The sequence below is a fragment of the Giraffa tippelskirchi genome, chromosome Y (genome assembly GCF_054371585.1).
Source record: "Giraffa tippelskirchi isolate mGirTip1 chromosome Y, T2T-mGirTip1v1.2.pri, whole genome shotgun sequence".
In the NCBI taxonomy this organism is placed as follows: Eukaryota; Metazoa; Chordata; class Mammalia; order Artiodactyla; family Giraffidae; genus Giraffa; species Giraffa tippelskirchi.
In genome coordinates, this window is record NC_137290.1 from 26456274 (window position 1) to 26528362 (window position 72089).

At 39.0% G+C, this 72089-nt stretch overlaps 1 protein-coding gene, 1 long non-coding RNA gene and 1 pseudogene across 11 annotated transcripts; 1 reads left to right on the top strand and 2 right to left on the bottom strand.

The window, feature by feature from the left end:
* Window positions 1-13349: 13349 nt before the first annotated feature.
* On the bottom strand, window positions 13350-34044 carry LOC145537844 (uncharacterized). Its single transcript, XR_014076449.1, has 4 exons — window positions 33843-34044; window positions 33534-33638; window positions 32418-32555; window positions 13350-16202 (listed from the first exon to the last, which is right to left on the bottom strand). It is a non-coding gene; the product is annotated as an uncharacterized LOC145537844 (long non-coding RNA).
* LOC145537659 (etoposide-induced protein 2.4 homolog) lies at window positions 29470-31626 on the bottom strand (annotated as a pseudogene).
* Window positions 34045-34112: 68 nt separating the features above from the next.
* LOC145537843 (RNA-binding motif protein, X chromosome-like) lies at window positions 34113-51012 on the top strand. Of its 10 annotated transcripts, none has more exons than XM_081568782.1 (9): window positions 34113-34269; window positions 40772-40884; window positions 41414-41517; window positions 43516-43687; window positions 45107-45253; window positions 47000-47111; window positions 48452-48577; window positions 48655-48743; window positions 49219-51012. In XM_081568782.1, the coding sequence occupies exons 2-9, from the start codon at window positions 40776-40778 to the stop codon at window positions 49545-49547; spliced, it is 1188 nt and encodes a 395-aa protein (XP_081424908.1). In that variant the 5' UTR covers window positions 34113-34269; window positions 40772-40775; the 3' UTR covers window positions 49548-51012. The 10 variants fall into 10 exon arrangements, with proteins under 10 accessions (XP_081424908.1, XP_081424907.1, XP_081424910.1 ...); XM_081568781.1 differs by having other exon boundaries at window positions 34113-34168; XM_081568784.1 differs by having other exon boundaries at window positions 34113-34168; window positions 48464-48577.
* Window positions 51013-72089: the final 21077 nt, after the last annotated feature.

Below are 72089 nucleotides of genomic sequence, written 5' to 3' on the forward strand. Positions count from 1 at the left end.
AGGACAAATTTCTATTTAGTTTCTCCACCCAACATTTAACCAGGTAACTTAATTTTTTGGCATTGAGTTGTATGAGCTCTTCACATATCTTGTATGCTAACTCCTTTTAGACATATGACTTACAAATATCGGTATCTTCTCCCATTTCACAGATGGCCATTTCATTTGTTGCTTCTTTCTGTTTCTCTTATTTTAATTGCAGTATAGTTGATTTACAATGTTGTGTTCATTTCTACATGAATCAGCCATAAGCATACATTTTCTCCACCCTCTTAAGTCTCTCTCCCACCTCCTCATCTCACTCTCTAGGTCACCACGAGCACTGAGCTAAGTTCTCTGTGTTCTATAGCAGCTTCCAACTAGCTATCTATTTTACATGTGGTAGTGTATACATGTCAACCCAGCTCCCTCAATTCATCCCACCCTCTCCTTCCCCTGCTGGGTTCACAAGTCAGTTCTTTACATCTGCATCTGTATTCCTGCCCTGCAGGAACATACACAAATATGTTCATCCATATCATTTTTCTAGATTCCATATACATATATATGTATGTGTGTGTGTGTGTGTGTGTGTGTGGTATTTGTATGTGATGTGTGTGTTAATATATGATGTTTCTTTTCTCTTTCTGAGTTATGTCACTCTGAAAAACAGGCTCTAGATTCATCCACCTCAGTCCAGCTGACTCACATTAATTCCTTTCAATGGCTGAGTAATATTGCATTGTATATATTATTTATCCATCCTCCGTCTATTAACATCTAGGCTGCTTCCATGTTCTAGCTATTGTAAACAGTGCTGCAATGAACACTGGGGTACACGTGTCTTTTTGAGTTATTGTTTTCTTAGGGTATATGTCTATAAGCGGGATTGCTGGGTCATATGGTAGTTCTATCTTTAGATTTTTTAGGAATCCCCAAACTGTTTGCCATAGTGGCTGAATCAATTTTCATTCCCACCAACAGTGTAAAAGGGTTTACTTTTCTCCATACTTTCTCCATATTTATTGCTTACAGGCTTTCAAAAATTTTAAAAGTAGGATAATTGCTTTACAATGATTTGTTGGTTTCTTCCATACAACAACACGAGTCAACCATAAATATAAATATATCCCCACCATTTTGAACTTCCTCCTGCCTCATCCCACCCATCCAGGTCATCACAGACCACTAACAGACCACTATGTTATGCTCCCGGTGTTATGTAGGAACTCCCCACTAGCTATCTATTTTACACATGGTAGTGTATATATTTTAATAATACTCCTTCAATTTGTCCAACACTACCCTACCCTCGGAGAAGGCAATGGCACCCCACTCCAGTACTCTTGCCTAGAAAATCCCATGGATGGAGGAGCCTGGTAGGCTACAGTCCATGGGGTCGCTACGAGTCAGACATGACTAAGCAACTTCACTTTCACTTTTCCCTTTCATGCACTGGAGAAGGAAATGGCAACCCACTCCAGTATTCTTGCCTGGAGAATCCTAGGGATGGCGGAGCCTGGTGAGCTGCCATCCATGGGGTCGCACAGAGTCGGGCATGACTGAAGTGACTTAGCAGCATCACCCTATCCTCACTGTGTCCCAAGTCCATTCTCCACATTAGCATCTCGATTCATCTGCAAATAGCTTCATCATACCATTTTCCTAGATTTAATATATATATGTTAATATATATTTTTCTCTTTCTTAGATCAGTCCTGAGTGTTCACTGGAAGGACTGATGTTGAAGCTGAAACTCCAATACTTTGGCCACCTCATGAGAAGAGTGGACTCACTGGAAAAGACCGTGATGCTGGGAAGGATTGGGGGCAGGAGGAGAAGGGGACGACAGAGGATGAAATGGTTGGATGGCATCACCGACTCGATGGACATGAGTTTGGATAAACTCCGGGAGTTGGTGATGGACAGGGAGGCCTGGCATGCTGCAATTCATGGGGTCGCAAAGAGTTGGACATGACTGAGCGATTGAACTGAACTGAACTGGGGTTTATACCTAGGACTGGATTGCTGGGTCATATATTAGCTGTATTTCTAGTTTTTAGTTCAGTTCAGTTCAGTCGTTCAGTCGTGTCCGACTCTTTGAGTTTCTTCTAGTTTTTAATGAATCTCCATATTGTTTTCAATAGGGGCTGTATCAATTTACACTCCCATCATCAGGGCAAGAGGATTCTCTTTTCTCCACACCCTTCCCAAACATTTATTGCTTGTAGATTTTCTGCTGATGGTTTTTCTGGCTGGAGTAAGTTATACTTCATTGTAGTCTTGATTTCATTTCTCTAGTAATGAGCAATGTTGAGCATCTTTTCATGTGTTTATCAGCCTTCTGTATGTCTTCTTTGGAGAAACGTCTGTTTAAATCTCCTTCTCACTTTTTTAATTAGCTATTTTTCTGGTATTGAGTTGCTTGTAAAATTTGGAGATAAATCCTGTCTCAGTTGTTTCATTTACTATTATTTTCTCCCATTTTCATGTTGTCTTTTCATCTTGCTTACAATTTCCTTCATTGCTAAAACCTTTTGACTTAATTAGATCAGATTTGGTTATTTTTCTTTTTATTTCCATTAATTTAGGAAGTAGGTCATAGAGAATTTCATTGTGTTATATCAAAGAGTCTTCTGCCTATGTTTTCGTCTAATAATTTTATAGTTTCTGGTCTTATGTTAGGTCTACAATATAATTTGAGTTTATTTTTGTGGATGGAAGTGTTATAATTTATTTTACTGTCTCACATAGTTGTCCAGTTATCCCTGCAGTACTTATTGACAGGGCTGTCTTTTTTCAGTTGTGTGCTCTTGCACCTTTCATCCAAAATATGTTACCCATGCACTTATCTGTGAACTCTATGTTGTTCCATTGGTATATATTTCAGTTTTCATAAAAGTATCATACTTCCTTGATGTCTCTATCTTTGCCGTATAGTCTGAAGTCAGGAAGGTTGATTCCTCCGGTCTGAGTCTTCGTTCTCAAGATAGCTTTGAATATTCTGGTACTTTTGTGTTTGCACATTTTGTTGCTACTATTGTTCTAGTTCTGTGAAAAATATTTTTAATTTGATAGGGTTACATTGAATCTATTAATTGCTTTCAGTAGTATAGTCATTTTCAGAATATTGATTCTTTCACTCCAAGCAAGTGGTATCTCTCCATCTGTTGGTGTCATTTTTCATTTCTTTCATTAGCCTCTTAAAGTTCTCTGCATTTAGGTATTTTCTTTCTTTATGCAAATTTATTCCTAAGTATTTTATTATTTTTTGTTGCAATGATGAGTGGAATTTTTCCTTAGATTCTCTTTCATTGTCAGTGTATAGCAGTGCAAGGGATTTCTGTATATTACTTTTGTATTATGCTGCTTTATTATATTCATTGATTAGTGCTACTAATTTTATGGTGGCATCACTAAGGTTTGCTATGTAAAGAAAAAAATGTCATCTACAAACAGAGGGTTTTACTATCAGGATTCTGTTTCTTTCTCTTTTCTGATTGCGGTGGCTAGGACTTCCACAACTATGTTGAGTAACAGTGGTGAGAGCTGACTCCCTTGTCTTGTTCCTAATTTTGGACGAAGTGTTTTAATTTTTCACCATGGGGTATGTTAGCTGTAGGTTTGTTATATACAGCCTTTAAGTAGCCCTCAGAGTTAACAAAAGAGTCTGAAATGTAGTACTTGGCTGTGATCTCATAAGTGACAAAATGATCTGTTTAATTATAAGATAAAATATTCAATATCACAGTAATACAAGTAATCCTATCCCCCAACCACTTAAGCCAAAGATGCTGAAGCTGAATGTTTCTATAAAGACCTATGAGACATTCTAGGACTAATATCCCCCCCCCTCAAAGAAAAAAGATATCCTTTTCATCATAGGGGATTGGAATACAAAAGTAAACGTCAAGAAAAACCTGAAGTAAAAAAGGAAGTTTGGTCTTGGAGTACAAAATGAAGCAGGGCGAAGGTTAATAAAGATTTTTCAAGACAACAAACTTGTCATAGAACCACCATCTTCAAAAACAACACAAGATATGACTCTACACATGTATATCACCACATGGTCAAAACCAAAGTCAGATTGCCTACATTGTTTGCTGCCTAAGATGGAGAAGCTCTATACAGTTAGCAAAAACAAGACCTGGAACTGATTGTGGTTCAGGTCATGACCACCTTATTGGAAAATGAAGGCTAAAATTGAAGAAAGTAGAAAAAACCACTAGGCCATGCTGGTAAGATGCTCAAATCCCTTTTGACTACACAGTGGCAGTGATCACAGATTCAAGCAATTAGATGTGGTAAACAGAGTGCCAGAGGAACTATGTAAAGAAGTTCATGACATTGTACAGGAAGCAGTGACCCAAAATCATCGCTAAAAACAAGAAAAACAAGAAGGCAAAATGATTATCTCAGAATGCTTTACAAATAGCTGAGGGGAGAAGAGAAATAAATATCTAGGGAGAAAGAGAAATATATACCCAACTGAATGCAGAGTTCCAAAGAAAAGCAAGGAGAGATAAGAAAGCCTTCTTAAGTGAACAGTGCAAAGAAATTGAGGGAAACAATAGAATGGGAAAGACTACAGATCCGTTTAAGAAAGTTAGAGATATCAAGGGAATGTTCACCAAGAATGGGCATGATAAAGGGCAGAAATGATAGGGACCTAAAAGAAGCAGAAGAAATTAAAAAGAACTGGCAAGAATATAAGGAAGAACTATACAAAAGAGCTCTATCCTAATGATGGGGATAACCATGACGGTGTGGTTACTCATCTATAGCCAGACATCCTGGAGTGCTAATTTAAGTTGTACCTTAGGAAGCATTACAAAGAACAATAAATAGTGGAGGTGATGGAATTCCAACTGAGCTATTACAAATTCTAAAAGATGATGCTGTTAAAAGTGTTGCACTCAATATGCTATCAAATTTGGAAAATACAGAAGTAGCCACAGGACTGGAAAATATCAGTTTTCTGATTTCAAAGAAAAGCAATGCCAAATATATTCAAACTACAAATATATTCAAACTACAGTACACTTGTGCTCATTTCACATACTGGTAAGGTTATGCTCAGAATCCTTCAAGCTAGGCTTCAGCAGAACATGAACTGAGAATTGCCAGATATACAAACTGGGTTTAGATAAAGCAGAGGAATCAGAGATTAAATTGCCAACATTCACTGGATCATTTACAAAGCAAGGGAATTTCAAAAAAACATCTATTTCTTCTTCACTAACCAAGTCAAAGCCTTTGACTGTATCACAACAAAATATGGAAAATTCTGAAAGACATGGGAATACCAGACCACCTGACCTGCCTCTTGACAAATCTGTATGCAGGTCAGAAAGCAACAGTTAGAACTGGACATGGAAGAACAGACTGGTTCCAAATAGGAAAAGGAGTACATCAAGGCTGTATATTGTCACCCTGCTTATTTAACTTATACACAGAAAGCATCATGTGAAATATTGGGCAAGATGAAGCACAAGCTGGGATCAAGATTTCTGGGGAGAATATAAACAACCTAAGACACACAGATTATAGGTTTCTAATGCCAGAAAGTTGAGAGGAACTAAACCTCCTGATGAGAATGAAAGAAGAGACAGAAAAGGCTGGCTTAAATTCAACATTCAAAAAATAAGACCATGTTACTCAGTCCTAGCAGTTCATGACAAGTAGATGGAGAAAACTTGGCAACAATGACAGATGTTAATTTTTTGTGCTTACAGATCACTGTGTATGGTGACTGCAGCCATGAAATTAGAAAGATATTTTCCCCTTGGAGGAAAAGTTATGAGAAACCTAGACAGTGTATTAAAAAGTAGAGACATCACTTTAGGTTCGTATAGTCAGAGATACTGTTTTTTTCCAACAGTCATGCAGTGATGTAAAAGTTGGGCCATAAAGAAGGATGAGCACCAAAGAATTATACTTTTGCACTGTGAAGCTAAAGAAGCCTCTTGAGAGTCCTTTGGACATCAAAGATATCAAACCAGTCAATCCTAAAGGAAATAAACCCTAAATATTCATTGGAAGGACTGATGCTAAAACTGAAGCTCCAATACTTTGGCCACCTGATATGAAGAAATGATGCATTTGGAAAGACCCTGATGCTGGGAAAGATCAAGGGCAGGAACAGAAGTGGGTGACAGAGGATGAGATGGTTGGATGTTGTCTCTGATTCAATGGAGAGGAGTTTGTGCAAGTTCTGTAAGATAGTGAAGGACAGGGAATCCTGGTGTGCTGCACTCCCTGGAACTGCAAAAAATTGAACAAGACTTAGTAACTGAACAACAACAAATGTTGAAGTAGGTTCCCTCTTTGCTCATCTTCTGGAGAATTATTATCAAAAACAAATGTTGCATTTCACTGAAAGATTTCTCTGCATCTACTAAGTTGCTCATATGACTTTTACATTTCAATTTGTTAATATGGTGTATCACATTCTTTGATCTGCATATGTTGAAGAATCCTTGTATCCCTGGAATAAACCCCATGTGATCATAATGTGTGATCCTTTTAATGTATTGTTGGATTCCGTTTGCTAGATTTTGTTGAGAATTTTTACATCTATATTTATCAATGATATTGACATAATTTTCTATTTTGTGATCTTTGTTTTTGATATCAGGGCAATGGTGGCCTTGTAGAATAAATTTTAAAATGTCCTTCCCTCTATAACTGGAAAATTTTAGAAAAATAGGTGCTAGTTCTTCTCTGAAAATTTGATAGAATTTGCTTATGAACCCCTCTCAACATGAGCTTTTGTCCTTTGGAAGATTTTTACTTACAGCTTCAAATGATCACTTGTCATGAATCTGTTTTTCCTCTTTAAAATTGTTCTTCATCATGTACTTTTCTTTGAATCTATTTCTTATAAGTTGTGAACTGTATCGTTATATGATTACTTCTAATAGCTTTCTATGATTATTTGTATTTATACACTGCCAGTTGTGATTTCTACTTTTCTAATTTGAATTTTATTAATTTGAAATCTCTACCCCTTTTTCTTAAGGAGTCTGGCTAAAGGATCACCAACTTTGTTCATCTCAAAGATCCAAGTTTTATTTGTATTGATGTTTTCTATCACATTCTTCAATTCTTGCTCATTTATCTCTGATATCCTTTCTATGATTTCTTTCCTTCTACTGACTTTGGGTTTTCTTGTTCTTCAGGTGTAGTTTGGATTGTTCATTTGATATTTCATATGTTTCTTGTAGTAAGATTGAATTGCTATAAACTCTTAGCACTGTTTTTTTCTGTTTCCCATACATAGGTTTAGGTCATCTAGAAGAAGTAAAGTTAACCAGATATAACAATCATAAAAACTAAAATTAAAAATACTTTGGAAGGAATCAATAGCAGAAAAACTGAGGTGGAAGAATGGATAAATGAGTTGGAATACTGTGATGGAAATAACCAAAGCAAAGCAGAATAAACTTCCCACCCCTATAAAAACCTACAATCCCATATCCTGGTGCCTCTCTTGCCTTCTAAGATGGCCCACACTCTAAGGAGTGTGTTTCTTCCCTGAATAAACCTTATCTCTCTTTTAAAAAAAAGAGAAAGAATAAAAACAAATGAGGACAATCTCAAACTTGGGACAATATTAAGCATACCAACATTCAAATTGTAGGTATACCAGAAGGAGATGAGAAAAAGAAAACATATAAGAAATATTTGAGACAGTTATAGTCAAAATTTCCCTAACATGGGAAAGGAAATAGTCATCCAAGTCCAGGAAGCCCAGAGAGTCTCATACAGGATAAACCCAAGGAGAAACATTCCAAGACACATATTAATCAAAAAACAAATATAAAAGTAATACTAAAACAAAGAAATATTAAAACACATATTAAAAGCAGCAAGGGAAAAGTTAGAAATAACATAGATGTGGATCCCCATAGGATAACAGCTGATCTTTCAACATAAACTCTGCAGGCCAGAAGGGAATGACAGCACATACTTAAAGTGATGAAAAGGAAAAATCTATTATCAAGTTTACTCTACTCAGCACTTCTAATTCAGATTAGGAGGAGGAAGCAAAAGCTTTTCAGACAAGCAAGAGCTGAGAGAATTCACAAACAGCAAACAAGCTCTTCAACAAGTGCTAAAGGATTTTCTCTATCAGGAAACACAAGAGAAAGAAAACATTTACAAAAATAAACCCACAATCATAAAGAAAATGGCAATAGGTTCACATACACCTATAATTACCTTAAATGTAAATGGATTAAATTCCCCTACCAAAAGACATGACTGGCTGAATAGACAAAACAAAACAAACAAACTGTATATATATTCTCCAAGAGAGCCATTTCAGACCAAGGGATACATTCAGTCTGAAAGTGAGGGGTTTTTCTGTATGAAAAAGATATTTCATGCAAATGGAAATTCAAAGAAAGCATGAGTAGAAATATTCACTTAGACAAAATAGAATTGAAAATATAAACCATTAAAAGAGATATGGAAGGACACTACATAATGATCAAGGGAGAAGTTTAACAGATGATATAGCAATAATAAACATTTATGCATAGTGGATTCAGTTCAGTTCAGTCGCTCAGTCATGTCTGACTCTTTGCAATCCCAAGAACCACAGCATGCCAGGCCTCCCTGTCCATCACCAACTGCTGGAATCTACCCAAACCCATGTCCATTGAGTTGGTGATGCCATCCAACCATCTCATCCTTTGTCATCCCCTTCTCCTCCAGCCCTCAATCTTTCCCAGCATCAGAGTCTTTTCAAATGAGTCAGCTCTTTGCACCAGGTGGCCAAAGTATTGGAGTTTCAGCTTCAAGCATCAGTTCTTCAGTGCTCAGCTTCAACTCTCACATCCATACATGACTACTGGAAAAACCATAGCCGTGATTAGACCGACCTTTGTGGACAAAGTAAGGTCTCTGCTTTTTATTATGCAGAGGAGAACCTCAACTCATAAAGCAAATGCTAGCAAACATAAAAGGGGAAATCAACAGTAACACAATAATTGTGTAATTTCAATACTCCACTTATACCAACAGGCAGTTCTTCCACAGAGAAAATCAATAAGAAAATAAGCTTTAAATGAAACAATAAACCAAGCAGATTTAATTGCTATATTTAGGACATTTCTCCAACAGCAAGAGAACACATTTTCTTCTCAAGTGCACATGGAACATTCTCTGGGATAGCTCATACCTTGGGTCATAAATCAACCTCAAGAAATTTAAGAAAATTTAAATCATATCAAGTGTCACTTCTGAACACAATGCTATACAGGAAAAAAAACAACACATACACATGGAGACTAAATAGTGTGCTGATAAATAACCAAGTGATTACTACAGAAATTAGGAAATAATAAAAATTGTATAGAAACAAATGTTGACTGTTTCTTTTGTTAGGCACAAACTTTTTAGTTTAATGTGTTTTCATTTATTAAGTTTTGCTTCTGTTGATTGTGCTTTTGGTATCACATTTTTTAAAAACCAAGAGAGTGTTTTCCTTTGTTTCCATATAAAAGTTTTATTGTTCCAGTTTTATAGACTTACTTAAATCTATAATTAATTTCAAGTTAATTTTCTGAGTACTGTAATATAGGAGTCAAATTTCATTTTTCTATGTGGTTATCAGTTTTGCCAATGCCATTTACTGAAAAGACTATTCTTTATTAAATATTTTAGTTTCCTTGACAAATATTAGTTAGGAGTTTTATTTCAGAGCTCTTAATTCTGTTGCACTGATCTAGTGTATGTTTTCATGCCAGTATCACACTGTAAAGATTTCTCTATCTCTGTAATAGTTTGAAATTGGGAAGTATGATGCCTCTAGATTTGACTTTCTTTCTCAGTATTGCTATGGCTATTTAGTGTTTCTGTACTTTTATACAAGTTATATTTGCCTATTTACTTATGTTTAATAAATTTTAATACATCCTTATTTATTTATTTTTGATTCTGCCTGGTCTTCACTGCTGAGCAGACTTTCTTTAGTTGCAGGGAGCAAGGCCTAGTTTTTGATAAGGTGATTGGCTGCTCATTACAGTTGCTTCCCTTGTTGAGGCTCCTGGGTGTTAGTATGCAGGCTAGTATCTGTGGTACAAGTGTTGCTCTAGGGCATGTGGGATCATCACAGATCAGGGATAGAACCTGTGTCTCCTGCAACAGCAGGAAGATTTCTAAGTAATGAACAATCTGACAAGTCAAATTTTAGAAGTGCTTTTCCTATTTCTATTGTAAAAGTCACTGGAAATTTGACAAGGCTTGCAATCCATCTAAAAATGACTTTGAATAGTATGAAAAATTCAATTAATTGTTTTGATCTAAGAATATGGGATATCTTTTCTTACATTTCCCAATTTATTTTGCCAAAGCCTTACTGTTTAATGTAGTTAATTTACTTCCTGTATTAAAGTTATTTCTCAGCCTTTTTATTTTTGATGCTTTTGTAAGTGGAATGTTTTATTCTTTTTCAGATGTTTTGTTTTTAGTATACAGATATGGATATTTATGTTAATTCTGTATATTGCAACTTTACTGGGCTTATTGCTTAGTTAAAATTCTTTTTGATATCATTGTTCAGTTGCTAATTTGTGTCCAATTCTTTGTGGTCCATGCACACCAGGCTCTTTGTCATTCACTATCTTCCAGAGTTTGCTCAAACTCATGTCTATGGAGTTAGTGATCTCTATCCATCTCATCCTGTGTCATCAGCCGCCCCATTCTCCTTTTCAGTCATCAGGATCTTTTCCAATGAGTTGACTCTTTCTATCAGGTGGCCAAAGAGCTTCAGCATCAGTCCTTCCAATGAATATTCAGGGCTGATTTCCTTTAGGATTAACTGGTTTGATTTTCTCACTGTCAAAGGGACTCTCAAGAGTCATCTTCAACACCACAATTCAAAAACATCAACCGTTCAGCACTCAGGCTTCTTTCACATGGTTCAATTCTCACATCACTGCATGACTACTGGAAAAACCATAGCTTTGATTACATGGACGTTTGTCAATTAAATGATATCTTTGATTTTTAATATGCTGTCTAGGATTTGTCACAGCTTCCTTCCAAGGAACAAACAGCTTTTTTTTCATGGAGAAGTCACCATCCACAGTGACTTTCAGTTCAGTTCAGTCGCTCAGTCGTGTCCGACTCCTTGCATCCCCATGAATTGCAGCAGGCCAGGCCTCCCTGTCCATCACCAACTCCCTGTGTCCACCCAAACCCATGTCCATCGAGTCAGTGATGCCATCCAACCATCTCATCCTCTGTTGTCCCGTTCTCTTCCTGCCCCCAATCCCTCCCAGCATTAGGGTCTTTTCCAATGAGTCAACTCTTCGCATGAGGTGGCCAAAGTATTGGAGTTTCAGCTTCAACATCAGTCCTTCAAATGAACACCCAGGACTGATCTCCTTTGCGATGGATTAATTGGATCTCCTTGCAGTCCAAGTGACTCTCAAGAGTCTTCTCCAACACCACAGTTCAAAAGCATCAATTCTTCGGTGCTCAGCTTTCTTCACCATCCAACTCTCACATCCATACATGACCACTGGAAAAACCATAGCCTTGACTAGATGGACCTTTGTTGGCAAAGTAATGTCTCTGCTTTTAAATATTCCATCTAGGTTGGCCATAACCTTCCTTCCAAGGAGTAAGCATCTTTGAATTTCATGGCTGCAGTCACCATCAGCAGTGATTTTGGAGCCCCCAAAAATAAAGTCTGACACTGTTTCCACTGTTTCCCCATCTATTTCCCATGAAGTGATGGGACCAGATGCCATGATCTTAGTTTTCTGAATGTTGAGCTTTCAGCCAACTTTTTCACTCTCGTCTTTCACTTTCATCAAGAGGATCTTTAGTTCTTCTTCACTTTCTGCCATAAGGGTGGTGTCATCTGCATATCTGAGATTATTGATATTTCTCCCAGCAATCTTGATTCCAGCTTGTGTTTCTTCCAGCCCAGCGTTTTTCATGATGTACTCTGCATATAAGTTAAATAAGCAGGGTGACAATATATAGCCTTGAGTACTCCTTTTCCTATTTGGAGCCAATCTGTTGTTCCATGTCCAGTTCTAACTGTTGCTTCCTGACCTGCATACAGGTTTCTCAAGAGACAGGTCAGATGGTCTGGTATTCCATCAGTGATTTTGGAGCCCAAGAAAATAAATTCTGTCATCTTATCCACTTCTATTTGCCAGGAAATGGAGAAGGAAATGGCAACCCACTCCAGTACTCTTGCCTGGAAACTCCCATGGACAGAGAGGCCTAGTGGGCTGCACTCCATGGGGTTGCTAAGAGTTGGAGGCAACTGAGAGACTTCACTTTCACTTGTATGCATTGGAGAAGGAAATAGTAACCCACTTCGGTGTTCTTGCCTGGAGAATCCCAGGGATGGAGGAGCCTGGTGGGCTGCTGTCTATGGGGTTGCACAAAGTCAGACACAACTGATGCGACTTAGCAGCAGCAGCAGCTGCTGCAGCCAGATGCCATGATGTTACTTTTTTTTTTTAATGTTGAATTTAAGCCAGCTTGTTCACTTTCCTCTTTCACCTGCATTAAGAGGCTCTTTAGTTCCTCTTCTCTTTCTGCCATGAGAGTGCAACCATGTGCATATCTGAGATGGCTTATATTTTCCCAGAAATTTTGATTCCAGATTGAGTTCTACCCAGTTGAGCATTTCACATGAGTACTCTGCATATAAGGTAAATAAACAGGGTGACAGTAAACAACCTTACTGTACTATTTTCCCAATTTTGAACCAGCCCGTGGTTCCATCTTAGGTTCTAATTGTTGCTTTTGACCTCCATATAAGTTTCTCAGGGGGCAGGTAAGGTGGTCTGGAATTCCCATCTCTAAAAATTTTCCACAATTTGTTGTGATCCACACAGTCAAAGGTTTTAGTGTAGTTAATAAAGCACAAGTAGATTTTTTTTCCTGAAATTCCTTTGAAATTCCTCTATGAGGAAATGAATATTGGCTATTTGATCTCTGGTTCCTCTGCCTTTTCTAAGTACAGTTTGTACTTCTGGAAGTTCTTGATTCATGTGATTTTGGAGCATTACCTTGCTAGTATGTGAAATGAGTACAATTGAGCAGTAGTTTGAATAATCTTTGTCATTGCCCTTTTTTGGATTGGAGTGAAAACTGACCTTTTCCTGTTTTGGAGCCACTTCTTAGTTTTCCAAATCTGATTGCATGTTGAGCGCAACACTTTTAACAGCATTATTTTTTAGAATTTGTAATAGCTCAGCTGGAATTCCATCATCACCACTAGTTTTGTTCTTTTTAATGCCCCCTAAAGTCCACACTCCAGGATGTCTGGCTATAGATGAGTGATCACACCATCGTGTTTATCCCAGTTATTAAGACCTCTTTTTTCATAATTCTTCCTTGTATTCTTGTCATCTCTTCTTAAATTCTCCTTTTTCTGTGAGGTCCTTATTATTTCTGTTTATATCATGCACATCTTTGCATGGAATGTTCCCTTGAAATCTCTAATTTTATTAAATGGATCTCTAGTCTTTCCCATTCTATTGTTTTCCTCTATTTCTTTTCATTGTTCACTTAAGAAGACTTTCTTTTCCCCCCTTACTATTCTCTGGAACTCTGCATTCAGTTGGATATATCTTTCCTTTTCTCCTTTGCCTTTCATTTCTCTTCTCCCCTCAGCTATTTGTAAAGCATCCTGAGACAACCACTTTGCCTCCTTTCATTTCTTCTTCTTGGGGATGGTTTTGCTCACTGCCTCCTGTACAATGTTGTGAATTTCTTTCCATAGTTCCTCAGACACTCCGTTTACCACATCTAATCACTTGAGTCTATGGTCACCTCCACTGTATAATCATATGGAATTTGATTTATGTCTTAGCTGAACTGTCTAGTGGCTATCACTGTTTTCTTTAATTTAAGCCTGAGTTCAGTAATACAGAGCTCATGACCTTAGCCACAGTCTACTCCAGGTCTTGTTTTTGCTGACTGTATAATGCTTCTCCATTTTGGCTGCAAAGAATATAATCAATCTTACTTCCATATGGACCATTTGCTTATGTCCATGTGTTCAGTCATCTCTTGTGTTGTTTAAAGAGGTTGTTTGCTATGAGAATCATGTTCTTTAGGCAAAACTCTGTTAGCCTTTGCTTTGCATCTTTTCGTACTCCAAGGCCAAACTTTCCTGTTACTCTAGGTCTCTCTTGAATTCTACTTTGGCATTCCAATCCTCTATGATGAATGGACATCCTTTTTGTTGTTTGTTCTAGAAAGTGCTGTAGGTCCTCATAGAATAGGTCAACTTGATTCAACTCAATAATTTTGTAAAAAATACCCTGAGGGTTCCACACTCAACACAGAAATTCTCATACACAGCTATGGGGTCCTCATATATATTATAGGAAATACAATCCCATTCTGGAGTCCCAAATTTAGTTGAGGAGATCATATGCCAGTTAAGCATATCTCCAACTCAAAGCACAATGGTGCAGATTCAGCTGAAAGGAGCACAGCTCAATATCATTGAACACAGATCATTTTCAAAGACTCAGGCACACTTCAGGAAAATATAGGCCAATTTCAGGGTATGCAGAGTTGTGTTACCACAGAGTAGATTTTCCACTTCACAGTGTCTCACATACACCTTAGGATGGCACAGTTATTCATGGAAAATACTGCAGGGTTTCAGACACACAAAATCAATGGGATACATACTCAATTTCTCTATATGTGTGAGGTCATGTACACACCTCAGGGGAGTCCAGACAGCTTCAGATACCCCACCTGACTTCAAAAGTTGCCAAACCCCTATCAGAGAACCCAAATGCATTTCAGTTATTCCAGATGCATGTTAGTGACCCAGAATCATTTTTGGGATGGTGATCTATGTTAACAGATTTCACACAACCTAATGAAACCACTAGTCAGTCAAGTCATGCTAGTGCCACATAGGAAGACTAATTACACCCAGCAGATCCTTACCAATAGTAGGGAACCAAAATTTACTGGACCCATGAAAAGTCACAGGTAATCCAGACATTCTCAGGATACTCCCACATAGATTAGAGAACTTCAAACTTCACGCTAGATGGCTCCAAACTCAAATTATGCATCCTACCCATGTGGGGCTTCCCTGGTGGCTCAGAGGTTAAAGCATCTGCCTGCAATGTGGGAGACCCAGGTTCGATCCCTGGGTCGAGAAGATCCCCTGGAGAAGAAAATGGCAACCCACTCCAGTATTCTTGCCTGGAGAATCCCATGGAGGGAGGAGCCTGGTAAGCTACAGTCCATGGGGTCGCAAAGAGTCAGACACGACTGAGCTACTTCACTTTCGCTTTTCTTTTCACTCATATAAAGACGTGGGAATCTAATACATGGATCTCAAATCCATGCAAGAGGTCTAGAGAGCCCAGGGACTTACTCAGCTCAGTTATCTGTAAAAAATACCTGAATTTATTTCCATTCAACACAAGGAAACCCACCTTAGGTGGACCCACCTTAGGTGATATAGACCTTCCTCAGAGATCCAAATTCAGCTCAAGAGACTTATACTTTCAGATAGTACCTGGATTCAGCTCAAGGAACAGGAAAAATACCATAGAAGGCTAAGCTCAGGAAGCTCAAGACCTACTACAGTAAACCTAATATCACTTAGGGGACTCAACTCTGTTCAGTCATTTTCAGATAAAGCCCACCCACCATAGGGCCTCAAAAGGCCTCTAGAGGCATCATTTACCATGCATCAGACAATATGTGAGGTAGCCTCAAACACAAGTGAGGGTGTCTCAGACTTAAATGAAGGGGCTAAAAACCCACCACATTGGATCCCAGATGTACTTAAGCAGTATGTGCTATGTACATGGGATTCAATTCATGCATTTCCAAATGATACCCTATCAAGTCAACACTATCTGATAAGGAAACTGAGACTACTTAAAGTCTCCAACCCCAGGTTAGGTAAGCATTGCTTTACCTCATATGTCTCAGTCAAGTCTGGAGACCCTAGGTAATACACCAGGTGTATCTATAGAATTGCACGGAGTTCAGTGAAGTTTAAGTGATCCAAAGAAAATGCCTAGTCCTCCCACAGGAAATCACACATTGAGGGGACTCAGGCAACTGCACTAACACCCTGAAAAATCCACACTAGAAGTAAGGGCTCTCCAATTCACCTCAGAATATCTAAAATAAGCACAGGGGATTCATACTTACTTAAGGATATTCCAGATCCAGCATAGAAGATTCAATACTAACTGAAATAAAAAAAAAATAACACCAGAAACACATTAAAGGATTCATACTCATTTCTGGAGACATAGAGCCTTCATAGGAGAAATCAGACACCATATAAGTGTGGAACTAGCAGGTAACCATAGACACTTAACACAAAGTTGGAAACAGTCATATCAATGGACCGAAAATCCACCTCAGTGAATCTAAGAAACTTTAGGCAGAACCTCAGGGAGAGCCAGCTATACCTGGGGGGATCCCAATTCCAACCCAAGAACTTATGATAAAGCTCAGGACACTGAGTTAGTTCCAGTATCACCACATATATGCTGCTGCTAAGTCGCTTCAGTCGTGTCCAACTCTTAGCGACCCCATGGACTGCAGCCCACCAGGCTCCACCGTCCCTGGGATTCTCCAGGCAAGAACACTGGAGTGGGTTGCCATTTCCTTCTCCAATGCATGAAAGTGAAAAGTGAAAGTGAAGTCGTTCAGTCGTGTCCGACCCCTAGCAACCCCATGGACTGCAGCCTACCAGGCTCCTCCATCCATGGGGTTTTTCAGGCAAGAGTACTGGAGTGGGTGGCCATTGCCTTCTCTGCAAAACATATATGACTCAGAACAAATCATATGGACCTCAGGCCTACCACATGACCCACCATGTTAGAAAAACTCAGTTCTAGAGACACATTAGCTTCTGCTAGAAAATGTGACTCATCTCCACAAGACCCTAGACTCACCTCAGAAAATACAAACAAATAACAACACACTCCAGAGCCAACTCATGTGATAAAGGTTCAGTTGCAGCCATGAATTCTACCTTAGAGGACCCACACTCAGCTCAAGTATTCTTAAACAATACTTTACTCATCTCAGAACCTCAAAAGAATGCCAGTTAGGCAACACTGAAAGGACTTAAAAAATCCTTCAGGGAACTCAAACCTAAAGAATTTAAGAGTCAGATAAGCAGGCTAAGACCTTTGAGAGTCAATACTACAATCGCTTGTGGATCTCAAATTTGTTCAGTCTTTCTCACCAGAACCTACCTCAAGGATCCAGCACTCCTCAGAGAAATCTGTTTCAACTAAGAGAATGCTAGAGAGCATGTCAAACAGATCCAGACCAATTCTAGGCAGTCCCAAACCCAGATTCCAGTCCCACCTAGGGAGACACATACTCAGTATAGAACCCAGACTCAGGTCAGGCAACCCAAACAATATACCTTTGGACCCATGTTCAGTATAGGGGCACTCAGACACCCCCATAAGACTTATATTCAGTTGAAGGGAACACAGTCAACATTACAGATAATACTAGTCCAAATTTAGAGAGTCATTCTCCTATCAGTCAGTTCAGTTCAGTCAGTTGTGTCCTACTCTTCATAACCTCATGGACTGCAGCACGCCAGGCCTCCGTGTCCATCATCAACTCCTGGAGTTTACTCAATCTCATGTCCACTGAGTCGGTGATGCCATCCAACTATCTCATCTCCTGTGGTCTCCTTCTCCTCCTGCCTTCAGTCTTCCCAAGAATCAGGGTCTTTTCCAGTGAGTCAGTTCTTTGCATCAGGTGGCCCAAGTATTGGAGTAGTTTCAGCTTCAGCATCAGTCCTTCCAATGAACATTTAGGACTGATTTCCTTTAGAAGAGATCAAGAACTCTCATTCCAGAGCCATGTGATAGAAGGACATAAGAAAGACACACTGGAGGAAATCAAAGGAACACAGATCTATATAAGAAAACCAGACTTAATTCTGCAGAACTAGACCCACCTAACTCTGAGCCCTGGTGGCAGATGGTCAAGAATCCAACTGTAATGCAGGAGACCTGAGTTCAATCCCTAAGTTGGAAAGATCTGCTGGAAGAGGAAATGGCAACCTACTCCAGTGGGAAATCCTACTATACAAAGGATTTATTGCCTGGAAAGTCCCATGGACAGAGGAGCCTGGTGGGTGCCAGAAGATGAAGTCACATAGAGTCAGACATCACTGAACAACTCACACTTTCACTTTACTTTCAGACATACCTAAAGAAAAAGCACAGACACAATTTGGGGTATAAATACTAACACAGAGCATGTTCACATAATAACTCAAGAGTAGAAATCTACTTCAAAGGACCCTAAACATGTCTGAATGATCTCCACACATATTTCAAAGGATCTGGTAACATTCAGGGACTCTAGACTTGATCAGGACTTACAGATTCAGCTCAGGCCTCCCATAAAACACTGGAGTGGGCCACTGGCCAATATCAGGCAATTCAGAAATGTTTACTCAGGTTACTCCATTATTACCAGATAACACATTGTGGATGCAAAATATCACTCAGGGACCCATATCCCTCTCAGGGTATCATATGCAGTACATGAATAGAGATTCAGTACATGAACAGAGATTGAATGCATGAACAGAGATTGGTCAGGGAAACCAGACCCATCAACGGAAGACAAACCCTCCTTTAGAAATCACGACTCACATTTGGCGACTAAGATTCAACACATTTTTCCCAAGCAAACAATGTATGAGATCTCTTATTATCCCAGGAGCAAAGAGCTCCTGATAGTTCGGCTCTGTAGTCAGCTTCAGTGAGTATTATTGCCTGGAGAATCCTATGGACAGAGAAGCCTTGTAGGCTATAGTCCATGGGATTGCAAAGAGTTGGACACAACTGAGTGACTAAGCATACAGTACAGTCAAGTTCAGTGTCTAGATAAAAGACTGAGACCCTTCCTACAGAAATCAGACAAACTTCTGGAGATTCTTTACTCATATGAATCACAGAACTGCTTAGGAATCCCCAGAAAACATCTAGGGTGACCCCTAAACACTCTTTCGGCTCCTAATACTTAGGCAAAATATCCACACTTAGTTCAAGGACTCAAATTCAACTCAAAAGAACCTAGACTTTCCTCAGAGACCTTAATCATTCCCAGTAAACCTGAGACTGACAACTTAGGAATTAGACTAAATTCATTCAATTCTAGAAACAATCAAAGGATTCTGACAAGCCACTTCATAAACCGAATATCTTCAGCAGGGATCAAACATTCCTAGGCACAATTTAGACCCTGCCAAGTAATCTGGCTCAGTTTAGCAGACTTCAAACTGAATTCCTAGCATCAGATGCTGCTTAGAAACACCCTGAAAACACTCCAAACACTCCAGGAAATACTAGTTCCTCCACCAAGACCCACACTCTGAAGAACCCAGGTTTACCACAGTTGACCTACCATATGTAGTCCCAACTAGGCTTAGACATTTATAGATAATCTATTTCACTGTGCCCTGAATTCACTCAGTGCCTCAGATCCATTTTCAAGGGTTCAGGTTCACACTAATCTTACTTGGCACAAGCTCACCATAAAATAATAACTATATATCATGAAACCCCAGACACATCAAAGGGAATCCTAGTCCCACTTAGTGGACCCAAGTCCAATTCAAGTGATACCAACTAAGTTCAGAAGAACTCATGCAATATTATTAACATAAGATCTAGTCACATCCAGAGACCTTAGACTGACCTTGAAGCAAATACACTCATCTCAAGAGACCTAAGACATACAGGCATACAGGCATACAGCTCAGGCATACAACTCAGGACTTTTTAATACAAAAACCCAGAGGGATGCAGACCCAACTTCAGGCCACTATATCCAAATCTAGGAACCCCATATCCATCTTGTGAGACAGAGACTGAGCTCAGGATGCTGACAGTCATCTCAGGGAGAGACACAGATCAGGCATCCCCAAGACAACATCTCAAACTTAAAGAGTTCCAGATCCAAGACAATGGACCTATACCTATCCTTGGTTGCTGAGCTCCCGGAATGTTTAAAACTTACTAAAGAGAGCTTAACTTAGGCATTCCTAGACAATACCCCCGATTCACATACGATACCTAATGACGTCCTAGTCCTAATGATACCTAATTATAACTCAGTCCGTCACAACTTAAGTGAACATGCTCAGAAGACATCAGATCTACTTATTAATCCCATGACAAACTTTTCAGGATCCACACTTAACTCAAGGAACACAATAATATGCTCAGAACTGCCATAAACACCTCTGATGACCAACAGCCAGCTCAGGTGACTCTAACCAACCACAAGAGAATTGATATTAAGCTGGGAAAACCACATTCAGTTTAAAAATCTCAGATCTATCCCAAACACATTTTAGGGAATGCCAGGTTATCCTAAGGAGTCTACACACCCTTCTGGGAACATTAGTCTACTTTATGGGATTAAGATTCAACTGAATCTACATACTTTCTGTGGAAACGTTAAGCCCACCTGAGGAATCCTAGACACACCTAAGGGAGTTTTTATTAAGCTCAAGGGCTCCTAATTCATATTAGGGTGACTTAGAATAAAATATGGCAATCCAAAGCCACATGGGAACCCCAATTCTGTTTGAGATATCCCAAAGTTCATTAAGGGTGCCAGGCCAGCTGGATCACATCCAACCTCAAAAGATGTATGACTTAGTTCAGGGTACACATAATCCTCCCTGAAATAACCATGTAAAATTTGTAAATGTCTAATATTCACCTTGGATTCTTTACTTGGCAGGTAAACAATCCACCTGCCAATGCAGAAGACACAGAAGATATGGGTTTGAACCCTGAATTGGAGTGATCCCCTGGAGGAGGAAATGAAAATCCACTCCACTTATTCTTGCCTGGGAAATCCCATGGATAGAGGAGCCTGGCAAGCTACAGTCCGTGGGGTCACAAACAGTAGTCAGAGCCAATACAGTGACTAAATAACAAGAAGAAGATCCATGATGCAGATTCAGCTTGAGACTTCAGACTTTCTAAGGAAATCCAGAGTCATCTCAGACCACAGAATTATCTCTGTGTACCCCAGAGTCACCTTGGGAACCAGATTTCAGCTCAGACATCTTAATAACATAATAATGGGGCCCAAGAAACAACTTGGGAGCCCCAGTCTCAAATCATGGAACCCCAAACTTATACCATGGTATCTTGCCTCAGTCCAGAAAGCCTCAGACAATTCCTATGAATACCAGGCACCCTCAATGCCCTACAAGTATACTGGGACCCTAGATTGCCATCTTAGGGACTACTGAGCTCTGGAGATCATAAAACCACTCTAAGAGATGTCAGAGCCATGTTGGAAACAACAACTTACCTAAGGAAAATCAGGCTCAGCTCAGGAAAACCCAGACTCAACTTAGGAAGCCACAGCCCCATCTCTCAAGTTTATACCACAGCCAAATCAAGTACTAAAAGGCCTCATAAAGAGTCTAACCTGAATTCAGGACTCAGACAATACTATATGGAATCCCAGCTGCCCATTATGTTTACGAACTCCACATTCTGGACCTGTGTTCCAGTTCAGTGTAATCAGAAGATGATAGGCCCACCTTAAAAGATACCAGAGCCTTCTAAGGGGAGCACCAGCATAACTGAAGATGATAAGGCACATCAAGAGTTACCAGACCCATCTCAGAGGGCCTCAAATGCACATCAGTGGACCACTCATTCACATTAGAGGATCTAGCCTCAAACTGGGCGAAGAGATCCATTTAAACAATGATTAAGGACAGGGAAGTCTAGCATATTTTAAAGGGATTTCATACCTACCTCACTGAACCCCAGAACAACAGCAGAAGACACATACTATATTTAGAGGTTCTTGGACACACTTCAGGGCCCAGAGCCCAAGACCAAAGACTAAAAATGAGATATCTACCTCAGAGGACTCAGTCCCACATCCAGAACTCCAAAGCTACCAAGCCATCTCAGCAGACCAGCTTTCAACTCAAGATAAGTGGATTCATTTCATGGTATCCCAGACCAACTTAAAAGACAACAGTACACCCAGACTCTGATCAGGACAGAGACATCAGGCCCAACGCAGTTTCTAACACTGCAGGTATCCTCAGACAACACCCAAGGAGGCCCAATACACATTTCAAAGCACCTTGACTAAGTCCCCAAATCGATGTCAGGGCACACAGATTCGGCACTTTCTGACAACTCTCTAGGGATCAAATATCTAATCATGGGGTGAAAATACACCTCAGGCCTACTACAAAATACACCAGGGGGCCTCAAACTCAGTACAGCTACCTCATGGACTGTAGCCCACCTGACTCCTCTGTACATGGGGATTCTCCAGGCAAGAATACTGGAGTGGGTAGCCATGCCCTCTTCCAGGGGATCTTCCCAGCACAGGAATCAAACCCAGGTCTCTCACATTGCAGGAGAATTCTTTACAATCTGAGCCACCAGGGAAGCCCAAGAATACTGGAGTGGGTATCCTATCCCTTCTCCAAGGGATCTTTCCAACCCAGGAATTGAGCCAGGGTTTCCTGCATTGCAAGTGGATTATTTACCAGCTGAGCTACTAGGGAAGCCCTAGTTAAGAAGCCATGAGCCCACTTCAATTAACCCAGATTCAACTTGAGATTTCCAGACTCACTTTAGGAAAATGTGAATTATCTTCATATTATTGTCCTCAAAATATTAGTTGCATCATTGATTGAGTGTGTTTTGGACTAATAACTGTTGATGAAAAGTTTTCTTAGGAATGTAATTAAAATGACAAATACTTAAGGTCAAAAAGTAATACAAAACCAACAACTGAGCTTAAAGTGAAACTTATACATGGTTGTCATAAGTATGTCTCGTTAGGAATTGCCTAGGGTTTATGAAAATGGTTTTCCAATGGATTCATATTTTAGAATTCATATGACCTGTTTTGATGAAAGTAGTTTACCATCCATTTTGGAAGATGAAAGTTCCCAGGTTTTTGACTATATGACACTCAAAAGTTACAAGTAAAGTTTACATTATATTTAGGACCATCTCAGTATATTATACTCACATAACAAAACAAGGAACATGTGTTTTTGTGGCAAAGTAGTGTAACTGAAAAAAGCAAGATCCCTGAAATACCTCTTAGTTATGTTACAGTGGAAATATACATTACTCATTCTAAAAATTATTGAGGTTCACGGAGGTTCCTTTTGAAATCCAGAGAGGAAATCTTAAGCTACCCCATACTAAGTTTCAAGACAAATGATGCCCTTTATTCAGTATAGGAATTTCGAAAAACTGTGGTTTTCCAAAGGAAAGTGGATAGAAAAATCAAATGAAGGAGTCAAGTACATTTAGTGTTCCTTGGAGAGACAGAGGAATTCTTACAGAGGAAATGGTTCATGTGCAGAGGAAGATAAAGGGGTAACATACCAAGAGGGAAAGAAAGGAAGAGGGATAAATTAAGAGACTGGGACTGACATATAAACACTACTATATATACATATTAAATAACTCATAAGGACTTTAGTAGTGTATATCACAAGGAACTCTGATACCCTGTAATGGCTTTTATGGGAAAATGATCTAAAGAAGAGCAGATAGATACATATGTGTAACTGATTCACATTGCTGTACATCTGAAGTTAACATAATATTATCAAATATACTTCAATAAAAATTAATTTTAAAACAGAGATAATATAATGTAAGGCTTGCAACAGAGAGCTACTGTTGTAATGGGAAAAGTTTTAAGGATGGTAAAAGTGGTGGTTGAGTGGATAGAGATGAAAAATCAGCAAATAAAGACAATTAAAATGGCAAGGATAGAAAGACAAGGAATTTCTCAGATTGGGGGTCTTCTTCTGATGTCTTAGGCAGAAGCTGACAATCTCTCCTGATGTCATCTGCTCAGGCCCAAGTTCCTGGGAAATAGGAATTACCTGTAAAGAACTGTCTATCTCACAGTCCTGTCTGCTCTTGGGCACTGAAGAGAGTACCTCAGTTTAACTCCTCAATTAGGGTGGAGGAGTTGTACTGAAGAATAATGTTTATACCCTTTCAATCGAGAGATACAAATCCTAGGTTAGAACCCCTAGCTTTTCTCAGCATTGTTAGGAGGATAAAGGATGTCAAAACTTCATTTGTTTCATAGTACTTGAAAACTGAGTAACAAATTGAGACATTGGTAAGGAGTTTATTTAAAAAAAGAATTGAATAGAAGAACATTTCCCTGTATGTGATACATCAAAAGAGACATAGATAAATAGAACAGTATTATGGACTCTATGGGAGAGGGTGAGGGTGGGATGATATGGGAGAATGGCATGGAAGCACGTAAATTATCACATGTGAAACGAATCGCCAGTGCAGGTTCAATGCATGATACAGGGTGCTCAGGGCTGGTGCACCGGGATGACCCAGAGGGATGGGATGGGGAGGGAGGTGGAAGGGGGGTTCTGGAAGGGAAAAACATGTACACCCGTGGTGGATTCATGTCAATGTAAGGTTTAAGAAGTACAATATTGTAAAGTTAAAAAATAGAAAATAAACTAATTAAAAATAAATAAATAAAATATGAATGGGTGAATGAAAAAAAAAAAAGAAGAACATTTCCATCTCAGAATCTGCAAATATTTTAAAATCAAAAGGAATTCTAAAAGTAAGTTTTTTAAAGATGATGTAATGAGTAACAGAAGAAAGTTAGCAGAAGCTTAGTGGGGCACAAGCAAATGGGTGAGCAGGAAGTAAAACAGGGTCTTTCTAACAGAAAATGTCTCTTTCTGCCAGCTTATTCTAAGTATAAGCTTTTAGGGAGTATGTTCTGACCTTAGTACATTACTGCTTGCCTGAAGTTGAGAACAGGTCAAAATTTAGGGCACTGTGAGGACAGAAGCCTGACTCAAGTCTGGTCAAAGTCAGTAGTTAAGTAATGGACAAGTGTAGGCCATCATATTACTAGAAAACAGATCTACAAGTATATTAATAATAATTTCTAAATATCATTAAACATCAAGTGTGTTCAAATTTCCATTAGTTTCATTAACGGCAAATTAAAAATGTTTTCACTTTCTCAGAAATACAATCCAAGAAAGATTTGAACAATGGGTTCAAATGGTTTTAAGTGTTTTCTATAATAGTTTTCCCCTTCAGCTTTTTTACTTTTCTTTCAATTTATTGTAAAGCCAGTTTAATTATCCTACATAGTCTCCTGCAGTTTGAATTGTGCTTCTTGCATCTGTCCATGCTGTCTTATTCAACAGGTTACTCCACCCACAATATTTCCTAAAAAACCTAAAAGCAAACTGTATTGATCATACATTTGCTTCTGTTTTACCAAGACACATCAAAGTACCACTTGCTCTTTTATTATTATGGAAATAGTTTCTGATTATTACCTTTGCTGTGTGTTCACTAAATCATTTCATTTGTCATGGATCTATAGTTCTCCTTAATATCTAGAAGGGTAGTTTTGTAGGAATATCCTATAAACAATTCTTAAATATTGATTTTTCTAAATAAACTCTAAAAATCTGATCAAGAATGCATTATTTGTAAAATATAAGCAACATACTACAAATTAAAGTATTGACATGCATACATAAACAGAAATACCTGAATACACACATATACATATACATACACACACACATACATAATAATATGATTTTCCTTCACATTATACTATTTATAATATTATTTAAGGTCACATTGAACTGATGCTAGGTCAGCCATCTCCAATTTCTTCTCCAAGTTCTTCTTCATGTACTTCAAAGAGTTTTACTATTTCCTTCTTCAAAAATATCTTGCACATATCTCAGGAACAAATATTTTTAATCTTTATAATAAGGATGAGAACAAGTCACTTATTGTAATTGTGAAAAATGGTGGCAATAATGAAATGAAACAATCAAATTCATAAATAAATGAAGTACTTACTATATAAAGTTGAGGGTGAAACTTAAGTATTTACTAGTACCTTCATTGTTTTTTGACTGGCTGGTGAGTAGTGTTTATTACTTTTAGGGATTATTCCCTATTTTTATTCATTAGCATTTGTCACAGGTTATGTTTGTAAACAGCATTGTCAGACAACCATTGTTATCTGAGTTCTATGGAAGTATCAATAATATGAAAATAGCATTTATTTATATATTCAGATTTACCATCGATATAGTGGCTTTGCAGCAAAAATTTCAGACTGTCCCTAGAATTCATTATCAAGTATCTTTGTAGTTTCTACTTCATCTTGAACAATTATTGGAAAGCACCTTCTTATAAATGACTTGCCATTTCATTTTCCAAATTACTATTCTAATAGTGTACTAAAGATTCCTTACAATTATTTTTTCATTTCTTTCTATTATTAATGTACAGTACAATTTTTTGTTTGTGCTTTATCATGTGTTTCAATGCTGTTTTAAGGCATATTGTTAGTGAATATACAATGATGATTTACTTTATGCAACATATCCAAAAATATAATTTTGAAAAAAGTTTCATGTTTTCGACTTATTAAAAAAAGGAGGGGGCTTCCCTTATAGCTCAGTTGGTAAAGAATCAGCCTGCAAGGCGGGAGACCCCGGTTCAATTCCTGGGTGGGGAAGATCCGCTGCAGAATAGATAGGCTACCCTCTCCAGTACTCTTGGGCTTCCCTTGTGGCCCAGCTGGTAAAGAATATGCCTGCAATGTGGGAGACCTGGGTTCTATCCCTGGGTTGGGAAGATCCCCTGGAGAAGGGAAAGGCTATGCACTCCAGTATTCTGCCCTGGAGAATTCCAAGGACTATACAGTCCATGGGGTCACAAAGAGTCAGAAACGACTGAGCAACTTTAACATTTCACTCAAAAAAAAAAAAAAACAGGATTACAAATTAATCTCAGGCTCCCACTTAATATAAATTAATTACACTACATCCACAGTTTTGTTTTAAACACTCAATTATGCTTTAGGCATTGTGCTTAGATGTATTTAGGACACCATTTAACTTCACCTTATATAATAATACCTTATTATCTTTTTGTAGATTGTGTAAATTTAAAGGTTAAGTACTTTATCCAACTTCACACAACTACTATATTTTGGAACTTATATTATTTTTTGTCTGCCTTTGTCTGACTTTTCTGTTACATTAAGTCACTGCTGCTGCTGCTGCTGCTATGTCGCTTTAGTCATATCTGACTCTCTGCGACCCCACAGATGGCAGCCCACCAGGCTCCGCCATCCTTGGGATTCTCACCACATGCATTATATCTTGTATATATTCATGTTTTGGGTTAAAATTATATAACAGCTCCACTTAAAGTAAGTAGCATATCTGTATAGTAAGCAAAGTGCTCATAATCTGATCTTTCCAATTTTTCTTCTATCAAAAATCCATAAACTCTTCCTTTTAGTTATGTGGAAATTCAGAATTCCTCCAAGTTGCATTTTATTTTTAAAATTACATATTTTTGTACATTCCTCCCAGAAAATTTCATTGTATATGTTATTATACTGTTTCTTCTGCCCCAATGATGTTAATAATGCCACGTCTCTGCAATATTGTCTCAATCTACAGGTTAATTAAGTAGTCCGTCTAATTTTGCTCAATTTTTTTGTTGTTCAGTTGCTCAGTCATGTCTGACTCTTTGTGACCCAATATTCTCCAGCATGCTAGGCTTCCCTGTCCATCACCAACTCCCTGAGTTTACTCAAACTCATGTACATTGAGAAGGTGATGCCATCCAATCATCTCATCCTCTGTCATCCTCTTCTCCTCCTGCCTTCAATCTTTCCCAGCATCAGGGTCTTTTCAATGAGTCAGCTCTTCGCATTAGGTGGCCAAAGTATTGGAGTTTCAGCTTCAACATTAGTCCTTGCAATGAACACCCAGGACTGATTTCCTTTAGTACGGACTGGTTGGATCTCCTTGCAGGCCAAGGGACTCTCAAGAGTCTTCTCCAACACCACAGTACAAAAGCATCAATTCTTCGGTGCTCAACTTTATAGTCCAACCCTCACATCCATACATGGCTACTGAAAAAAAACATAACATTGACTAGACAGACCTTTAATGTCTCTGCTTTTTAATATGCTGTCTAGGTTGATCATAACTTTTTTTCCAAGGAGCAAGGGTCTTTTAACTTCATGGTTGCAGTTACCATCTGCAGTGATTTTGGAGCCCCTCAAAATAAAGTCTGTCACTGTTTCCCAGTCTATTTCCCCATCTATTTGCCATGAAGAGATGGGACCAGATGCCATGATCTTAGTTTTTTGAATATTGAGTTTTAAGCCAACTTTTTCACTCTCCTCTTTCAATTTCATCAAGAGGCTCTTTAGTTCTTCTTCACTTACTGCCATAAATATGGTGCCATCTGCCTACCTGTGGTTATTGGTATTTCTCCCAGCAAACTTGATTCCAGCTTGTGCTTCATCCAGCCCAGCATTTCTCATGATGTACTCTGCATTTAGAAGTGAAATAAGCAAGGAGACAATATACAGCCTTAATGTGCTCCTTTCTCTATTTGGAGCCAGTCTGTTGTTTCATGTCCAGTTCTAACTGTTGCATACTAAATTGCATACATATTTCTCAAGAGGAAGGTCAGGTGGTCTGGCCTTCCCATCTCTTTTAGAATTTTCCAGAGTTTGTTGTGGTCCACACTGTTGAAGGCTTTGGCATAGTCAATAAAGCAGAACCAGATGTTTTTCTGGAACTCTCTTGCTTTTTTGATGATCCAGTGGATGTTGGCAATTTGATGTCTGGTTCCTCTGTCTTTTCTAAAACCAGCTTGAACATCTGCAAAATCATAGTTCATGTACTATTGAAGCCTGGCTTGGAGAATTTTGAGCATTACTTTACTAGTGTGCCTTTCTTTGGATTAGAATGAAAACTGACCCTTTTCAATCCTGTGGCCAATGATGAGTTTTCCAAATGTGCTGGCAATATATGTGCTTATATATGTGCTTCACAGGAAAACAGCAATAAGAAAATAAAACAGCTAGCATCACAAATATCCATTCATCCAAGAGTGGTGGAAGGTAGGAAGGGGAAGTGGGAGTGAGAAATGACACAGGGAGAAAGAGGATTCAGATCAGTGCTGGCCCAGGGCTGGCAAATGCCAGAAAAGAGTTGAGAAAAATTGCTGGTCCTTTCAGACTCTGAAGTGTTTAAAAGTCCATGCTGTCAGGAAGATTTTGCTTTACATGCACCTACCACAAAAATCTGGATTCCTCAGAGAGAAGGGAACATGGGCAGAGCCCTCAGCAGTGTATGTTCCACCTTCCCTGCGGGTGTGGGGGAGTGGTGAACCAGGAAAAGAGCTCCCATGAGGTCCTTCTGATCCCACCCATACCCTCTGGATGGCAGATCACTCAGTGGCTGGCAGCGGTTTCCGTCTGGCAGTAAACGGGTGCAGTGAGGGAACTTCTCTGCAGAAATAAAGCTACTCAGGACACCGCACAGGTAGAGCACCTAGTGGATGACTCTGCTGTTTAAGAAAACCACCAAGGAGAATACATTCAATTGAAAAAGATACGCTTTGCCAGGCATCTTTGTTTCACTGGCACTGATAATGAATAAAGGAAAGAGGATAGAGAAAAGGCAGCCACAACGTAGGAGAGTGCATTGCCATCCTACATTGGAAACCCAGGGGCAAACCAAATCCAAAGTAGTAAGGCCAATTTCTATGTTGGTATCGCTGGTGCATTTTAATTTCTTTATTGAATCAACAATTTGCAAAGCAATGTAGTGGGTACAGAAGTGAACAGAGAAGAGATGTATGCAGGAGTATAAGCAACTGGCCAAAATGAATGGTAAAGAGGCTGACAAACATATCCTGGAGGAGGAAGAGAGACTGCAGTGAAAGGCTAAAGAGCACATCAGCAATTATCCTGCTGATGTTAGGGAATGGGTGAGGTTCTCTCCCTGACACCTCAAATGCCACGTTAGCTAAATTCTGGAACCAAATCATGTTCACAACATTGATGAGTGTGAAGAGGTGGAGCACAGAGAGAGATCAGATAATTGACCTGAAAATTTACCATGACCAAATATCTATTTCTGCTTTATTGACTATGCCAAAGCCTTTGACTGTGTGAATCACAATAAACTGGAAAATTCTGAAGGAGATGGGAATACCAGACCACCTGACCTGCCTCTTGAGAAACCTATACGCAGGTCAGGAAGCAACAGTTAGAACTGGACATGGGACAACAGACTGGTCCCAAATAGGAAAAGGAGTACATCAAGGCTGTATATTGTCACCCTGCTTATTTAACTTATATTCAGAGTACATCATGAGAAACGCTGGGCTGGAGGAAGCACAAGCTGGAAATAAGATTGCCAGGAGAAATATCAATAACCTCAGATATGCAGATGACACCACCCTTATGGAAGAAAGTGAAGAACTGAAGAGCTTCTTGATGAAATTGAAAGAGGAGAGTGAAAAGTTGGCTTAAAGCTCAACATTCAGAAAACTAAGATCATGGCATCTGGTCCCATCACTTCATGGCAGACAGATGGGGAAACAGTGGAGACAATGGCTGACTTTATTTTGGGGGGCTCCAAAATCACTGCAGATGGTGATTGCAGCAATGAAATTAAAAGACACTTACTCCTTGGAAGGAAAGTCATGACCAACCTAGACAGCATATTAAAAAGCAGAGACATTTCTTTGCCAACAAAGGTCCGTCTAGTCAAGGTTATGGTTTTTCCCACAGTCATGTATGGATGTGAGAGTTGGAATATAAAGAAAGCTGAGCACCGAAAAATAGATGCTTTTGTACTGTAGTGTTGGAGAAGACTCTTGCGAGTCCCTTGGAGTGCAAGGAAATCTAATCAGTGCATCCTAAAGGGAATCAATTCTAGGTGTTCATTGGAAGGATTAATGTTGAAGCTGAAACTCCAATACTTTGGCCACCTGATGCGAAGAGTTGGCTCATTAGAAAAGACTCTGATGCTGGGAAAGATTGAGGGCAGGAGGAGAAGGGGACGACAGAGGATGAGATGGTTGGATGGCATCACTGACTCGATGGACATGGGTTTGGGTGGACTCAGGGAGTTGGTGATGGACCAGGAGGCCTGGAGTGCTGAAGTTCATGGGGTCACAAAGAGTCAGACATAACTGAGCTACTGAAATGAACTGAACTGAACTGAACTATCTCCATGTAGTGATGGACTACCAACAATATGGGCCACTACTGACTGAATCACAGGATTAAAAATTCCATAAAACAAGAGGAGACTGAATCAGAAAACTCTACCATCACAAGTGCAGCAGTGAAAAGTTCTCCCATCAACACATGGCTCACTTTCCTGCTTCCTCTCTGTGCTCTGGGCTCCCCTCTAAGCCAGGATACTGCTTGCCCTTTTTGATGCTACTCCTCTCTCTTAGGTTGAATTTGAGCATCCAACTTTGAGACTGTACAAATTTCCCAGACGGAGTCTGATTCCCCTGGCAAGGTCTTGCAGAAAGGTTTTGACACTCAGCCATTGCTTCACTATCCAAACTATCGACTACACAAAGGAGAGTAAGAAGCGTCCCCAAACTCTTTCATCATGAAAGACTCAGTAGCTTCTCCATCTTGGCTCTGGCTCCAGCTGAAACCCTTGCCCATCACTGGCCTCTGGCTCCTTTGAGCTGCTCCACTCCTGGCTGCCAGTTCCTTCCCAGGCATTTCCAGGGCAGGGGACACTGTTTTCCCACTGCAATGTACATCTTTTTATCATAATAAATGGCTGATTTATACTGATAAGTGTATAGAAAGTGACAAATCACTCTCATGTGTATTAATCATTTTTTTAAATCATTGAAGCATGGTCTCATGCATTTTATGGCAGCTATCATAATGCTTTATTTCCAGTAATGCTTTAATTATTTATTTGAATTAATTATCATTTGGTTATTAGTTGACTGTAACTGCTTACATGTTTTAATTTTTATAACATCAGTTACTGCAATATCAGTAAAATTCATCAATGACATTTACTTTATGAAAGACATATTAAATTAAAACAAAGGGCCCATTTTACCTGTTGAAATGAAAAAGAATAATCACTGACACTAATGGAGCCATAGGAAAACTTTCTAGTAAGACTGTAGTAATATAGAAATAAACTATTAGAATGGTTCTGTAGTAAGAAATTAATACTAACAGACTGATAAGCATTACTTTAAAAATGATTTCTTAATACAAATATATTAAGATGTGTTTACCTTTGGTGCATGCTTTCACTGCTGAGTTGTTTACCTACATGTTCTTGACTGCTTAGTTGTCTCTGACTCTTTGCGACTCCATGGACTGTAACCTGCCAGGCTCCTCGGTCCGTAGAAGTCTCTGGGCAAGAATACTGGAGAGGGTTGCCATTTCCTTCTCCAGGGGATCATTTTGAGCCAGGGATCAAACCCAGGTTTTCTGTGTTGGAGGAAGATTCTTTTCCACTGAGTCACCACAGAAGCCCCATTTACCTAAAGTGTGTTTTGTTGGTGAGTCTTGTCCCACTCTTTGAGACCCCATGGACTGGGGGTTGCCAGGCTCTTCTGTCCGTGGGCTTCTTCAGGCAAGAATACTTAAATGGGTGGCCACTTCCTTCTCCAGGGATTTACCTAAAGAAGATATATTAGAAAAATCAATCACTACTTTAGGAGAACCAGTCAACACTATATTACTTATTTATAACACCTTACAAAGAAATTCTAAGTATTTTTGTAAATGGGGAAATATTATAAGGATTAGTAAACATCAGTATTAAAATAAGACATAAGCACTGAAAATGGAGCTATAATATTACTTTTTACGAGTAGTAAAATTTAATATACACACATATATTTATGTATATAAGTATATATTTATATTAAATTTTATATGAGTATATATATATATGTGTGTAAATATTTATGTATATATGTGTACATACAGATAGCTATATAAACTATGTAGATAAATTCTAGAGAAACCCCTGGAAAACAAGTTTTAGTTCTGGCCTTCATTAAGTGTATTTTCTATTAGATTTGATTTTGCATGTTAACTCCTAGAAGGAAGAATTTCATATTAAGGAAAACTAATCTGTCAGTAGATAGTTTTTTCAGCTAGACATGCATTAGATGAAATCATATTTATTATACAGAAACTGAAGTGACAAATTGCAGAAATCGTCCTAAGTGGATCTGTTCATTTTGTTACTTTTGGAACTTTTAGTGAAAAACATTACCTGTATTTGCTTAATGAGAAAATTCCAAACATGTTTACTTCAAAGACACTAAGGCTTTTGACTTCTAAATGTTTTAAATATTTTCTCTTATTTTTATAATTACTTTTCTTTTGTATTAAAAAAAAGAAAAACACACAACTAAAGAATATGCCACCCAAGAGTGATCATATTGGTGACATTTGAGACAGCAATAAATTATGAAAAACATGTGATGGTAAAAGTTCTCATTTGTATTTTATAGTGATTAAGTTAACGCGATGGGTAAATCTATTCAGAAAAAAAAAGTAGAACTTTTGGCTCTTTTAATTTTTTTTTAGACTTTCCCTCAAAGGTCTCTGGAGAAGGCAAGGGCAACCCACTCCAGTACTCTTGCCTGGAAAATTCCATGGGCGGAGGAGCCTGGTAGGCTGCAGTGCTTGGGGTCGCTAAGAGTTGGACACGACTGAGTGAGTTCACATTCTCTTTTCACTTTCATGCACTGGAAAAGAAGAAAACAAAGAAAGTCGCTCAGTCGTGTCCGACTCTTTGCGACCTCATGGACTGACTGTAGCCTACCAGGCTCCTCCGTCCATAGGATTTTCCAGGCAAGAATGCTGGAGTGGGTTGCCATTTCCTTCTCCAGGAGATCTTCCCCACCCAGAGATTGAACCCGGGTCTCCCGCATTATAAGCAGACGCTTTACCTTCTGAGACACCAGGGAAGTCAACCCACTCTGGTGTTCTTGCCTGGAGAATCCCAGGGATGGCGGAGCCTGGTGGGCTGCCGTCTATAGGGTGACACAAAGTCGGAGATGACTGAAGCGACTTTGCAGCAGCAGCAGCAAAGGCCTCCATTTACTCCTCCCCCGCCTCTGTTTTCTTCCCGTCTACTTCCTCTGCAGCTCATCTCGCGATACATCCGGGTTCCTAATTTTCGTCTCCTCCCGCCATACATCCGGTTCCTTATGCTCTTCACAGAAGAGGCGTGGCAGCGTTCAACGTTGGTTTAGCTAGCGGTCGACGGAAGAAGGTTGGTGTTGCGTGTTCAGAAGAACAAGACAAAAAAAGATAAGGAATAGAGCATTTTAAGATTGAAAGACAGATTTATACTTTACAAGAACATGTTTTTAGGTATAGCGTCTGTTTTTACTGGAGAAAAATGGTAACTCAGACCGATTTTTCCTGTCAGGGTTTTTCCCGTAAGAGTTAATACCTGAGTAAAGTATATATATATATATAATGTACATTATCCTGAAAAGTCCTATTAGTTTATTTCTTGAAAAGTATCTTTAATTTTATTCCTTGGTGAATCAGTGCGGAAAGTAGCAATGGAAAGCCAGTGAAGTTTGAGGGCTTTTTTGTCTGAATGGAGGGAGGATGGGAGTGGGGGTGGGGTAAAGAGGGGGGTTTGAAATGTCTGGGTGGTGGCTGTGGAAACATATACTGGTCACATATTCTTACCCTGGTACTGAGAACGCTGTTTTTACTTTGTAACTTTACTTTGGTATGTAACACTAAGGCTTTATTCACCAGTTTATGGCTACTAGTGAGGAATGTTGGTTGCTTTTGGTGTGTAATTCGGCTTTTTCCGTTGCCTTGGGGCTGCTAGTTACATGGAATGTTGCTTTGGTGGACAATTTGGCTTTTTCCCATTGGTTTGGGGCTGCTAGTCACGTGGAATGTTGCTTTGGTGTGTAATGAGGCTTTTCTCCCTCCGCTTGGGGCTGCTAGTCGTGCTGAATGTTGCTCTAGTGTGTAATGCGGTTTTTTTCTGTTGGTTTGGGGCTGCTAGTCAGATGGAATGTTGGTTTGGTTTCTCACGTAATTTGCTTTGGTGTGTAATGCGGCATTTCATTCTCTGCACTTGGGAATGCTAGTCGTGCTGAATGTTGCTCTGGTGTGTAATTCTAATTTTTCCGTTGGCTTGTGGCTGCTTGTTGTGTGGAATTCTGCTTTGGTGTGTCAGGCGGCTCTTTTTTTCCGATGGCCATTTTTTTTTTCGTTGGCTTCGGCCTGCTCCTTGTGCGGAATGTTGCTTTCGTGGGTAACGCCATTTTTCTCCCTCCGCTTGGGGCTGCTAGTCGTGCAGAATGTTGCTTTGGTGTGTCATGCGGCTTTTTTTTCCGTTGGCCTTTTTTTTTTTTTTTTTCATTGGCTTCGGACAGCTCGTTCTGCGGATGTTTCTTTCGTGGGTAACGCCATTTTTCTCCCTCCGCTTGGGGCTGCTAGTCGTGCTGAATGTTGCTCAGGTGTGTAATGCGGTTTTTTCCTATTGGTTTCGGGCTGCTAGTCACGTGAAATATTGCTTTGGTTTCTCGCGTAATTTGTTTTGGTGTGTAATGCGGCGTTTTTTTCTCTCCACTTGGGGCCGCTAGTAGTGCAGAATGTTGCTTTGGTGTGTCATGCGGCTTTTTTTTTTTTGCGTTGGCCATTTTTTTTTTCCGTTGGCTTCGGCCTGCTCCTTATGCGGAATGTTGCTTTCGTGGGTAACGCCATTTTTCTCCCTCCGCTTGGGGCTGCTAGTCGTGCAGAATGTTGCTTTGGTGTGTCATGCGGCTTTTTTTTTCCGTTGGCCTTTTTTTTTTTTTTCATTGGCTTCGGACAGCTCGTTCTGCGGATGTTGCTTTCGTGGGTAACGCCATTTTTCTCCCTCCGCTTGGGGCTGCTAGTCGTGCTGAATGTTGCTCAGGTGTGTAATGCGTTTTTTTTCCCATTGGTTTCGGGCTGCTGGTCACGTGAAATATTGCTTTGGTTTCTCGCGTAATTTGTTTTGGTGCGTAATGCGGCGTTTTTTTCTCTCCATTTGGGGCCGCTAGTCGTGCAGAATGTTGCTTGGTGTGTCATGCGGCTTTTTTTTCCGTTGGCCTTTTTTTTTTTCCATTGGCTTCGGACAGCTCATTGTGCGCATGTTGCTTTCATGGGTAACGCCATTTTTCTCCCTCCGCTTGGGGCTGTTAGTCGTGCTGAATGTTGCTCAGGTGTGTAATGCGTTTTTTTTCCCATTGGTTTCGGGCTGCTGGTCACGTGAAATATTGCTTTGGTTTCTCGCGTAATTTGTTTTGGTGCGTAATGCGGCGTTTTTTTCTCTCCATTTGGGGCCGCTAGTCGTGCAGAATGTTGCTTGGTGTGTCATGTGGCTTTTTTTTTCCGTTGGCCTTTTTTTTTTTTCCCATTGGCTTCGGACAGCTCATTGTGCGCATGTTGCTTTTATGGGTAACGCCATTTTTCTCCCTCCGCTTGGGGCTGTTAGTCGTGCTGAATGTTGCTCAGGTGTGTAATGCGTTTTTTTTCCCATTGGTTTCGGGCTGCTGGTCACGTGAAATATTGCTTTGGTTTCTCGCGTAATTTGTTTTGGTGCGTAATGCGGCGTTTTTTTCTCTCCATTTGGGGCCGCTAGTCGTGCAGAATGTTGCTTGGTGTGTCATGCGGCTTTTTTTCCGTTGGCCTTTTTTTTTTTCCATTGGCTTCGGACAGCTCATTGTGCGCATGTTGCTTTCATGGGTAACGCCATTTTTCTCCCTCCGCTTGGGGCTGTTAGTCGTGCTGAATGTTGCTCAGGTGTGTAATGCGTTTTTTTTCCCATTGGTTTCGGGCTGCTGGTCACGTGAAATATTGCTTTGGTTTCTCGCGTAATTTGTTTTGGTGCGTAATGCGGCGTTTTTTTCTCTCCACTTGGGGCCGCTAGTCGTGCAGAATGTTGCTTGGTGTGTCATGCGGCTTTTTTTTTCCGTTGGCCTTTTTTTTTTTTTCCCATTGGCTTCGGACAGCTCATTGTGCGGATGTTGCTTTCATGGGTAACGCCATTTTTCTCCCTCCGCTTGGGGCTGTTAGTCGTACTGAATGTTGCTCAGGTGTGTAATGCGTTTTTTTTCCCATTGGTTTCGGGCTGCTGGTCACGTGAAATATTGCTTTGGTTTCTCGCGTAATTTGTTTTGGTGCGTAATGTGGCGTTTTTTTCTCTCCACTTGGGGCCGCTAGTCGTGCAGAATGTTGCTTGGTGTGTCATGCGGCTTTTTTTTTCCGTTGGCCTTTTTTTTTTTTTCGTTGGCTTCGGCCTGCTCCTTGTGCGGAATGTTGCTTTCGTGGGTAACGCCATTTTTATCCCTCCGCTTGGGGCCGCTAGTCGTGCAGAATGTTGCTTTGGTGTGTCATGCGGCTTTTTTTTTCCGTTGGCCATTTTTTTTTTTCGTTGGCTTCGGCCTGCTCCTTGTGCGGAATGTTGCTTTCGTGGGTAACGCCATTTTTATCCCTCCGCTTGGGGCCGCTAGTCGTGCAGAATGTTGCTTTGGTGTGTCATGCGGCTTTTTTTTTCCGTTCGCCATTTTTTTTTTTTCATTGGCTTCGGCCTGCTCCTTGTGCGGAATGTTGCTTTCGTGGGTAACGCCATTTTTCTCACTCCACTTGGGGCTGCTAGTCGTGCTGAATGTTGCTCAGGTGTGTAATGTGGCTTTCTCGTGGGCTTAGGGCTGCTACTCACATGGAATGTTGCTTTGGTTTCTCGCGAAATGTTGCTTTGGTGTGTAATGTGGCTTTTTTTTTTTTCCTCTCCACTTTGGACGCTTGTCGTGCAGAATGTACCTTTGGTGTGTAATACGGTGTTTTTTCCCGTTGGCATTTTTTTTTTCCCGTTGGCTTGGGACTGCTCATTGTGCAGATTGCTGTTTTCGTGGGTAACGCGGCTTTTCTCCCTCTGCTTGGGGCTACTAGTCGTAGTGAATGTTGCTCTGGTGTGTAATGCGGCTTTTTTCCGTTGTCTTAGGGCTGCTAGTAGGAGTTGGACAGGACTGAGTGACTTCCCTTTCACTTTTCACCGTCATGCATTGGAGAAGGAAATGGCAACCCATTTCACTGTTATTGCCTGGAGAATCCCAGGGATGGGGGAGCCTGGTGGGCTGTCGTCTATGGCGTCGCACATAGTCCGACACAAGTGAAGCAACTTAGCAGCAGCAGCAGCAATCGCGTAGAATGTCGCTTTGGTGTTTCGTGTAATGTTGCTTTGATGTGGAATGTGACTTTTTTTTCTTTCGTCTTGAGGCGCTTGTCCTGCAGAATGTAGCTTTGGTGTATAATACGGCGTTTTCCGTTGGCTTGTTTTTTTTTTGTTTTTTTTGTTGTTTTTTTTCATTGGCTTGGGACTGCTCATTGTATGGAATGCTGCTTTGGTGGGTAAGGCGGAGTTTCTCCCTCTGCTTGGGGCTGCCAGTCCTCTTAATGTTGCTCTGGTGTGTAATTTGACTTTTTTTCCATTGGTGTGGGGCTGCTTTTCAGGTGGAATGTTGCCTTGGTTTTTCACATAATGTTGCTTTGGTGTGTAATGTGGCTTTTTTTTCTTTCCTCAAGGGGTGCTTGTCATGCAGAATGTTGTTTTGGTGTGTAATACCGCTTTTTTCCGTTGGATTTTTTTTTTTTTTTTGGTTGTCTTTGGACTGCTCCTTGTGCGGAATGCTGTTTTGGTGGGTAACGCGGCTTTTCTCCCTCTGCCTGGGGCTGCTAATGGTGCCGAATGTTGATCTGGTGTGTAATTTGGCTTTTTTTCCGTTGGTTTGGGGCTGCTATTCGGGTGGAATGTTGCTTTGGTTTTTTGAGTAATGTTGCCTTGGTGTGTAATGTGGCTTTTTTTTTCTGTTCACTTTGGGCGTTTGTCGTGCAGAATGTACCTTTGGTGTGTAATACGGGGTTTTTTTCGGTTTTTTTTTTCCCCATTGGCTTGGGACTACTCGTTGTGCGGAATACTGCTTTGGTGGGTAACGCGGCTTTTCTCCCTCCGCTTGTGGCTGCTTGTCGTGCTGAATGTTGCTCTGGTGTGTAATGTGGCTTTTTTGCTTTGGTTTGGGGCTGATAGTAGAAGTCGGACAAGACTGAGCGACTTTCCTTTCACTTTTCAGTTCCATACATTGGAGAAGGAAATGACAACCCACTCGAGTGTTCTTGCCTGGAGAATCCCAGGGATGGGGGAGCTTGTTGGGCTGTCCTCTATGGCGTCACACAGAGACCTACACAACTGACGCAACTTAGCAGCAGCAATTGCGTAGAATGTTGCTTTGGTTTCTCGCATAATGTTGCTTTGGTGTGTAATGTGGCTTTTTTTTCTTTCCCTGTGGGGCGCTTGTCCTGCAGAATGTAGCTTTGGTGTATTATACGGCATTTTTTCCCATTGGCTTTTTTTTTTTTTTGTCGTTGTCTTGGGACTGCTCTGTGCAATGCTGTTTTCGTGGGTGACGCAGCTTTTGTCCCTCCGCTTGGGGCTACTAGTCATGCTGAATGTTGCTCTGGTGTGCAGTTTGGCTTTTTTCCTTTGGTTTGGGGCTGCGAGTAGGAGTCGTACACGACTGAACGACTTTACTTTCACTTTTCACTTTCATGCATTGGAGAAGGGAATGGCAACCCACTCCAGTGTTCTTACCTGGAGAATCCAAAGGACGGGGCAGCCTGGTGGGCTGTCGTCTATGGGGTCGCACAGAGTCCAACACAACTGAAGCAGTTTAGCAGCAGCAGCAGCAGCAGTCGGGTGGAATGTTGCTTTGGTTTCTCGTGTAATGTTGCTTCGGTGTGTAATGTGGCTTTTTTTCCCTCTCCACGTGGGGTACCTGTCATGCAGAATGTAGCTTTGGTGTATAATTTGGCCTTTTTTCCATTGGCTTGGGACTGTTCGTTGTGCAGAATGTTGCTTTGGTGTGTAACGGGGCTTTTCTCCTTCCGCTTGGGGCTGCTAGTCATGCTGAATGTTGCTGTGGTGTTTAATTCGGTTTTTTTCTTTTTTCCATTGGCTCAGGCTGTTTGTTGTGCTGGACTATTGCTTTGGTGTGTAAATCAGCTTTCCCCCCTAGGCTTGGGACTGCTAGTTGTGGCCTGTTGCTTTGGTTCGTAATCCAGCTTTTCTCTCTTGGCTTCGGGTTGCTAGTCACGTAATATTGCTTTGGTGTATAACTCAGATTTTTTCCCTTGCCTTGTGTCAGCTAACCGTGCATCAGGAAGTAACAGCCCAGGCTCCATTTTGTTTCACGTGCACTTTTTTTTTAAAGTTTTTCCCCGAGGTAGTGGCAGTAGTTGAAATACTTGACAAATATACCTGTTTTAATTACATGACCTAAAACTATAGTTTTAGTTTTCAAATGGCGAATCGTTAACAAAAATGGTCAAAATTTTATGTTCGTAAACATTAATATTCAGTTTGGACGATGGTTCTTAGTCTACCCAAATAAGTATCCACAGGTTAAATTTCTCTCAACAAAGTATTTTATTCTTTTCTGACTTTTATGACTTAGTATTGTAGAAATTTTTGAATATAAGTATATTTGAAAGATTATTTGTTGTATAATCAAGTAAATATGAGAAAATGGAGAAAATTTGAAAATGTGTTTAATGTATATTATGCACATTTTATAAAACTTAGGTACTGAATTTAGGTTTTAATGAGTGAGGTCTTTTAACATTGCAGCAGTTTTACGGCAGCTTTCTAATGTAATTTAAACTACAGGCTTTTGTCATCTGTGAAAAACAACATTCAGTAGGTCAGGGCTTGTTTCCCTTTTTGTGTTACAAGTCTCCTTGTATTTTTTTTAATGAAATTTGAACATTTTGGCTCATAATTTGTTCTTTGCTATGGGTTTGTGTATTTTTTGCCACCTAACAGTAAAATGATGGAAGCAGATCAGCCTGGAAAACTGTTCATAGGAGGCCTCAGTGCTGAAATAACGGAGAAGTCTCTTGAAGCTGAATTTGGGAAATATGGTGACATTGTGGAAGGTAACACTTGAATCAACATACATAACTCTTTAAAGCAAATGTATATTTAATATATATCGATGGACAACTATGAGCAGTTTAAGGTTTTTCGTTTTTTTATTATTATTATTTTCTTAAATTAGTTTAATTATCTATTGGGCAAGCACTTGGTAGTCAGTGAAAGGGTCTGCTCTTACTGAAAAGGGAAGAAAACAGTGCTTTTAAAATGTACTATTGGTCATGGGACATGAAATAGAATAAGATATGATAGTTGTAGAATTATTAAGATTATTTACTGTTCATTTTAAAAGTACTGGAAATGATATATAAAATTCAAATATATGGTATTTTTATATCGTATACAAAATGATATATAGATTTTTGTTGTTTTAAAGTAACTTTCAAAAGTTTGAACTATCCTCTATTGGTAACATTCAAGTATGTTAAAGGGGGGTCTTATGAGAAATTGTCAAAGGAGTGATAATTTTGAATATAATAAAGTTCAATTTTCTGTGACATGTTAAATTAAAAAGATGTATGTGTATTACAGTTCTCTTGATAAAGGATCGGAACACAAACAAGCCGAGAGGCTTTGCTTTCATTACTTTTGAGAGCCCTGAAGATGCAAATGCTGCCAAAGAAATGAATGGAAAGGTAAGTCTTAATAATGTATGTATTCATTTAATACTATTTACAGATTTCTTTGTTACAGTAGTATAATGCTTTGTAAGGCTTCACTGTCCTTTTTGTCACGTAAATACTGGATCTTCAGGTTGGGAAGAGATTGAAGTTAATACCAACATTAACAAAATACATTAAATCTGTCTTCTATTTGCATTCAAGTGTAAGCACAAATAGATTTTAACCTTCATCACTCGCCCAGTATTCCACACTGTATTTTAAGTCTTGGCATTATCTGTTTAAGACACTCTTCACTGTATCAGTGTTACAAATAAAAATTTGTCTCTTAGAAGCTGAACTTTTTAAAAAAAATTGTAGAAGAATTGATTTACAGTATTTTGTTGGTTTCTGCCATACATCAGCATGAATCAGCCATAAACATACAAATGTTATTTCCCTCCCACTTTTCTCCACATCCCACTTCTTTAGCTAGTTACAGAGTACTGTGTTTGGTCCAGGAATTCCCCCCTCTTTGGATTGTTATATTAAAAAAAAAAAGTCTGTATCTCGCCCATTTTGTATTGTGGATATTAGGTTTTTGTACTCATGATATCCTGTTGCTGAATTATCTCTGGAAATTCTACATTCCCTTAGTGTGACTACATTAATTCCCTATTATTTATAGTTATGGTTCTAGTATATTTCAGGCATATGGAACATAGTGACCCTCGTACTTTCATATTTTCAGATATGGTAATACCTAAAATTTAAGTTTGACTCAGCTTTGGGTCACATAAGTAAGTTTTCCTTGAGAATACTTGATGGTAATTATTTCTTCTTTTTTTTGTTCTAGTTGTCAAGCACAGGAACATGTAATCTGAAATTACACTTGAGTAATTTTTATTCAATAGGTGTTATATTGCCAGGCATTGATTGATTTAGTAGCTGATTAATGGTTGTGGATGAGGCAAAATATTTATTTTCTTGAGCAGTGGTGTTCTAAGGTGAAGGAAAAAATGTACAAATAGAAACATTAATTTTACATGCAGAAATGCTAACGAAAATAAAGTACTAATTTTGGTAGAGCTTATGGGGTGGTGGATACTATTTTTAGATATAGCTAGGAATGTTAGCTAAATCCTAAGTTGGGAAGAAGGCAGTGCATAAATTTGTGGAAAATATTTTGAACCAAGAAACAGAAAATGAGACCCTAAGATGGGAAAAAATGGATTTTGAGGCTGATTATATTGATCTAGGGCCCATTTCCGCCAGAAATCCTGGTAGGAATTTAGTATTTAAAATTGTTTTCCAAAAATAATATGAAGTAACAAGAGTCTATATAGTTATGATTCCTATTAGGTTTTCAAAACTCCCTTTGGTCTCTGTAAAAGATTAAGGCAGATCAGTTAAATTTAAGCATTTCTGAAAAATATGAAGTAGCATTATGGTAAGTTGTATGGTAAGTTACTATTTCATGACACAATTAAAGTAAAACAGTTGTATAAGGCAAGAAATGTTAAAGACCAAATAAGGGCTCTATTTTTTAAAAAAGAAAAATGAATATTATTAGAACTAGAGTAAATACAGAGCAGCAATTGTATTGAGAAATTTTCTTTATGTTCATGTCTAATAGAACAAATGCTAAAGTATAATTATGGTAGGAACAATAATTTTGAACAAATAACTATTGTTTAAGTAATATGCATACTTTTGCTTACCCTTGGGAAACTGAAATTTTAAATAGAAGAATTACTAAAATGAAGCATGTTATTATATAAAATAAAGATGTGTGTTTTTTTCATGGTAAAGGAGAGATACTCATCCTTTAATACCAGAGAACCTTTCAGGAAGTTCTAATCATAAATAACATATGCTTTGTGTTGGATGACTTATGAAAGGTAGTTACCATGTTGAAGGACACAGTCATTTCAGACAAAAGTGTTTGCTTTGGGGAAAAAATACTGATTTTTAATTTATTGCAATAATAAGTTAAATTTTAGGTAACATTACTGATGCTATACTCAATCGTAGTTTTTGGATGGAAAAACAATTAAAGTAGAACAAGCCAACAAACCATCTTTTGAAAGTCGTGGTAGACAGAGACCGCAACCTCCTGCAAGAAACAGGGGCTGTTCAAGAAATCTGGGATTTGAAAGAGGAGGAATTGGTGGAGCAAGGCATGTGTCACATGGAGGACACTTTGGTAATGTATTAAAATATAAGAATGCCATAGCACTGAAAAATGTTAAGTTTGAATATATAGTAAATCTAAATTTTTATTGCATTTTTAATGAGCAGAATAATCTATGAGAATATATTAGATAAGAAATTACCATTATTGATAATCAGAATTATTTCTAAGTTGTAAAGAATTGTTGTAGTTATAAAATTACTTATGTGCAAAAAATGTTTATCATATTACAGGAAAATGGCTTAAGTTTTGTTAAGTCTCTTTTACCATTGTTATTGATACCTCTTTAAGAGTTTTCCAAAGAATTCATTGCTATTGATCATACATTAGAATTTTCCAATTTAGAGCAAATAACTTTATTTAAACTATTAAAAATACATTGACACACTCTCATAATTTTCCTACTGTATTGTAAAAAGTACTGGATAACTTTGAAGATTACAATAACAGATAACCACAGTTCAGGGGTGAAAATTCTGTATTTTTGGACTGACCTTGTAGTAGTTGTCTTGAGCATATATGTACAGACAAATCTATGCAAATCTCCACTGTCATTTTGATATGGTGGTTTTGTTCCTGGGTTCTCTTGTAATAAAATTTGCATTTGGGAAAAGTTATCTTTGATACAGATGTAAAAGCCTTTATTTTGTATGTATATTTACATATATGTACATACATACATATGTTTGTGTGTGTTTGAGAACAATGAATTACTGAAAATGGTATGAAATATTTTCAAAGAAGTTTTTACTTGGTAAGAAGGGAGGCACTTTCCATTCATAAACTTCCATATATCTAACATACTTTGTCTCCTCTACTAACAATAACCAATCTTGAAAAATAAAACATTTCACTTCTGTTTTTGACAACCATATGTGTGATTCTTAGAAAGTGTTTTTAAAAGGTCAGTTGTAGGGTGTGTTCATTATAAGATGACACAGTTCTGTTGTTTTCTCAGGAGATGAGGAGAAAAGTTTACTAGCTCATACTCTGCCAAGTGTAATTGGAATACATCTGTACATTTTTATAGTTAGATAAAACGATATTTTTTTATTACTTACCACACATTCTTAAATACTATTAAAGTTGAACAGAACATAGCCTTTTTCTCAAAAAATTAACAGTAAGGGTTGAACCTTGAACCAAACAGACTTGATCTGTGTGGATTCACTTATAAGCAGGATTTTTTCTCTACTTCCTCTATTCTCTTCAGACTACTGTTACAGCAGTGGTTCTTGAATCATTTTGTAAATTTTGCAAACTGACTGAATTGTACTAACTGATGTATCATATGAGGAAATAGTTTTATTGGTTTAGACAAATACAAATGCTGAAAGCAATGGTAGTTTTTTAGTAAAGATCTATAAACAGTAAGCAAAACTTAAACATTAAGAATGTTTATTCTACTTAAAAGATTTCATTGAAATGCAGGTGATAATGGATATGGTCTAAACACGAGCTCTTCAAGAGGACCCTATCCAGTTAAAAGAGGACCATCTTCAAGAAATGAAGGTCCTTCTCCTAAAAGGTCTGCTCCTTCTGCTCAAAGTCGAAGCAGTAGTGGAATGAGAGGCCAAGGTAAACGCTATATAATACAGAGACTATTGTTTCTTAGTAGTTAGTAGAAGTGAGCTATTTTAAAATGAATGCTTAACTTTAAGAAGCAAAATTAAAGGGGAATTATATGGACATGTTTATTGATCACAATTTTTTGATTCATGGCTGGAAAATATTTTTTTGATCAGCTGTCATTTTATTTTATTAATATAAATTTATTTATTTTAATTGGAGGCTTATTACTTTACAATATTGTAGTGGTTTTGCCACTACAATGAATCTGCCATGGGTGTACATGTGTTCCCCATCCTGAACCCCCCTCCTACCTCCCTCCCCATCCCTTCCCTCTGGGTCATCCCAGTGCACCAGCCCCGAGCACCCTGTCTCATGGATCGAACCTGGACTGGTGATTCGTTTCACATAGGATAATATACATGTTTCAATGTCATTCTCCCAAATCATCCCAGCCTTGCCTTCTCCCACAGAGTCCAAAAGACTGTTCCATACATCTGTGTCTCTCTTGCTGTGTCAAATATAGGGTTGTTGTTACCATCTTTTTAAATTCCATATATATGCATTAGTATACTGTATTGGTCTTTTTCTTTCTGGCTTACTTCACTCTGTATAATAGGCTCCAGTTTCATCCACCTCATTAGAACTGATTCAAATGTATTCTTTTTAATGGCTGAGTAATATTCCATTGTGTATATGTACCAAAGCTTTCTTATTCATTAGTCTGCTGATGGACGTCTAGGTTGCTTCCGTGTCCTGGCTAAATAATTCTTTAGCATCTAATTATAGATGTGTGGTAGATGATTAACATAGAATTGGGGAAGACATTTCCTTTAAGTCTATGCTTGCTAGAGAATTTCTCTGAGATTTTTTTTAAGTTGCTAACATTTGGTGCTTAGTAGGATTTTTCACATGGTTTCAAGATCAGTATGTTCATGAAAACTAATATCCTATGAGTCAGCATCTTGGAATGTAGAGTAGTTTAGCTATGTTATATTGGCTACCTATTTAATTTAATTATAAACAGTAACTGAAACTTGCCATATTAACTGTAGTTTGTATTCTTAACATATTTTTACATTGTTGTTTGACTCTTGGTACAGTAAAAACTTTGAATCATTATCATATTGCCATTTTATGTATAGAATATTAATGAAGCCAAGGGTAATATGGTATTGATTTCAAAATACAAAAGAAGCTGAGAAACCTAAAATTTCATTAGACTTATTAGCCTAGTAAGCAAACAAAACAAGAGAAGTCTGAAGAATTAGTAAGAATTAACACAAGAAGGGAACATTATTTATGAGAAATAGTTTCCTGTTTTGGAAGAGGTAGCATTTTTCAAATGAGCCCTTTTTTACTAATGAGTTGTTGAACTCAATAGTAATATCACTTAGAAAGGTCAGTAATTCAGGTTGCAGTTTATGTTAAATTTATCAACATTGGGAGAGAATCAACTATTTGGTGATTGAATGTCTGATAATAGTTTCCAAAAATTAATTAGACTTTACTCAAGTTTTGAGGGCTTCTATTACTGGTAATTTAAAGATTATGCAAAATGTACAGGGAGCAGGTGTCAGGAAATAAAATGTTCAGGAATTACATTTATAAAGGAAATTAATGTGCATTAATGGGATTTTATAAGTAATTTTTTAAAATTGTTTTGGAAAAAAGATAACAGTCTTTTGAATTTTTCTTTTAAATATTACTCTCAATTCTGAGATACTTATTTATATAAGCACTTTTAAATTAAAGGTCCAGTATTGCGGAGAGAAAATTACAGAGGAGGTCCTCGTAGAGAGCCAGTGTCTTCTCGGAGAGATAACTATGTGTCACCAAGAGATGATGGTTATGCTACTAAAAACAGGTAAAGAAAAACAAAATATATGAATTTTTAACTCATAGTTAATTTTGTTGAGGTAAAATTTATCTAACAATATTTTTTTCTTTTTTAAATTAGTTTATTTATCTATTTTTTAACTTTACAATATTGTATTTGTTTTGCCATACATTGACATGAACCCATCATGGGTATACATGTGTTCCTCTTCCAGAACCCCCCTCCCACCATCCGTCCCCATCCCATACCTCCGGGTCATCTCGGAAAAGTGAACAATTCAGTAGCATTTAGAATACTCAGAATTCTGCAAACACTATCTCTGTTCAGTTCCAAAATATTTCATCACCCTAAAACAAAATCCATAAGCAGCTGCTCCTATTTTATCCCCCCCCGTGTCCCTAGTAAACGCCCACCTATGTCATGTGTCTGTAAATTTACCTGATCCTAAATATATCATACGTTCACTGTAGCCTGCTAGGCTCCGCTGTCCATGGATTTCTCCAGGTGAGAATACTGTAGTGGGTAGCCATTCTCTTCTCCGGCGGATCTTCCTGAGGGATTGAACCCTGGCCTTCCACATTGCAGGCATATTCTTTACCAATTGAGCCACCAGGGAAGCCCTAAAAATATGTGACCTTTAATATGTGGCTTTTCCATTAGTGTGAGTGTTTTCAAAGATAATCCTTGCTGAAGCAAGAATCAGTACTTCAGTTTTTGAGTTGGGGTTAACTACCATTGTATGTATAGTTAAGATGGTTTGTTTATCCATCTTTGTGGTTAATGTGTACAAACATTTGAGTACCTGTCTTCAATTTGGAGTGTCAACTCTGAATTGGAATTCATGGGTCATACAGTAATTTCAGTATTTTAAGGAACCATTCATCTTCTCCATAACTGCACTGGTGGTGCAACACTAAGAGCTCAGCTGCCAGTGCAAGAGACTCAGGTTCAATCCCAAGGTGGAGAAGATCCCCTGGATAAGAAAACAGCAACTTACTCCATATTCTTGCTTGGAAAATCTCATCAATAGAGAGCTACAGTCCACCAGGTCAGTAAGAGTTGGACACAACTTTATATTTCTACCATGCACACACAGGATTTCAGTTTCTCTACATGCTCACCGACACTTGATGTTTTATATTTTATAAATACATATATATTGCCTGTCTACTAGGTGTGGAGTAGGTATCTCATTCTGATTGAGAAACTGTATTCCCCTAAAAAACAATTATGTTAAGCAGTGTTTTATATTCTTGTTATATATATATCTTCCTTGAAGAAAAGTATCTTGAAGTCCTTTGCACATTTAAAGCTTTCTTTCTGTATGAGTTCTTTTCGTTTAATTTTTTTTGTTTGTATGTTTTAAGTTACTCAGGCAGAGATTATCCAGGTTCCCGAGACACCAAGGATTATGCTCCACCATCTAGAGACTATGCATACCGTGATTATGGCCATTCAAGTTCTCGGGATGATCATTCCTCTAGAGGACATAGGTACTATAAACAATTCTGTTTTTAATCAAATAGCTTACAGAATTTCTTATTTGTAACATTAATTCTCTTAAATTTAGTGATCATGATGGCTCTGGTGGAAGTCGTGATAGAGATTATTCTGAACGTCGAAGTGGAGGCTCTTACAGGGATTCATATAAGAGTTATGGTAAGAGTACAGTTACAACTTAAAAATGACAAGCTAGATCTTTATCATTTACTCAGGTTTACTTCTAATTTCTCAAAAAGAAAATTACCTAATTGATTGGTTTGAAAGTCTTTGAATTATTTTTGATCAGTCATGTAAAATGATATGAAGGGTAAATTGGCAGCTCACATTTTTTAATCACAAAAGTTATTGTAACATTTTTAAAAACAAGAGTGCTATTAAGAGTATTAAGCATAAGAACATTATGAAGTTCAAAATTTTAGTCTTTCCCAAAAAATTAACATTTAAACTACCGGAGCTAAAAATACTGATCTTTTAAATAAATAAATGTGAAAGCTCCTTCACCATTGCTACTAATTCGTATATTCACCACAGAGGCAGATAAAGGCTATCCTTTCAAAGATTTAGTATTTTACAGGCATGTTATAGCAGTAACGGGAAAAGTTTTTAATTTTGTTAATTGTTAATTTCACAGGGGGCTCCCATGGTGCTCCATCAGAAAGAGGTCCACCTCTGAGTTATGGCAGAAGCAGTCGCTATGATGATTATAGCAGTACAAGAGATAAATATGGAGGAGGTTGGAAAAGTTACCCAAGCAGCCAAAGTGATACATACTTAAGCGTTCGTGACCATGGTGGAAGACAAGAACGAGGATTTCCATCCTCCCAGGATAGGGGTATACCATCCTCCAAGGATAGGGTGTACCATGCTCCTCGTGAGTCATACAGTAGCTCAGGTTGTGAGGCTTCCAGGAGAGGCCATGGGGGAAGCCGATCTGAAAGAGTAGGCCGAAACAGATACTAAAAATGATAGTCACTTACCATGTTTTCTTGTCATGGGAAAAATTTTTGTGAGTTTCTGTTTGAATTGATAACTTGAGTATTACTGGAGAAAAAATGTTACTTTTGGAGGGAAGAGCTGTAAACTTTCCCCTCCATGAGTTTTCAGATAAGTTGAAAAATAGTTATTCAATGTAATTTCATAGTTGTTACTGCTAATTGAAAAATAGAAGTTAAAGTTTTTAAATTTAGTGTCTAAATTTTCAGAGTATGTTTTGTGAATGCTGTTGTTTATTTTAGTGGTGAGTTAAACATAAAAACACTTGCTTGGAAGGTGAATTGTGCTGTTTGCTTAAAGTTTCCCTTTGTGTCTTAGCACATGAATGTGCTCAGAATTAAGCATTATGATATTTCTCCATTGCAAGCTGTACCTGCTTTCTGTTTAGGTTAACAATATTACGTTATTTTTGAAAGCGGTGTATAAAAGGTTTGACAAGTCTCTAAAAAACCTGAAAGCAGTGTTTGCATCTTTACTGAAATTTTGAATCTAACTTTTTAAAACAATAGTATAAATCAGAAGAAAATTTAGATGTATGACTAAAATGTTTAGGAAGGCTAAAGTTAAGTATCAGTCTTCTTATCCATTCAAGTGGCAAATGAAAAAAGTGCCAACCACAATTAAAAAGAAAACAATTTGCACCTAAGTTGAGATTGAACTCTTTAAGTATTCTGAGCATGTATCTTAATGAAAGGAAGTAGTTCTAGATTTGTTGGAAAGCCAATGTTTTAAGTAATACTAATTTTAACTTCATTTTGGAGTACTTGATATAACCCCAAAGTATAGGCTTATCTATAAGAAAAGCTAAGGGTTTTTATAGGTAAATTTAGGTATCAATAACACATCAACTTTTTATTAAGAGAGGAGTATAACAGCTGCAGAACAAATTGGAATTTGCAAAATTAGTGGAGAAATTTGCAATTTCCTTTTAAAATAACAGCAAGTTAGGGGAAATTTACTTGTTAAAGGTTTAATTAACAATAAAATTAAAATACCATTTGAGGAAAACTCAGAAGACAGATTCAGAAATTTCTTAGGATTGTTCCACATGTTAGAAGTCAAAGGCATAGTTAAATACATTTTCAAGACAAAGGGCAGTGCATAAAAGTGACATATTGATATTTTACATGAAGTTCACCAGGCAGCACTGTCCAGGTGAGCACTTACAAGGCATAATTTGTTTAGTGTTTAGTAACTCTGAAATCATCTAAATTTATATAGCCAGAGTAAAGTGGAAAAAAGTCCTTGAAAATGTCTTGGCTTAAAGGGGTTATCTTCCCGTATGTTGCTTGTTTATATTTGATATTTTTGTGTTAGAGAAAACTTTTTTCACTTGTGATTTTTCATTAGTTTTGTATGTGTTGTAAACTTTTAGTAGTTTGTGTTAAGAATTTTTATCTTGAAATTAAAAAAGTTGCATAACTTTCTAAAAGTGTTTGGCTTTTTATACACAATCTATTTTTTTTTCTTACTGTGATACCTGATAGAATTCTTAATGTAAGACCAATTTTTCCAGTGAAAAGTCTGTCACTGTTTCCATATTTTCCTTATCTGTATTTGCCGTGAAGCTGTGGGACCAGATGCTATGATCTTCACTTTTTGAATGCTGAGTGAGCCAGCTTTTTCACTCTCCTCTTTCACATTCATTAAGAACACCAGTCCAGGTCCAATGCATGAGACAAATGCTCAGCACTGGGGCAATGGGATGACCCAGAGAGATGGGATGGGGAGGGAGGTGAGAAGGGAGTTCAGGATGGGGAACACATGTAAACCCATGGCTGATTCATGTCAATGTATGACAAAAACCACTACAATATTGTTAAGTAATTAGACCTCAACTAAAATAAATAAATTTATTTAAAAAAAAAAAGAAGCTCTTGAATTCCTCTTTGCTTTCTGACATAAGGGTGGTGTCATCTGAGATTATTGATACTTCTCCCAGCAATCTTTTGATTCCAGCTTATCTGACATTTCATATGATGTACTCTGTATATAAGTTAAATAAGCAGAATGATAGTATACAGCCTTGACGTACTCCTTTCCCGATTTGGAACCAGTCTGTTCCTTGTCTAGTTCTAAATGCTGCTTCTTAACCTGCATAAAGATAAAACTTCAAATTGTTGTAATTTCTGCTAAGTTGTTAAAGATACCTTTGCTTTTATTTCTAAAAATACTCTCCAATTTGGTGACTTCTAAGGTAAATCAGTCTCTCCTATTAATGAAAAAAAAATACAGTTTTCTACTAGTTGTTAAGCTATATTTGTTCCTTCTCCATGAGTCCCCAGTAAGATTAAGGTTCTTGCCTTACTGCAGAGAGAATTTCAAGATAGGAAGATGAAGAAGTAAAATCGGTGTTTTAGTTAAGCATGGGTTTGTCCTTAGAGGGAGAGCGGGTAGACAGGTGAGGAAGTGCTAGTCTGCACTTCTTTGGTAAGCCAGCTATGAGGGGCATACAAATGAAGGGGTGGAATATTCACAGGGGAAGGATTTTGGAGGTCCTTTCCCTGATTTTCATCCCAGCTCCAGTTTCCTGAGGGGAGGAGGGACTCTTGTACTTATTTAGCTTAGATCAGAAGTGTCATGGTGTTGATGAATGATCTGGTATTTCTTTTTTGCAAGGCTCATTTTTTTTGTAATGAAGGCATAATAAACAATAGGTTACATTTGAATACAAGAGATTCCTTCCATTCCCCACATTTCTTTACTGACTTTGGGACACTTATCATTCAAAATGGGTGATTTCATGTCAGTCTGGACATTCCTGCTTTTGTCTGCCTGTGGCCTCGTGCTGTTAACAGGATGAATAGTTTCCTGCCACATGGCCACTCTCTCCATTTCTGTTCTCATAGCTATCTGCCTATTGTGACAATTAAAACTGCTTTAGTTTTACTGTCATTTAATTACATGGCAGTCACTGAAAATTATATTTATGCCATAAAATAGGATTTTAGCTATACCACTTAAAGATTTAATTTTGTTCATGCTGCTGCTCTTAAGTTGCTTCAGTTGTGTCCACCTCTGTGCAACCCCATAGACAGTAGCCCACCAGGCTCCTCCATCCCTGAGTTAAGTAATATTCAAATTTCAGTCAACTAAAAAAGATGCACAACTTGAGAGTTACAAGTTGTATTTGGAGCAAAATCAGGACTGCAGCCCAGGAGACAGTACCTCAGATAGCTCTGAGAGACTGCTCCAAAGAGGTGGGTCAGAAGAGGTCAATACATAATATTGTGGTGAAGGAGAAGGCGAAAGTGTTAATTGCTCATGCGTGTCAGATTCTTTGTGACTACGTGGACGGAAATCTACAGTTTCTCTGTCCATGGAATTCTCCATAGTGTCTTACCATTTCCTCATCCAGGGGATCTTCCTGACCCAGGGATCAAATCCAGATCTCTTGGATTGCAAACAGGTTCTTTACCAACTGAGCCAACAGGGAAGCCCCTGGTGAAGGGGAGCTCAATACAATCAAGCATTCAGTTCACAAAAGAATTTCTGGTAGTCAAGGAGCTGATGTCACCATGAAGGGATTTAGTGCTTTTCTAACCATGAGGAGAAGGCAATGGCACCCCACTCCAGTACTCTTGCCTGGAAAATCCCATGGACAGAAGAGCCTGGTAGGCTGCAGTCCACGGGGTTGCAAAGAGTCAGACACAACTGAGCGACTTCACTTTAACTTATCCCTTTCATGCATTGGAGAAGAAAATGGCAACCCACTCCAGTGTTCTTGCCTGGAGAATCCTGGGGACGGCGGAGCCTGGTGGGCTGCCATCTACGGGGACGCACAGAGTCTGACACTACTGAAGTGACTTAGCAGCAGCAGGAACCATGAGGAAATGAAGGGATTGGGATCATGAGATCAGTTCCTGAAAATGACCAGCTATCTAAAACCTGTCTGACTAGAGTCCCTGGAACACAGAATGCCTCACTCCACCCTGGACTTTCTCAAGGGGTGCTGGTAGTTGGCAGCTGAAGCAGCACAGGGCAGATAGTAAATGTCCTTGTTCAGCTATTGGCAGTGCTCTTGGCAAGTGGCAATTTGTAGTTGACACATAATGTGATTTTCTCAAGACACCAAGATTTAATCTTTTTTTTCTTTCCATATTTTATTTCTTCAGGATTAAGAAATTAATAATTATTGAAATAAAATTTTCTTGATTTCTCACTATATTCTGAACTTGTCCTTTCAATATGCAGACTTGGAAGCCATGAGTTGACCTACATTATTAGGTATAAGCCATAAGACCCATAAAAGGAAACAGTTTTACTTTGCATAAAGATCAATTTCATATAATGCATATAATTGTTATCTGTCTAGTCTATGGAAAGTATCCCTATAAGTACCATGATCCAACCATTGGAAAGTCTATGGAAGGGTCAGTGGAAAGCATCCCTATAAATGCCATGATATAGCCTTGGTCTATAAACTCTGATGAATTGGTGTTTATATAAATGTTCTGGGAAACACACTGAAACTGCCCACCCTAGCCAGGCATCATAGTAACCATTTATGTGAGTTATTTTATGACAGGAGGTCCTGGTAAGGAACATGGACATAATAAGCCACCACCAACAGAAGAGTTCAGGAAAGATCAAAATAAGACACCATGTGTTCATACACCTCCCATAATTATCTTCACTGGCATCCTTCTTGGTTGAACAATGTATGCACCACCAGGAAGGACCTTACGTGAAACTACCTGGCCAAAGACAACTTGGAAACTAAGCCCATCACCATAAAACCCAAGGCTTCCCAGCCATCTGGCAGAGCAGTTCTCCTGGGTTGCCTTATCCTACTGCTCTCCATCTGGGTGCTCTTTCCCAATAAAGTCACTTGCTTTGTTAGCACAAGTGTTTCCTCAGACAATTTATTTCTGAGTGTCAGGTAAGAGCCCACTCTTGGGGCCTGGAAGGGTTACCCCCCCCTTCCTGCAACACAGGGACTTGTGTTTCATTCTGAACATATGTGTGTATGTGCACATATACATATAGGTGTGTGTGTAATTGAATTTATATATATATATAATACACATATATAAAACATATATTACATATACACACAGATATATATATATATATATAATATGTGTATGCTGTGCTTAGTCATGTCCAACTCTTTGCTACCCCATGGACTATAGTCCACCAGGCTCCTCTGTCCATAGGGATTCTCCAGGCAAGAATACTAGAGTGGGTTGCCATGCCCTCCATCACAAGATCTTTACAACGCAGGGATGGAACCCAGGACTCCTGCTTTGCAAGTGGATTCTTTACCATCTGAGACAGCAGGGAAGCCCAGGAATACTGGATTGGGTAGTCTATCCCTTCTCCAGGGGTACTTTACCAATCAGGAATTGAACCAAGGTCTCCTGCATTACAGACTGATTCTTTACCAGCTGAGCTACCCCGGAATCCCATATAAAATATGTATATATGTATTTGATACATACTAGACTTTTTGTTCCAGTTTCTGGCAGAGAATTGCTAAAACCTTTGGAATTGCCTGAGTGGTTTTGGTCACAGAGCTGCATTTTGTTATTTATAAGATTCTTTCAAAAATACATGAGTTTACACTAAGGAGGTGACTTCTGGTTGCCCCTTGACAGCTTTAGAATGGGGGCTTGTTACCAGTGAAACTAACCATGAAATTAGAGATTTAGAAGTTTCCCTTAACTCCTGATTTCCTGAGAAATGGGAGGAATTAGGGATTCAGTTAATCATTAATGACCAACTTCACCAATTATACATGTGTATTGGAACTTTTTAAGACCAAACAAACTGGTTTGTATAGCTTCCAGGTTGGTGGGGAAAATGCATCCACATACCAGAAACATATAACTTAAACTCCATGGAAAGGTTGAGATCTTTCCAGACCTGTGTCTTCTGGCTATTCTGTTTGTTTCCTTTATAATAAAGTAAATGTAGGAAATATTTTTCTGGGTTATATGACGCACTACAGTAAATTATTGAATCTGAAGATGGGGATAATGAGAACCTGTAATTTTTAACCAAGTTTTGCAGAAGTGTGGGTAACCAAGTTTGGCACACTACTTTTCACGAGTGTCTAAAGATGGAGGGACAGTCTTATGAAACTGATTTCCACCTATGGGTGTGCACTAAGAAGAGAAATGTAAACAGTCAAGGACTAAGGAAAAACTGAGGCCCTAGTCATGGCTGTACAGGCTATAATGAAGCAGTCAGGGACTCAAGGGGTGCCTCAAGCGCAGGGAGTCCCAGGTAAGGGGCAGATAAGTTATCTGTGTGGAAAGGAGGGACACTTCAAGTGAGAATGTCCTCAGGCATCTATGCTGCCCCTGGCCCCGGGCCTGGTCTATAAAGGAACACACTGGAGGAGGAATAATCCCCTGAGACAGAGGCCCCAGTAATTGGAACCTCCCAGTAACCAAGACTGATGATGCCTGGGGTCCCCACACAGTTCCCCTTTACAATAACATCTGAGCAGTCCAGGGTACAACTGATGGTGGCTGGCTTACTGATTTCTTTTTGTATACTGGGGCTACATTCTCTGTTTTCACTGAGACTTCCGGTCTGCTCTCTGCATCTGCAGCCATAAGAAGACTGGCCAAATAAAAAAGTACTATTTTAGTCAACCTCATATCTGTAATTGAGACTCTGGTTCTTTTTAAACTCACATGCCTTTTTAATAATGCCCGAGAACCCTTTTTTCTTGTTGGGATGAGATATATTGGTAATAATTAAAGCTACTATGCACATGAACATGGACCCCTCCACCCCCTAGGTGGATCCAGAAGTATGGGCTGAGGGAGACAAATTGGAATAGCTAAGTATGCAGAGCTAAGTTTATCAGACTTAAAGACCCTACTTCTTTCCCTCATCAAAAATAATATCCCCTAAGGCCAAAGGCCAAGGAAGGACTGTGACCGATCATAGAACTTACAAGAAGGGTTATTAGGATCTTGTAATAACCCTTGTAATTCCTCTATATTAGGGGTCAGGAGGCCTAGTGGTCAGTAACACCTGGTTCAAGATTTGAGAATTACCAATGAGACACTTGTTCCCTTACACCCCTGTGGTTCCCAATCTTTATACTTTGTCCTCAACTGTACCTGAAAATGCCAAAAATGGTTTACAGTTCTAGATTTAAACTTTATCAACATTCCATTAGCCAAGGTAAGTCAGTTTTGGTTTGTTTTCAAGGACCCCATTCATCCAAATGTGCGACTCTCTTGGACTGTGTTACCACAGGGTTTTGAGACAGCTCTCACTTATTCGGATTGGCTTTGTCTTAAAAAGATTTGCAGATCAACAGGCTACAGTTTTGAATGACATCTTGTTATGTATAGCCACTGAAGAATTAGGCTCCTTGGCCACAGAGCAACCATTAAATTTCCTGCTGCTGCTGCTACTGCCAAGTTGCTTCAGTCGTGTTCGACTCTGTGTGACCCCATAGACGGCAGCCCACCAGGCTTCCCCATCCCTGGGATTCTCCAGGCAAGAATACTGGAGTGGGTTGCCATTTCCTTCTCCAGTGCATGAAAGTTAAAAGTGAAAATGAAGTCACTCAGTCATGTCCGACTCCTAGCGACACCATGGACTGCAGCCTACCAGCCTCCTCTGTCATGGCATTTTCCAGGCAAGAGTACTGGAGTGGGGTGCCACTGTCTTCTCCTAGCCAATTGTAATTATAAGATGTCAAAGACTAAAGCACAAATACATCAGATTTTTGTCCAATATCTGGGTCTTATAATCCTCCAGGGCACCAAAGCCTTGGGACATGAGAATGAGATCAATCCTTGAAGCCAGATACTTTGAGACAAGAGGATTTTAGGAATCATGGGCTACTCTAGGATTTGAGTTCCTGGATACGGAAAGTTGCTCAGGCCTTTATATATTGTGTCCTTACTGAATTGCAGGCTTCCCAGATAGCTCAGTTGGTAAATAATCTACCTGCAATGCAGGAGACCAGAGTTCAATTCCTGGGTTGGAAAGATCCCATGGAGAAGGGATAGGCTACCCACTCCAGTATTCTTGGACTTCCCTTGTAGCTCAGCTAGTAAAAAAACTGCTGGCAATGTATGACCAAGCTTTGATCCCTGGTTGGGAACATCCCCTGGAGAAGGTCATGGCTACACACTCCAGTATTCTGGACAGGGGTCACAAAGAGTTGAACATGACTGAGCAACTTTCACTGACTGAGACTCAAAAAGCAAATACTGATCAGTTGCTGTGGACCCCAGGGCCAAAAACACTTTCAAAATCTGCCAAAACACTTTGATGCAGGCCCTGGCTCATAGCATATCCACAACATATAAATTTAATCTATATGTCATTGAAAGAATCTATGTAGCCTTAGAAGAAATGACTCAACCTCCAGAGCCTATCTAAGTAAGGAATTAGTAAGGAAGGAGTATCTAAGTAAGGAATTAGTGTCACAGGGATGTTCACATTATCTCAGAGTCATAGCAGTGTTGGTGAATTAGTGTCTGAGAGTTTAAAGTTAGCAAATGGAAGGGACTCAACTGTTGTAACCAAAAACTATGTATCCAGATTCCTTAGTTCAAAGAGAAGCCTGTGAATGTCACATAATCTTTCCCAAATATCAGTCCCTCTTATTAGAACTTACTAAAAGATCTTCATGACCTAGATAACCATGATGGTATGATCACTCAAGTAGAGCCAGACATCCTAGAATGCAAAATGAAATAGGCTTTCAGTTCAGTTCAGTTCAGTCGCTCAGTCGTGCCTGACTCTTTGGGACCCCATGAACAGGAGCACGCCAGGCCTCCCTTTCCATCACCAACTCCCAGAATTTACCCAAACTCATGTCCATTGAGTCGGTGATGCCATCCAGCCATCTTATCCTCTGTCGTCCCCTTCTCCTCCTCTCCCCAATCCTTCCCAGCATCAGAGGCTTTTCCAATGAGTCAACCCTTCGCATGAGGTGGCCAAAGTATTGGAGTTTCAGCTTCAACATCAGTCCTTCCAATGAACACCCAGGACTGATCTCCTTTAGGATGGGCTGGTTGGATCTCCTTGCAGTCTAGGGGACTGGCAAGAGTGTTCCCCAACATTACAGAACATAAGCATCGATTCTTCGGTGCTCAGCTTTCTTCACCGTCCAAATCTCACATCCATACATGACTACTGGAAAAACCATAGCCTTGACTAGATGGACCTCTGTTGGCCAAGTAATGTCTCTGCTTTTTAATATGTTGTCTAGGTTGGTCATAACGTTCCTTCCAAGGAGTAAGTGTCTTTTAATTTCATGGCTGCAATCACAATCTGCACTGATTTTGGAGCCCCCCAAAATAAAGTCTGACGCTGTTTCCACTGTTTCCCCATTTATTTCCCGTGAAGTGATGACACTGAATCCCATGATCTTAGTTTTCTGAATGTTGAGCTTTAAGCCAACTGTTTCACTCTCCACTTTCACTTTCATCAAGAGGCTTATTAGTTCCTCTTCACTTTCTGCCATAAGGGTGGTGTCATCTGCATATCTGAGGTTATTGATATTTCTCCGGCAATCTTGATTCCAGCTTGTGCTTCTTCCAGCCCAGCGTTTCTCATGATGTTCTCTGCATAGAAGTTAAATAAGCAGGGTGACAATATACAGCCTTGACATACTCCTTTTCGTATTTGGAACCAGTCTGTTTTTCTGTGTCCAGTTCTAACTGTTGCTTCCTGGACCTGCATAAAGGTTTCTCAAGAGACAGGTCAGATGGTCTGGTATTCCCATCTCTTTCAGAATTTTCCACAGTTTATTGTGATCCACACAGTCAAAGGCTTTGACATAGGCTATAAAACAGAAATAGATGTTTTTCTGGAATTCTCTTGCTTTTTTGATGATCCAGTAGATGTTGGGAATTTGATCTCTGGTTCCTCTGCCTTTTCTAAAACCAGCTTGAACATCTGGAAGCTCACAGTTCATGTATTGCTGAAGCCTGCTTTGGAGAATTTTGAGCATTACTTTACTAGCATATGAGATGAGTGCAATTGTGTGGTTGTTTGAGCATTCTTTGGCATTGCCTTTCTTTGGGATTGGAATGAAAACTGACCTTTTCCAGTCCTGTGGCCACTGCTGAGTTTTCAAAATTTGCTGGCATATTAAGTTCAGCACTTAAAAAGCATCATCTTTCAGGATTTGAAATAGCTCTACTGAGATTCCATCACCTCTACTACCTTGGTTTGTAGTGATGCTTTCTAAGGCCCACTTGACTTCACATTTCAGGATGTCTGGCTGTAGGTGAGTGATCACATATTGTGATCACCTGGGTGGTGATGATCTTTTTTGTACAGTTCTTCTGTTTATTCTTGCCACCTCTTCTTAATATCTTTTGCTTCTGTTAGGTCCACGCCATTTCTCTCCTTTATCAAGCCCATCTTTGCATAAAATGTTCCCTTAGTATCTCTAATTTTCTTGAAGAGATCTCTAATCTTTCCCCTTCTGTTGTTTTCCTCTATTTCTTTGCATTGGTCACTGAGGAAGTCTTTCTTATCTCTCCTTGCTATTCTTTGGAACTGTGCATTCAAACGGGAATATCTTCATTTTCTCCTTTGCTTTTCACTTATCTTCTTTTCACAGCTGTTTGTAAGGCCTCCTCAGAGAGACACTTTGCTTTTTTGCATTTCTTTTCCATGGGGATGGTCTTGATCCCTGTCTCCTGTACAATGTCGCAAACCTCTGTCCATAGTTCATCAGGCACTCTATCCGATCTAGTCCCTTAAATCTACTTCTCACTTCCACTGTATAATAATAAGGGGTTTAATTTAGTTCATACCTGAATGGTCTAGTGATTTTCCCTGCTTTCTTCAATTTTAGTCTGAATTTGGTAATAAGGAGTTCATGATCTGAGCCACAGTCAGCTCCTAGTCTTGTTTTTGCTGACTATATAGAGATTCTCCATCTTTGGCTACAAAGAATGTAATCAATCTAATTTCATTGTTGACCATCTGTTGATGGCCATATGTAGAGTCTTCTCTTGTGTTGTTGGAAGAGGGTGTTTGCTATGAACAGTGCGTTCTCTTGGCAAAACTCTATTAGCCTTTATGCTGCTTCATTCTGTACTTAAAGGTCAAATTTGCCTGTTACTCCAGGTGTTTCTTGACTTCCTACTTTTGCATTCCAGTCTCCTATAATGAAAAGGACAACTTTTTTGGGTGTTAGTTATTAAAGATCTTGTAGTTCTTCATAGAACCGTTCAACTTCAGCTTCTTCAGCATTACTGGTTGGGGCATAGGCTTGGATTACCATTATATTGAATGGTTTGCCTTGGAAATATAGCACCAATATGAACAAAGCTAGAGAAGGTGATGGAATTCCAGTTGAGCTATTTCAAATCCTAAAAGACGATGTAATGAAAGTGCTGCACTCAACATACCAACAAATATGGAAAACTCAGCAGTGGCCAGAGGACTGAAAAAGTCAGTTTTCATTCCAATTCCAAAAAAGGGCAATGCCAAAGAATGTTCTACTACCACACAATTGCACTCATCTTACACCCTAGCAAAGTAATGCTCAAAAATTTTCAAACCAGGCTTCAAAAGTACGTGACCTGTGAACTTCCAGATGTTCCAGGTGGATTTAGAAAAGGCAGAGGAACCAGAGATCAAATTCCCAAAATCCACTGGGTCATAGGGAAAGCAAGAGACTTCCAAAAAAACAAAACCTACTTTTCCTTTACTGATTCTGCCAACACCTTTGATTGTGGAGATCACAACAAACTGTGGAAAATTCTAAAAGATATGGGAATACCAGACCACCTGACCTGCATATGAGAAATCTGTGTGCAGGTCACGAGGCAAAAGTTAGAACCAGACATGGAACAATAGACTGGTTGCAAATTGGGAAAGGAGTATGTCAAGGCTGTACATTGTCACCCAGCTTATCTAATTTATATGTAGAGTATATCATGCGAAATGCCAGGCTGGATTAAGCACAAGATGGAATCAGGTTTGTTAGGGGAGATATCAATAACTTCAGATATGCAAAGGACACAACACTTTTGGCAGAAAGTGAAGAAGAACTAAAGGTCTTCTTGATGAAAGTGAAAGAGGAGAGTGAACAAGTAGGCTTAAAACTCGATTCAAAAAAAAAAAAAAAGATCATATCATCCATTCCCATCACTTAATGGCAAACAGATGGGAAAACAATGGAAACAGTCAGAGACTTTATTTTTTAGGGCTCCAAAATCACTGCAGATGGTGACTGCAGCTTGCTCCTTGGAAGAAAAGCAATGACTAAGCCAGATAGCATATTAAAAAGCAGAGGCAATACTTGCTGACAAAGGTCCATATTTTCAAAGCTATGGTTTTTCCAGTAGTTATGTATGGATGAGAGAGTTGGACTAGAAACAAAGCTGAGTGCTGAAGAATTGGTGCTTTTTAACTGTGGTATTAGAGAAGACTCTTGAGAGCCCTTTGAATGCAAAGAGATCAGTCAATCCTAAAGGTAATCAGTCCTGAATATTCTTTGGAAAATTATCAACAGAAAATTGTTCTAAAGATTTACTGAACATAGCCCCACCCATTAGAACAAGAAGCAATCTCCTTTGCAGTCAGTCTCTCCCATCAGGAGGCTTTCATAAGCCTCTTACCCTTCTCCACCAGAGGGTAGACAGACTTAAAACCACAATCATAGGAAATTAACCCATCGGATCACATGGACCACAGCCTTCCTAGCTCAAAGAAACTATGAACCATTCCGTGTAGGGCCACCCAAGATGGATTTGTCATGGTGTAGAGTTCTGACAAAACGTGGTAATGACAAACTACTTCAGAATTCTTGCGTTAACAATTCCATGAACAGTATGAAAAGGCAAAAAGATAGGACACTGACAGATGAAGTCCTCAGGCCGGTAGGTGCCCAACATGCTACTGGAGATCAGTGGAGAAATAACTCCTAAAAGAATGAAGAGATGGAGCCAAAGCGAAAACAACACCCAGTTGTGGATGTGACTGGTGATGGAAGTAAAGTCTGATGCTCTAAAGAGCAATATTGCATAGGAGCCTGGAATGTTAGGTCCATGAATCAAGTCAAATTGGATGTGGTCAAACAAGGGATGGCAAGAGTGAACTTTGACATTTTAGGAATCAGCAAACTGATTGGACTGGAATGGCTGAATTTACCTCAGATGACCATTATATCTACTACTGTTGGCAAGAGTCCCTTAGAAGAAATGGAGTAGCCATCATAGTCAACAAAAGAGTCCAAAATTCAGTACCTGGATGCAATCTCAAAAACGGTAGAATGATCTCTGTTCATTTCCAAGACAAACCATTAAGTATCACAGTTATCCAAGTCTATGTCCTGACCAGTAATGCTGAAGAAGCTGAAGTTGAACTGTGCTATGAAGGCCTACAAGACCTTCTAGAACTAACACCCAAAAAAGAAGTCTATTATATGGGACTGGAATGCAAAGGCAGGGAGACAAGAAATTCCTAGAGGAACAAGCAAATTTGGCCTTGGATTCAGAATGAAGCAGGGCAAAAGCTAACAGAGTTTTGCCAAGAGAATGCACTGTTCATAGCAAACACCCTCTTCCAACAACACAAGAGAAGACTCTACACATGGACATCACCAGATGGTCAATACCAAAATCAGATTGATTATATTCTTTGTAGCCAAAGATGGAGAAACTCCATACAGTTAGGAAAAACAAGACTGGAAGCTGACAGTGGCACAGATCATGAATTATTGCCAAATTCAGACTGAAATTGAAGAAAGTAGGGAATCCACAAGACCATTCAGATATGACCTAAATCAAATCCCTTACGATTATACCGTGGAAGTGATGAAGAGATTCAAGAGATTAAATCTGATAGAGTGCCTGAAGAACTATGGACAGAGGTTTGTGGCATTGTACAGGAGGCAGGGATCAAGACCATTCACAAGGAAAAGAAATGCAAAAATTCAAAATAATTGTCTGAGGAGGCCTTTCAAATAGCTGTGAATAGAAGAGAGAAGCTCTATGGGAGAGGGAGAGGGCGGGATTATATGGGATAATGGCACTGAAGCATGTAAACTATCATATGTGAAACGAATCACCAGTCCAGGTTCTATGCATGATACAGGTTTCTCAGGGCTGGTGCACTGGGATGACCCAGAGGGATGGGATGGGGAGGGAGGTGGGAGAAGGGTTCTGGAAGGGGAACCCATGTACACCTATGCTGGATTCATGTCAGTGTATGGCAAAACCAATACAATATTGTAAAGTAAAAAAAAAAATAGATAAATAAATTTAAAGAAAAGAAAACAAAAAATTTTAAAAAAAATACAATTTTCAAAATAAAAAAATAAAAAGCAGAGAAGTGAAAAGCAAAGGAGAAAAGGAAGGATATACCCATGTGAATGCAGAGTTCCAAAGAATCGCAAAGAGAGATAAGAAAGCCTTCCTCAGTGATCAATGCAAAGAAATAGAGGAAAACCATAGAATGGGAAAGTCTTGAGAGATCAATTCAGACACCAAGGAAACAGATACCAAGGGAATATTTCATACAAAGATGGGCAATATAAAGGATAGAAATGGTATGAGACTAACAGAAACAAAATATATTAAGAAGAGGTGGCATGGATACACAGAAGAACTATACAAAAAAACATCTTCACGACCCAGATAATCACAATAGTGTGATCACCAGCCTAGAACGAGACATCCTGGAATGCGAAGTTAAGTGGGCCTTAGGACACATCACTATGAACAAAGCTAGTGGAGATGAGGGAATTCCAGTTGAGCTATTTCAAATCCTAAAAGATGATGCTGTGGAAGTGCTGCACTCAATATCCCAGCAAATTTTGAAAACTCAGCAGTAGCCACAGGATAGAAGAGGTCAGTTTTCATTCCAATCCCAAAGAAAGACAATGCCAAAGAATGCTCAAACTACTACACAAGTGCACTTTTCTTACAGGCTTTTAAAATAATGCTCAAAATTCTCCATGCCAGGCTTCTGCGGTGTGTGAACTGTGAACTTCCAGATGTTCAAGCTGGTTTTAGAAAAGGCAGAGGAACCAGAGATCAAACTGCCAACATCCGTTGGATCATTGAAAAAGCAAGAGAGTTCCAGAAAATATCTGCTTCTGCTTTTATTGAATACACTAAATACACCTAAGCCTTTGACTGTGTGGACCACAGCAAACTGTGGAAAATTCTGAAACAGATATGCATACCAGACTACATGACCTGCCACTTGAGAAATCTGTATGCAGTTCAGGAAGCAACAGTTAGAACTGGACATGGAACAACAGACTGGTTCCAAATAGGGAAAGGAGAATGTCAAGGCTGTATACTGTCTCACTGCTTATTTAACTTATATGCAGAGTACATCATGAGAATTGCGGGACTGGATGAAGCACGAATCAAGTGTGCTGGGAGAAATATCAATAATCTCAGATATGCAGATGACATCACCCTTATGGCAGAAAGTGAAGAAGAACTAAAGAGCCTCTTGATGAAAATGAAAGAGGAGAGTAAAAAGTTGGCTTAAAACTCAAAATTCATAAAACAAATATCACGGCACGTGGTCCCATCACTTCATGGCAAATAGATGGGGAAACAGTGGAAACAGTGACAGACTTTATCTTTTTGTGCTCCAAAATCACTGCATATGGTAACTGCAGCTCTGAAATGAAAAGACACTTGCTCTTTGGAAGAATAGTTATGACCAACCTAGAGAGCATATTAAAAGTCAGAGAATTACTTTGCCAACAAATGTCCATTTAATAAAAGCTATGGTTTTTCCAGTAGTCGTGTATGGATGTGAGAGTTAGACCATAAAGAAAGCTGAGTGCAGAAGAATTGATGCTTTTGAACTGTGGTGTTGGAGAAGACTCTTGAGAATCTCTTGGACTGCAGGGAGATCCAAAAAAATGCATCTTAAAGGAAATCAGTCCTGAATGTTCATTGGAAGGACTGATGCTGAACCTGAAACTCCAATGCTTTGGCCACCTGATGTGAAGTGCTGACTCATTTGAAAAGACCCTGATGCTGGAAAAGATTGAGGGCAGGAGTAGAAGAGGATGCCAGAGGATGAGATGGTTGGATAGCATCACCAACTCAATGGACATGAGTTTGGGTAAACTTCGGGAGTTGGCAATGGACAGGGAGGCCTGGCGAGTTGCAGTCCATGGGGTTGCAAAGAGTCAGACACAACTGAGTGACTGAACTGAATTGATTCTTTGGGAAAACTGATGCTTAAGCTTCAATACTTTGGCCACTTGATGCAAGGAACCAACTCATTGTAAAAGACCCTGATGCTGTGAAAGATTGAAAGTAGAAGGAGAAAGGGATGACAGAGGATGAGATGGTTGTTTTTTTTATCATCTACTGTATGGACATGAGTGAGCAAACTCTGGGAGTTGGTGATGGACAAGGAATCTTGGTATGCTGCAGTCCATGGGGTTGCAAAGAGTGGGACACGATGGAGCAGCTGAAATGAAATGAACTTATTAGATGAGTCAGTGACCCATTTTAGAGTTGTGTTACCCTAAATCCTGAAACTTTCTTGCCTGAGGTCTCTTCTCATGACTGTGCACAAATTCTGACACTAAATTAAGTAGCCAGGAATGATTTAAAAGATCATCCCTTAGAAAATCCTGGGGAGACAATCTTCATTGATGAAACTTCTTTTGTTCAACATTCTTTGAGAAAAGCAGGTTACAGTAGTGGCAAATCAGCAAATTTTGGAAGTCAAACCCCTTCTTCCAGGAACTAGTGCACAATTGCCAGAATAGAACTTATTACGGCTCTGAAATAAGCAGGGTGCTGCTGCTGCTGTGTCACTTCAGACGTGTCTGACTCTGTGTGACTCCATAGATGGCAGCCCACCAGGCTCCCCCATCCCTGGGATTATCCAGGCAAGAACACTGGAGTGGGTTGCCATTTCCTTCTCCAATGCATGAAATTGAAAATTGAAAGTGAAGTCACTCAGTTGCGTCCAACTCTTAGTGACCCCATGGACAGCAGCCTACCAGGCTCCTCCATCCCTGGGATTCTCCAGGCAAAAGTACTGGAGTGGGTTGCCAGAGATAATTCAAAACAACTGCAGGTAGCCCCATTAGATATCTTAATGTAGTACTTAGGTTCTTGGGAGTCTATCCATTTACCAGAGGAAGAGAATGTTATTAATTGCTGCAGTTATAGAAGTGATGGAATCATGGTTTCTGAGGGGAACAAACCAGTTGATTCACAGGCTTGAAAAACAGCTCTCTCTGACTTCACTCCTATGGGGGAATAGCCCTTGATTTGGGTCAGGCTTCCACAAGCAACTAAGCCACATTATACACCTGAAGAAATAAGTTAATTATCAGCAGAATGGAGCTCAGATAGTAGACAAAGTGTGGTTGCAGACTGAGAATGGCATGATATTACTCTCCCATAATAGCCAATAGAGTTTAATAATCTTACATCAGACACACTATTTGGCCATGAGAGCAACTCATCAATTAACAACAGCTTGACTATGACAGCTATTCCATTTCTTCTAAGAGATTTTTGCCCACAGTAGTAGTGAAGAGGAAAAGTTGAAAAATTTACATTACCTCCTGTTCCTTCTGCCTCTGTAATTCAGCTTGCTCCTTGCAAAGTCTGGATCACATAGTTCACGTAGTCTCAGAAAGTGGGGGCTAACAATACTAGGAACTGGACCTTATCTCACTCACACTTGTCCTGTTCTTTGCAATTGCCCAGCCCCCACAAACCTGTTTAATCATGCCTGTCCATGTAAAGTTCAGACATCTGCCTCTCCATCCTGATTGTTCTTCCCGTGCTTGTGAAATGCCTTAGTTTAAACCAGCCTATTAGCAGCTAGTGTTGCCCACTATACTCTGTCTATAAAAACTCTGTAATCCCTTTGTTCAGGGCTCAGAGCTTGCAGTGTTAATTCCTCTGGGCCTGCCAGTGTAATAAACCTGAGTTCTCCAACTTTCCAAGTTTGGTGCTTAGTTTCTGGATTACTAACTTCTGCAACATTTCTGGAGGTCCCAGTGAGATTCCAACCATGCCAGCCCCTTGAGCCTCTGGACTGGTGGCTCCCCCAGGCTGGAGTGAAGGAACCCTGAGACAAATGAGGAGGGGCACCACCTGACAATATTCCAGGTTTTTTTCTAACCAGTGTTCTATCTCTGCATATGGCTGACCCCCAACTGGACTCATTGGATGTACAAACCAACTCACCAGAGTGGCCAAAGGATCAAGTAAGGCCCCAGGGCCAATCTCCAGTCAGTTCCAACCCCAACAGGTAGAAGAGGAGACTGATCACATCTTTGGAGCTCCCAGGAAGGAAGCATCAGTTAAGGAAACCTGAGGACTCAGGAGAAGGGAGGCATTGGGATAGCCTCTGAATGATTTTAAGTGCATGACAGATGACTGAATGAAGTGAGACAAAGGTTGTTTTTCTTTTTGGAAACAACAAAACCCATTCTTTTTGCATATGCAATCAAAAACAACTGGCTTGTTGAAAGGCCTGCCTAGGGAAAAGCTTGAAGTTAACCATTTCCATGTCCTTGAAATACACAGCCCAGTTTGCCTGAAATCTCAGCCTTAGGCAAATTAGAACTTCAAGCAAACAAATAAACCAAAAAAAAAGAGGGGGGGGGACGGTGCGGGTCAAAGATATATTTTAAATCTAAAACAGAAAACTATAAGATCTCTGTCTGTCTGGATTTATGTATGTCTCAGTGTATGTCTTTAGGCTTTTTTTCTGATAATATTGTTAAAGTTGTGAATAAGCTCTAATTGGCCTAAAGTAAAGTAAGTGTTTACAAATCAAACAAGTCTAAACACACACATACACACAAATAAATTTACCCAAATAAATTTCAGATTCATGTAAACTGGGCAATACTCAATGTTATATGTCTAGTATTAATGTTTGTCTGCTAATCTAATAAGGAAATAGGATGTGTGTTTTTAATAAAGAAGACATAATGAATAAAAATTACATTTTATAAAGGGAAAAGAAAGTAGGTCTGACCTCCTATAGGTCAGAAATCACAGAAAGTGATTAATAAGTTTGTGCAAAATGGACCCTGAAAAACAGTTTTGTGCATGGTTAGGACTAAATGTAAAATAAATTCAATTACGTTGACCTAAACAAGTTTAAAGAAAGCTGGTGCAAAACTGGAACTCACTCTTTCTCTCTGTTAAGAGAACATACTTTTCTCAGATGCTGAACTGCTTTGAATAATACATTTAAGTTTCTTTATCTCTTAATTGATCTTTTCTATATTTATTTTTGAAGTCTTTTGTTACCTTTGGCTAAGTAAACAACTATTTCACAGTGACTTATATGATCCTACCTGATTATTAACCCTTCTGATATTTACCAACAAAGCTTCCTAAATAACTTGACTTCTAGCTAACTTTCGGCTGTTTTGGAGGGCCCTTGAGACATCTCAAAGAGCTAGTAAGCTACCTGGGTTCATTGGACATGTTAAATTACATGAGAAGTACTGTTGAAGGGGTGATAAATCTCTTCAGGTTATACTATATGGTTGATGTTACCAATATAGATATCCTAAAATTATGTGAAATTCATATAGATTTTATATGCCCTGATATGGTCAATTATAATTCTAGTTATCATATTAAAGTGTTATGACCAGATTTCCTTGTAGATTGTAATAGAATCAGATTTTAAACAGGTCTTTTATGGTTTTACTCTCATGCCTTTCAAAAACTACTGCTATTTCTCAAAGATTTATGGAAGAGACTTTCTAAGATTAAGCAGATGAACAAATTTTATTGTTAACAGTAAGCTGGTATCAGTATGGAATTGGTCTCTCTGTTTAGATAACAAAGTTGTTTTTTTTTTCTTTTTTAAATGCAGGTTTCAAAAATAAACAAATGGGACCTAATTAAAATTAAAAGCTTTTACACAACAAAGGAAACTATAAGCAAGGTCAAAAGACAGCCTTCAGAATGGGAGTAAATAATAGCAAACGAAGAAACAGACAAACAATTAATCTCAAAAATATACAAGCACCTCTTGCAGCTCAATTCCAGAAAAATAAATGACCCAATCAAAAAATGAGCCAAAGAACTAAACAGACGTTTCTCCAAAGAAGACATACAGATGGCTAACAAACACATGAAAAGATGCTCAACATCGCTCATTATTAGAGAAATGCAAATCAAAACCACAATGAGGTACCATTTCACAGCAGTCAGAATGGCTGCTATCCAAAAGTTTACAAGCAATAAATGCTGGAGAGGGTGTGGAGAAAAGGGAACCCTCTTACACTGTTGGTGGGAATGCAAACTAGTACAGCCACTATGGAGAACAGTGTGGAGATTCCTTAAAAAACTGGGAATAGAACTGCCATATGACCCAGCAATCCCACTGCTGGGCATACACACCAAGGAAACCAGAATTGAAAGAGACACGTGTACCCCAATATTCATTGCAGCACTGTTTACAATAGCCAGGACATGGAAGCAACCTAGATGTCCATCAGCAGACGAATGGATAAGGAAGCTGTGGTACATATACACAATGGAATATTACTCAGCCATTAAAAAGAATACATTTGAAGCAGTTCTATTGAGATGGATGAAACTGGAGCCCATTATACAGAGTGAAATAAGCCAGAAAGAAAAACACCAATACAGTATACTAATGCATATATATGGATTTTGAAAGACAGTAACGATAACCCTATATGCGAGACAGAATAAGAGACACAGATGCATGGAACAATTTTATGGACTCTGAGGGAGAAGGTGAGGGTGGGACGTTCTGGGAGAATAGCATTGAAACATGTATATTATCATATGTGAAAGAGAACACCATTCCATGTTCGATGCATGAGACAAGGGCTCAGGGCCGGGGCAATGGGATGACCCAGAGGGATGGGATGGGGAGGGAGGTGGGTGGGGGGTCCAGGAAGGGGAGCACATGTAAACCCATGGCTGATTCATGTCAATGTATGGCAAAAACTATTACAATATTGTAAAGTAATTAGCCCCCAACTAAAATAAATAAATTTATAAAATAAAAAAAAAAAAGAAAAGATACATGCAAAAAAAAAAAAGTATATAACTCCCTTGCTTAGACTAGCAAGGGGGCATTCTTTATCCCCCTTCTGATGTCTATGTCAGAAACTTCCTCTGTCCCTTTTCATACTTGAATAAAACTCTGCTGCACAAAAAAAAAAAAAAAGAGAGACACAGATGCATAGAACAGTCTTATGGACTCTGAGGGAGAAGGTGAGGGTGGGATGTTCTGAGAGAATAGCATTGAAACATGTATATTATCATATGTGAAACAGAACACCATTCCAGGTTTGATACATGAGACAAATGCTCAGGGCTGGGGCAATGGGATGACCCAGAGGGATGGAATGGGGAGGGAGATGGGAAGGGGGTTCAGGATGGGGAACACATGTAAACCCATGGCTGATTCATGTCAATGTATGGCAAAAACCACTACAATATTGTAAAGTAATTAGCCCCCAACTAAAATAAATAAATTTATTAAAAAAATAAATACAGGCTTCAATAACAGATTATGAATTTCTTTGCCTTGAAGTGATTTAATTTGTTTTAAAAATCTTTCTGTTACTCTGGTGAAGTAAATACACATTATTGATTGTGGTACATGTAGACAAAGCTCATTCTGCCTCAACAACAACAAAATCCCTCATAGCTAGACTTTAGCTATACTGATGTGTTTATAACATGGCAACAGCTTGCTCCTAAATCAGGAAATTAAAAATGGATAAACAACAGCTGAAAATCAAAGAGCCAGGGCTATGGGAAATCCAAGATGGCCACTTGGCTTTTCCTGGCTACCTGACAGACCTCATGTTTATTTGATGGGTTAAATCCTCCCATGGCTACAGTGTCAATGCCCTCAAAATGAGTTCTCCAAAACAAGAAAAAAAATATGTTTCTCTGAACTCAAAAAATTAAGTTCTAGTTTTGTTAATTAAGAATTGTGCTTACTAAGACTCACTTCTGAGATAGTTCCTTGTTATGTTATATTGCTAAAAGTTTTAAATAAGTTATTAAAAAGGACACTCTAATATTGTTTCTAAAGCTTATCTCAGTAACCAGTCTTTGAATAAATGTCAGGTGCTCCATGGATAAAGGTCATCTCCTGGTTGTCATTTGGCTATAATCATTTAACTTAGATATCCAATGAAAGTTCTTGACTTAAATTCTTGCTTGTGACCTTACTAATACCTGCTAGCTATATTATTTTCTATGTGGCTTGCCTAAGATGATTATTTCTGGCATTACCAAATGTGTGACTGAGCCTGTGATAAAATGCTGATATACAGTTCCATATGAGACCAATAATAGTAATAGTGTAACTCTAGATATGGGAAGAAGCAATAAGAGGAAATATTTTCCTGGACCAAGAGGCTAGTAAAACAGGTATGGTTCAGAGACTTTTGCTAGTTACAAGGCCTGATCTAGTGACAACTCTTTGAGTGGCCTGTCAATGGAATCTTTGTTAGACCCGGGAAGGCTCATTCAGGTGTCCCATCATTGTGGGACACAATGACCATGAAATGCCCCTCAAACATGGTCAAAT

What these genes read in the sequence shown, in the direction of transcription:
- LOC145537843 (XM_081568774.1), top strand. Translation starts at nt 36,997, where the DNA reads ATGCGTTTTTTTTCCCATTGGTTTCGGGCTGCTGGTCACGTGAAATAT. An exon ending in TTCTCGCGTAATTTGTTTTG is followed by an intron (nt 37,074 to 40,771) that starts GTGCGTAATGTG and finishes GCCACCTAACAG; the next exon opens with TAAAATGATGGAAGCAGATC. An exon ending in CATTCCTCTAGAGGACATAG is followed by an intron (nt 48,578 to 48,654) that starts GTACTATAAACA and finishes TCTTAAATTTAG; the next exon opens with TGATCATGATGGCTCTGGTG.